Source organism: Electrophorus electricus, chromosome 8, assembly GCF_041902795.1.
Source record: "Electrophorus electricus isolate QZ-2024a chromosome 8, ASM4190279v1, whole genome shotgun sequence".
Taxonomy (NCBI): Eukaryota; Metazoa; Chordata; class Actinopteri; order Gymnotiformes; family Gymnotidae; genus Electrophorus; species Electrophorus electricus.
The window spans coordinates 14,029,711-14,101,799 of NC_137504.1; the positions used below are offsets into that span (position 1 = coordinate 14,029,711).

Here is a 72,089-nt window from a genome sequence, read left to right on the forward strand (position 1 = left end):
ACAATGCACTTAACATACTGCCCTAGGAGAGCATGGAATCAATATTTAAAAGAACATGTTCCCACAGTATGTGTCAACACACCCCTCTCCCCAGAGGAAATCCTGAGGTCGTTAACCAGAAAAATGTGCTTTTATTCCAAAACTGTAAATAACTTATGTTTGTTAAAGTTGCAGGCCCTTTTCACCAATCAGTATCCATTCCATATTCATTGAGTATGTTCAATAACCGCTGTCAAACCGCTACAAATACCCACTATTATTGCCTGCTCTGTATGCATTTTTTGCATTGCAACTGCAATTTTTTCCACCCCTACATGTTTCCATGTCCATGCATTCAATACTTAGGAGCAGTTTTATGCAAAGACTAAGCTTAGGAGAGCTCACAAGGCTCAAAAGTGGTCAGAGTCATGTGACAAAGCTAGAGCCCACAGATGGCAGATGGCTACAACTGAAATGCTTGTCAATGGCTCAGGCAGGCTGGGAGAACCAACAAGGACTTGTGTGCAAATGACAGAGGTGAGGTGAGGTGAGGTGAGGTGAGGATCAGGGGGGTGAGCGGTGGTGTGCTCCTGTTGATGGACTAGCAAGATGTAGGTGCTGTTGTGGTAATTGGAACTCCATACGGATCACTCTTCATGGGAAGGTGGTCCTGTACGAGGTGACGGTGTTGCTTCGATTAGGTGCGGTAGCTTCGGCACCCACCGACTGAGCTGTGGTGTCTAGTGCTCCATTCCAGCCTCCAATCATGATCCAGAAAGGCAAACCAATAGCAAAGCAACTAATAGAGCATGCAGTTAAGATGCAAAAAAAATTAAAAATAAAAATCCATGCATCAAACCTACATAGTAATTTCAGTTTATTTATATTCACAGCTCATGATCCAACTAGACAGTGAACAAACCTAAATGATCTAGACATGTAATATCCCTCATTCCTAACCTATTTTTATGAACCAAAGCCTTGCAAAAGTCCTTCTCAAAGACAGTTCTTTTTCTCTAAGAAATGGATCCTGGTGTAGTTAACTCTTAGTCACTTACATTAAAACAAGCAGGGGGCACTCGAGCCTGTGTTCAAACTCCATAAGCTGTAGCTCCCCCCCTTTTAAAATTACCAGCGGCTTTTGTTCTTTGATGAGGGCCGTTCAGCGGAAACAGCCGTAAATTTTAAAACCAAACTCGTTTCCACTCTTATAAATTGCTCCTGCTGTTATCAGCCCGTTCCATTTATTAGGTCTCCAGGATTGCCCGAGGTGGCATGCACAGCCGCCGCAATAATAAGAAACGGCGAATGGCTATGAATATTTAAGGCCCGGTCTCCTTGTTCGGCCGCTGCTGCCCTCGACTCCGTCTCTATGTGCAATCATCTGAGATCCCTCCATGCATTACGCGGTAGGCTGGCGACGTGGTCGCGTACACTTTCCTTAAAATCAGCCTGATGTGCAGGTGCGCCATGCCTTCAGCGTTCCTGGGTGTCAGCACTCTTTAAATGTAAAATCCCCTCTCCCCATGTAGCTTGCTAATGGTGTCAAGGTTGGCCGGTCCAACACCAAGGGAGAAATGCCCACATCAGACGTGGGCTGTACCGTTTGTTTACCCTGCTCCCAGTCACCTGTTTACTGATTGGAGACAGCTGCTTCTCATCGCTGTCTCCCTATTTATACTTTCACAGGTGCAAAGGAGAACGCTGGAAGCTTTCGGTGTATTGTAACTCGGCTTCCAGAGTATTCCCACGGATAATGTTACTGAATATATTTATCATAATAGATAATAAAGAGCACGTTAGTTCAAGTTCGCCTCTCGCTTCTTCTTCTTTCTCACTTCAAACGGGGCTATAGTTTTGTAGTGATTTGGACTGTGCGATCAAACACGTCCAAATTTGCAAACGACTTGCTCCAATTTGCAAACGATCTCATAGAAACACTAGCTGCCCTTTCTTCTGGACTTCAGCCATGCTTAAAATGTGTATTATTTGTTCGGTCCCAGCTCTGTTCAGTGTCACCCAACTATCGACATTCCCATGGACAGCAGAGGGACTGGAAGCACATTCTTTTTGACACCTAGTGGCGTTGTGTAACACAGCCCAGAATATGTATAATTTGTCCCCGTGGAACTGCCGCAATGCTGCTATTATTCCAACATAGCTCCCAAGATACAAATCCTGACATATGAATGATCTGTTTGTAACTTCTCCTTAAATTACAATTTACAGAATCTCTTCAACAAGGTGATATTGTACAAAACTGTACAATATAGTTTGCAGTATTAGAAGTAGTAGTAATGGATATTAACAATGTGCAGCCATAATAAATTTGTTTCAGGATTTATTCGCAGTAAGCAATTATTACACTCCCCAAAACACCCCATATTGGGATTCTTACTGATATTGATACCTCAATATAAGGAATGAACAAGGCAGAGTGATAGTAATACTTAATATTCTCTAGTGGCTTCTATGAGATATAGGTTAAATTGCAAAGCTTAACCTTAACTTTAGTCAATGTATTCACATTATTTACAAAACTACTTCATTTCATAGTGAGGGTACTGAATCATGAATCAAGGTCAAACTATGATAGCTCAATGGTTAAGGTAGTTGGCTTGTACTTGGAAGGTTGTTGGTTCAAGCCCCACCAATGCCACTGTTGGACCCCTCAGCAAGGCCCTTAATCCCCAGTTTGCTCAAGTTGTACTCAGTCATAACTGTAAATTGCTTTGGATAAAAGTGTCAACTAAGTTGTGTAAACAAACATAGCTTATTTTATAACCTTTAATGCTTTTATTAAATTGTCAATTACAATGGATAACATTAATTGGGACACCACCATGATTAACAGGGAAAGGCTATTCATTTTAATTACTTCGTTAATGATTAATAGTTCAGTCTCAACTCATGAAAGTTGCCAATTTGATTCCTAATTATTTCTCATCTACTAAACATTAGAATATCACTCTTGACTCACAGACGTAATAGCCAAGGAAAGTTTATTGAGTATGCAGATATAGAAAAAACATGCACAACAATCATTTACTAAGACTCTATTAATAACCAGGAGTATTAAGTTCACTAAAATAACCACCCTAACAGGCAACCAAGCGAAATTTAACAAAATAATTTTTGGTGGATGTGATAGCAAATTAGGATAAAAAAGAACAAAAACAAAAACAAAGAGAAAGGAAACCAACCACTGGGAATGACCAACTGGGTAACCAATTTATCGACCAAACAAGACCAACAAAGCAAACTCATTAATTAAATGTAAATGACATTTTTTTTTGTTTGTTTCAGTAGTTCTTTGCAGCTCACACCTTGGACCAGACTGTTGAGGGGATCGAGTTTGTCAGTTATGTCTCAGAGGAAAAAAGGCCAGCATAGTTCACGCATATTCATTAACCTTTATATTCACGCTTGGGTGGAAAAGAATTTAGGAGAATACAGGAATACAAAAAATGAAGAAATAAAGGAATAAAAAAGAAAGAAAATCATATATTCCATTTCTGCTTCCTGGTCTTAGAGTGAGGGTAAAGCAATTGGATAATCAATTAAATTATTTTCTAGACGTTACAAACTACTAACTTTAATATATTCTCTAATTGACTCATGTAAGATTTCTGGTATACACAACTAGGAGTGAGTAATAATTTTTTTTTACAGTATGGATGAGGTGTGCAACACAGGTAATCTGGGTGAATAATAGAAATTAATTAGGAACAAGTAATGAACAGAATAATGCAGAATCACAACAGAGTAACAACAGGGTAACAACGGAGTAAAATAACAGGGGCAAACAGCACAATTTGGATATTATATTAATATAGCCATACATTACTGGTTGATTATCATTTGTCATCATAGTAGATTAAATGGTAAATTGATATACTTTGTACATCTGTGGGATGAGAAAAGTTACATGCCCTGGTAGGGATTTGAGTCTAATGGAATTTATGGTCTCAGTTTCTTGAAATATATCAATGCTGGTAAGCTTTTTACCTTCACATCCATCAGTTTATGACCCCTAAGGAGAGGGGGTTGAGGGTCAGAAGCCAGGCCATCTTGATAGCTAGGCTATTTATAGCTTTGTTGCTCAGCCTCAAGGCACCAGTGTGTCCTAGGTCTGGTCTGTGGCTCGGGGGTGAGCAAGCCCCCCTTTTGACCAGGTCAGTTTCTTCAGGGAAATAATTTGTATCTTCACTGCACCTTTCTAATCAATTTCTCAGAAATTATGTCTCATATTCTTAAATTACTTTTACAATTAACCTTGAACTCCAGCCATATTATTTAGTTATTAATATTGAGGCATATCATTCAGCAACTACTATAAAATAATCAATAACTACACTGAAGCCACTGAAAGGATATAGTTACAAGAGTGGGGAAGGTCTGCTCCACAGATCCTTTGAGTCATTCTTTATCAAATTTATGTAACCTGGTTGGTTAGAATATTCTAACAAGGTCATTTGAAATTTGTAACACTTCACTGAGTTACCAGTTACTGTCTTATGTTAGCATGGAAGCTATGCCACACTTAGCAGAAATACACTTATGCAAACTGTAGAATATATCTAAAAACTTTGGAGTTAAGTTCATAAGTACCTTGTAAATGGCCTTTACGGTATATCATTGCCATGGAAATATTTGATTTCAAAGGTAACATATTTGACATTCAAGGTGATTCTGGAATTTACTGGAATGTCTAATCATTGATCAGGGCCTTGTTTCCCAAAAGTACTGTAGTATTAAGATCAACTTCAATGAGGTTTGGGAAATGCAGTCACTCCCAAACTCAAATAACAGCCCGTATCTCCAAGAAGCTTAGACTCAGCTCCTAAGGAATCCACAACTGAATAATTACAAACTAATTAAGCAAATTTGGCATTAAATAATTTCCTCAGTATAATTTGAGTTAGTTTAGCTGATTTTACGTGTAGGTATTACAGGGGCATCCAGGGTCCATTACTAATGGTCATTGCAAATTAGAAACTGGTTATCTTATGCCACATTTGGCAGGAGTCCACGAATTGATCCATTTCAGTTCATTTCATTACATTTGTCACGAGATCACAATCCCAACAAGCCGGCATGCAGTGCCAGCACCATCAGAGCCTCATCTGATCTAAAGAGATGAGCTCAGCTGAAGAAAGGATCTCCCAGTGTAGACAGGCATGCAGACTCTCAGCAACGGCAGACTAGGTCTACCCCCCCTTTCCCCGTGGGGTTCATCACACGTGGGCTTCTCTAGTTCTCCTTCTCAACAAGATGGAGACTAGCGATTTCGTCGTGACACTCTTCAGGCCTGTTTTGGCTGATAAAAAGTGGCATAGCCATAACTACAAAATGTGATTTTCCTGCTCCCCCGCAGGAGTGCGACTCAGAGGAATGACTGCTTATATCTAATGATGGATCGATGCACTTAGGTACCAATATCACACTACAAGAGGAAACACATGCTACTCATTACCAAACATGAATTTCAATGAGCAAGAAGGAGTGTGACTTGGGCACCAACAGCTTGCATTTTTTTCCCACTGGCAGGTTGTGACAGTATGAGTTTCCCATGATGAAAGTCTTCTAACACTACACTGGCTGCAGTTATTTGTGCCTCGACTAGACATCTTATATGTCATGAAGACTCAAATAGAATAGCTGACTAGTAAAGATTTATGTTTGTGAGAACATCACCTAATTTTCTCAGAGTTAGTTTAGCTGAATTTGCATGTAGGTATTGCAGGGGCATCTCTTATATCTCCACAATTAAGTTGAGAAAGAACTTGCGTACTTTATTTCAGAAGTTTTTTTTCTGCAAATATCCTAAGACTCCTGTAGCCATGAAATTCACCCTTACAACTTGATTTTAAATATAAAATAAAACATATATATACACAAGCACAAACAAACTAAACATATTCTATATTTACACAGGCCCAAACTAGACACAGGTGCAGGCATTAATAAGCCTTGGAGAAGTGTTTGGGGGAAGGTTCCAGAAGGAGCCAGAAAATTCCAGACCAGAGCAAGGTATATATGAGTTGAGGATGACGGATTATAATAGAACTAAAGATAAACTGTTAATTTCCAACATCTTGTGCTTATTCTGTCATGCTGTTCCCTGAGTCTTAACCAGGAGAAGAGGAAATAGTCAGTCCAGCAGGTCTGGAGGGATCTTGGGGGTGGGGGTGTTGAATTAGACAGAGCAGGAGTCATCTTCTCTGTTGTGTGCTAGGAGCCTTGGTGGTGATGTTGGATACGGAGAGTGAGAAAAAGAGAGAAGTGTAGTTAGAGTCTACCTTGGCAACTGACGGGTAGAGGGTCAGACGAATGGAGAGAATGAAGGAGTTTAATTTCCCCCGGGGCCTTCCTGGGCTCCCACTGTCCGTGCCACAGAGGGAGCGGAAGAGCCCAAGGAGCCATGCGAGAACTTCTCGCCAGCATGACTGGGCAATTAAATGTTGTGCCACGTCTTGCCCATATCTGTCTTGTAGGCTGGCACAGAGGGATGAGAATCTAAGAGTATCCATGTTATGAATGGATTCAGACAGCTGAATAATGAACACATCAAAGTTAGAGCTGTCAGTACAGGAACTATTCTTCTTTTTCTTCTTCTTCTTATTATAATCTTTAAATTTATATAGTGCCTTTCTCATACTCAAGCATGCTTTACACACACACACACACACACACACACACACACACACACACACACATATATATATATATATGTATACTGATCGGTGTGTGAGGTATATTTTTTAATAGAATACAAAGCAGTGGTGATATATATTGATCAGTATCAAGAAACTGTCCTGATAAGGCTGCATCACTCAACAACAATAGTGCAAGTTATTAAACAAAATAATTATGTCCTTTCAAAGTTACTGCTGCAGCTTTGGTTCTATTATAATATTTTGCCCTCTGTTTTTGGAGGCTGATATATTGAAGAGATTGCAGTTGACATTAATTCTACCCATCACTCTCAGCACCTAATTAAATAATTGCAAATTAAGTTTTGCTCACTATGGATTACACAAAAGGACCTAGGAGTTCTGCACTTTGAGTCATGAAGGCTGAGTCTCTTTGACTTCTTTATCTCTAACAGGAATGTCTCGCTTTTTAAAATTTTCCCAGTGACAAATTGCTCAGAAAGTACAAAATGCACCTGTACTGAGAGGTGACAGTGACCTCTTAGTAGTTGAAAGAATGAGCAATGAATAGGTCATCTCCAGTCTCCACATGTACAAGATTCTCACAACATTGTCACCACTTCTCAAATTTTGATGGTTTCAATTTACAGATATGCCATACATGATTTATGACATTCATTTCCTGTGTGCATGTTTTACTTTTGTGAGCACAAAGGTCACTGGCAAAATGACACTTTTAAAATTCTGGCTTCAATTCGCTGACTGAAGCAATTTTCTGTAAAGTAAACCTGATTTAAAAAAAAAAAAAAAGTTTTTTGAAAACGTTATTGGTCATGCTTTCTGACCATGTCCATTTCTTTGTCTGGTTTAATCAAATCAAATGCTCCTCTTTGTTACTATCTGTTCTTGTTTAATACTAGGCTGTCCGTCTTTTTTTTTTTTTGTTCCAATTCATAAAGACTGAAAAATAATGAAAAAGAGACCACCCAAATTAGTTGTCTCAGCTTGGAGATGAAGCTCATGTGCACAGGTGTCTAGATGCTGCCTGCTTTCATGCTGCTGCTAGAGGGATTGCTTTAGGAGGCCAGCGTTGAAACTGCTTCCTCCTTTTGGCCCGGTTTTGTGCTTCGGCTCGTCTCCTTCACTGCCTGCGGTCTTGGCTTGTTTGCTTCTGCCTTTTGTCTTCTACCATGTCAGCAGTAGGCTTCCTGTGTGTTTTCTATGATGGAGTGCTTCTGTTGTTAGAGTGTCTGTAAAAACTATCCCTGTTTTAGCCCTATTAGAGGATTATAACATTTATAATATTGTGGCCCTTTTCTCTTTGTGCTATATCATGCTATATAAGCCTCCGTGAAATTACTATGATGAAGTGTGTTTATACCATAATAGATGAAATAATTAGCAGTTTGACCGTCTGAAGCCTTACCCTCTTGTAATACATAAAACCCATGTTCCTCTCTACAGTACTTCGTGTTGGATTAGAAAGTTAGTCATGAGCTGGGCTCACATAAGCTGCCATTTTTTATATGTGAAGTGCTTTAATTAATCTGCTGGGATCCATAATAACTTTTCTTCAAAAATACTGAACCTAAGACTAGGATGAGTTGTTAGGGGTCATCCACTTGTATCCAGATGCAATGGTACATGGCCAGGGAGGTCAAAATGTCCATTTTTACAGCCTTGTTAGTTACAAATGTTACTTGTCTTGGTCACGTGCTGACTCGAACCCTCTTTGCATCTGCATCTGTGCACTTCCAGTAATCAGTATTCTTTCAGAAAAATACTTGTGCTGTGGAGCAACATAGCAAAAGCAGCAGATCTCATGACAGCTACCTGGACATAGCTGTGCGGGGCATGATTTCCGGTATGAGGCTCTCAGGGAAAACGGTCAACAGCCTTCAGGGGCAGGGTCCGCGCCATGGGCCGGGATTGTTTGTCATCTGTGTTATCTTCATCTGTATCAGACAGGTTTTTTTTCCCACTTTCCATTCCTAACAGGAGGGCTGACTTCAGTCCATTACCGCGAAGATCCAGAGATCCAGACATCTAGGCAGCCCTTTGACTGGTTTCTTCAGTTGCAATCATCCCTAATCTCTCTGAGTCACCCGAGCCCACAAGTGTGATTAGACTTCACTGAAAGCCAGGCTGAATTATGGCCTTGTAGTGCTGAGGTACTTTAAATGCCATTTTGTATTAATTCTGCTAATGACCAATTCATCTCGAAGAAACAATGATGTGATTTGGGATTTGAAAACCCTTGGCAAATGCACCGTTAGGTAATTGGAAAAGAAAGTACAGACAGCAGGTGGGTTCTTGCACTTGGAATTACCTAAGGCTGACCGATCTCATTTGGGCTGTGGATAACAGGAAAAAGTTTGTCAAACTCTGAAAGAGTTCTTTAACTAAACACTGATACCTGCTAAATTATGTGTCTTTCTCTGATACTTAGATTTAAGTAAGATTCCAAGTTAAAATTCTATGCTCAGAATGAATAATTTGCTTAGTGAAGCTCTTTAATATTTATTTATTCCTTTTTTTTTTTTTTTTTTTTTGCAGGAAACAATAGGGTGCATCAAGCGCATGCATGATATTGACGATTTAAATAAGAAATCAAAGTGTGCCCAATAATACATTTTGGTTGGAGAGGGAACGCAATTATAGATAATTACTGGTCTGAAGACATTGTGTGGGAGGGTGCGTTCAAAGCATCATAGAATAAAATCAGATGCAGTATAATGTGTGCTGTGTATTTCCAATGCCATGAATACACAATGAGAGAGGATGGAAGGGACAAAGACTGAGATTACACCATGGTACTTAATACATGAAGATTGTGTTTTTCTTGTGTTTTTTTTTTTTTTTTAAACAGCATACAGTATGTATGCATGCTGTTGCTTAAAGGAAATGAGGTAATTCTAGAGGTGCCTATTAACCATTATAATGATTTTTTATTATTCATTTTACATTTGTTTGTTTATTTAGGGGTTGAGACTTAAATGCCAAAGAGAAGGGTAAGGGTGGGAGGGTTAATGTTTAAGTGACTGGTCAAAAAACATTTACATTGTTAGAACCAATTTTTTTTTAGAGAAAAAATATTTTGTTTTGCCAAGATGACCGTTTCATCACCAGGCACAATCCTCATCAAATTATATAAATAAATGTGACAAAAATTACACTGCAAATGCACATTATTAAGATAATGAGCACTGGATCAGGCCTTCATCACGGCTGCGTCATAGCGTATTCAGAGTGTACCCCGTTTTCCTAGCTTTGTATGAAACGGATGTTCCTGGCTTTGTTGGAGTACCTTTATGTAAGAACTGTACTTTTAACTTTTACTCCATTACAATCATAAAGAAAATATTCACTTTTTGCACATAGGAGCATTTAAAAAGAGAATTCTCTTTGCTTGCAAACAGACTCACAGAGCCATCACACTTTGACATATTTACCAAGGGGGAGAGGAGCAAACTTGTGGACTCGTGCAGTTTTCCCTCCAACAACCACTCACTTCGTTGGACTGGTTTAGCTGGTTATTTGTAAGAAATAACATTCCATTCTTATTCCCATCTTGACAGATCTTGATGCTTGAAGCGTTATTATACACACGCCGAAGATACCCTCCTGTGTTAGGTTCCAACATGCACGGCAGTACCAGACTTCAAGCTAAATTCTACTATGTCCAAATTCAATGCCGTATAAAATGGTACCCAATCCATTTGGAATGTTTTAAGGTCAAATGACTTAATAGGTTATCTGTTATTGGTTTGATGAATGTTAAGTGTTTGTAATTTACTCTTTTAATTAGTTATTTTATTTCAGCAAACAGATAAAATGCCTGTTTTCAAAATGCACTCAGGCTTTATTCAACATACACCAAACAAGAAACGTCAGCCTATTCACACATATATTGTGATATAATCAAATGGGAAAGTGTATTTTGTGACAGTCACATATCTTTATTACATTATGCGACGGGATTACAATTTTTTACTAATGGTAAATTAAAATATAAATCCCTGTATCAGGGCTTTCCCCATGTTAAGTCACTGTAACACAAAATCATTTCCAGCATTGTCTACTTACGTGATTTCTGGAATATGATGTCAATTTAACACTTTTTTTTTCTTGTTAGGTTTAACTAAAGCGGGACAAAATACATGTCTTTTGTGTTGAAATGACCACCTATGATAAATCGTATCACGTATGTAAATTGTATCATTCCTTTCTCTATGCTATGTGAGTGAGGCAAAAATAATTTTATGTGATATTGTCACAGTTTAAGGTTGTCCGTCTATATGTTCTGTGTTTTAATTTGTTAAACTAAATATATATGTATATAAATAATATATGTATTACCATGGTTCCCATGGATGCTACACACTCTGATACTGCAGGTGGCGTTTTGACAATGTCTGGCGTTTGGACAAGCACCAGGTGCCAAACCAAAATCCAGTGAGAACATGTTATTTTAGACAATATATATATATATATATATATATATATATATATATATATATATATATATATATATATATATATATATATATATATAAACTTCCAAATCCAGACTGACAAAATGGTAATGACTAAACAACCAGACATAGTAGTGATGGACAAACAGCAGAAGAAGGCCGTAGCAATAGATGTAGCAATCCCAAGTGACAGCAACACCAACTCCAAACAACATAAAAAGCTTAAGAAATACCAAGGGCTGCAAGACGAGCTGGAAAATATGTGGAAGGTGAAGGTAACAGTGGTTTCAGTAGTAATTGGAACACTAGGGCCTGTGACACCTAAAATTTCTCCAGAAGAACCCAGGAATTACATCTGTATTCTCTGTCCAGAACCTGGGAACAGATAGGATACTACTCAGGACCCTCAAGCTCCTAGGTCTATGGTAGAGAACCCGAGCTTGAAGACCACCTGAAGGAGGGTGAGTGGGGAATTTATACACACACACACACACACATGCTGTCCACACTGGCTGATAACCTGCCACTGTACAACATGAATGCTTCTGTCAGGCATTATTGCAGCTAAGATAAGTAGGCACATGGCTCTGAGTGGGGCACAGAAAGGCTTTGGCAAGACCACAAGATGAGCCAAGCACCAGCTGCTGGTGGATAAAACAGCCACTCAAGACTGTAAGACCAGACAAACCAGCCTGTTCATTGCCTGGATTGATTACAAGAAAGCCTATAATTTACATTTTACTGACACTTTTATCCAACACAACTTATAATTATGACTGATTACAACATGGGCAATTGAGAGTTAGGGGCCTTGCTCAGGGGCCCAACAGTGGCAACTTGAACCAGCAACCTTCTGATTACAAGTCAAGTAGCTTAACCACTGAGCTACCACAGCCCTATAATTCAAAGCCCCACACATGGATCCTGGAATGGTTGAGAATGTATAACATTTACAAGACTCTAAGAGCCTGGAAGACAACCCTAGAGGCTAACTTCAAGCCAAAACCATGTGTCACCATCAAGTGTGAGATTTAGAGCGGACATGCTCTGTCCCTGTTGCTGTTCTGTATAGGCTGAACTCCCTCAGTGAAATCAAGAGTGACTATGGATACTGGCTAGAGAATGGGAGCAACCATCAGCCACCTCCTGTACATGGATGACAGCAAGCTGCATGCCAGAAGTGAATGAGACATCGACTCACTCATCCATCTCATCAGGATATACAGCAATGTCATTGGAATATCATTCAGATTGGATAAGTGTGGTTGTATGGTTGCAAGGAGAGGGAATGTGGCTAGAACAGAGGGGATGACACTAGCAGAAGGTAATATAACAGATGTTGAGAATCAACACCTACCCCGCTGGCATAATAAGATGACTTAAGGAGGAGATAGAAGCCACTAACATCAAGACATTTACCCCAGATGCAGGCTATGCAAAGATGCACCTGAGACAATCCAGCACATAACAGCGAGATGCAAGATCCCAGCAGGCTGGCATAGTGTACTGAATGCTAGTGTACAGATGCTAGTGGCTGGCATAGTGTACAGAAACATCTGTGCTGAGTATGGGCTTTAAGTACCAAGGTCTAAGTGGGATATACGCCCAAAGGTGGTGGAAAATAAATGTGCTAGGATCCTGTGGGACTTTCAGATACAGACAGACAAGATGGTAATGGCTTACCAATTGGACATAGTAGTGATGGATAAACAGCAGAAGAGGGCCATAGTGGTAGACGTGGCAAAACTGAGTGATAGCATCATCAGGAAATGGGAACATGAGAAGCTTGAGAAATACCAAGGGCTGAAGGAAGAACTAGAAAACATGGGGAGGGAGAAGGCAACTGTTCCCATGGTAATCAGACCACTAGGGGACTCATGTACCTCATTTACTAAAATTCCGAAACAGTATAGGGAAATGTAAAGAAAGGACCACCTTTTGACTTGGGACCTTCAAGCTTAGTATATTCCAACTCTGTATGACCATTGTTTATGTGTGACAAGTTTAGGGCCCCTAGGTCACACAGCTGATCTGCAGGCCCCTGGAATGTTACTTTGACCTTTTCAATTTAAATGCCCTTGGCCTATTGAGCAAAATCAAAGGGTCGCAGAAAAACGATCTTTTGATCTTCAAACTCAGCAAACCCAATCTCCCTTAGGCCTAGTCCAAATGAACACCTAGGTCGCACAGATGATGCGCAGGCTCCAAGGGAGTTCTAAGTGTGTACCTGAAAATGACATTAAATAAAACAAAGAAGTTGAAGCCAAGCATAGGCCACTATGAAATTAGAAGGGGCAACGCAATGTGTCCACACAGGTCATTTTCACTTTTGTTAGAATTGGAATAAAACTATTAATATTTCCAGGACAAAGATTAGCCACCTCCAGCAGGATCTACTGCTCCTGCATACCAGTCTTTTAGACATTTAAGGAGAGGTTGGCCATGTCAATAAATTTTTAGCTTTGATGTGTGGAGGCTGGAGCTGGGGGTTATGGTATTACAGCCATCACCATCTCACTTGTCAAAATTTAACCTGATTCCTGCAGTACTTTCAATTGATGTAAAAGCAGTATATATAGCAATACATCAGTACAAAACAATTAGTAGAATTAGTACAAGGAACACAGACGCACACTCTAAATCAAACAGATGCACTTTTCACAGCTGTTTTTTAACCAGGCTTTTTGGGTTTTTTAACCATTTTGTTGTTGTTGTTCAAAAGGTGCACACATTTATTTGCCACTGACAGTGTTTTAGTGATAAAAATGAAGACAGGAAGGTTCTGTTTTGTAGATTTGTATATTCATTTTTAACTGATGTGAAAAAGAACAACAGGTTGGAGAGTTGAAAAGGAGGAAATGAATCCAGTTAACAGGCATGTTTTTTCTACCCATTGTCTTCTTTATTTTTTCAGCTTTTGTCATTCCTCTGGGCTGCCTTAGTCACTGCAAAGAATGTGTCTGGTTCTGAGCCTTACATAATTTTCTCTCTCTCACTCAGTCGACCCCCCCCCCCCACTCAAATTGGTTTCCTCCATCCCTCTTCTCCCCACCCTTAGTTGCTGCCTCTTCTTGCCTCTGTGATGTGAACCATGTAAACACTGATGTGGCAGGACACACACACACACACACACACACACACACACACACACACACACACACACACACACACACACACACACACACACTCAGACCGTGTGCCAGTCTGCCTCAGGCCATGCCAGCTGCAGTAGCTGAAACATGCCATGCACTTGCCAATCTGGAGAATCACCTTCATGCCTGCCGGCTGTCACCTGCAGAACCAGACCCTGAGCTGTGTACACTGCACCCTGCAGCAAAATTAGGCTCAGCTGTCATTTTTGGAGCATCTGCACCCTGCGTGGACATTTTTATTCTTTTTCAGACAATGACATCCCTTCTGCTACTGTGACAGAAAATAATGTAATTCCCTGGTCATGCTGGGTTCCTGCAATATGTACTTCGGTAAGCTTTTTGCCAAGGAGCACTGGTGCTCCTGCCATCAAAAATATAGGAGTACACAGAAAAATGTCCGAGAACTCACTTTTTTATTCACAATGTAGAGAGATGATAATGATTTATTCAGACTATACTGAAAACTGAAACAAATTACACTACTACAGTAACCAATTACTGGTACAGTAACCACTACTACAGAATATTGCTAACCATTAACCAATATTTATTTAAGTCGAATAAAATTTTACATAGCTATAGCTAACTTACAGGTAGGAGAGCTAGTTGCTTTTGTATCTCACATTATTTGGTGTTCTTTATTTAGATATATTATGTGACGTGCAAGATGGAGCAAATGTAAGTGTTTTACTTTAGCACTTTAGAACCCTGTAAATCCAGCCTTGGGTTCATCCTTTAAATTAATGGAACTTACTAATTCTGAATAGCAGCAAAAAGAACACATGGGCTGCATCCAAAATTGTATACTTATGTACTAAATAGTATGCCAAAATAGTACTTCTGGGATGGTTAGTGTTTCTGAAACCTTAGTATTCCCTTTTTTAAATGTTCCCATGTTATACTATGCTGGGTGAAAATCTGAAGTGTGCAAACACTAGACATCCCTTGATACCAACACCATGGGATGTTTTTGAAGCCAAACAAAACAATACAAAATGGCAGATTCTGACCAAGTGATTTTCACATGCCAGTATAGTGATTAATAACATAAATAGTTAATGCGTCAATTATTAATTTATTCTGTTAAACAATTATTTTAGTGTGATGTGTGCTAAGAGGAAAATGTGCTAAAATATTGATTTTAGTTATCTGATTAACATGAGCTAGCTAACTGTTTTAGGTTGTCAAAATGCTGCAAGACATTTTGATGTTTGTGTGTTTCTTTTCCAAAAATGTTGCACTATGTGAACTATGTACGCTCACATGCCCTTTTTAATTTTCACGTTCAAATGTCACTGGGCGCATGTCATGAGAATAGTGTGTATGTATGTCCAGTGATGGTTGGTGCTCTGGTCTTAACCTCCTCCCCTTACCCTGCACGCTATTCAGTTCCCCAGGGGGCTGTGGTTTCTGATAGAGAGTACGCTGTGCGCAAATTGGCTGCCACTTGTCATCAGTGTGTGAGTGATTTGAGTGTAAAAGCTGTTTCTGTCTGTAAAGTGTCCTTGACTTTGAGAAATGTGCTATATAAATGTGACTAATAATAATAATAATACTACCATTACAAATAAGTGTGCAGTGTGCAGTACTAGATTTTGGATGTAGCCATGGAGTGCACAAAACGTCCAGGTGTTATGAATCATGAGGACAAGACAGGAGAGGAAGCAAACACAAGACACAGCTTAATTCTGAGTAATGACACAGAAGACACAGTTCAAAAATTGATAACAGACAAAAGTCAAAAACCAGGAGAGCTGAACAAACAGGCAGAAGCACACAAATCAACACCCAAACACTTAACCAATAAAACGGAAACAAGAAAACGAGAAAGAATATGGTTAAAAAGAAATGTTCAGTATCCTGACGCATGACATATGAGGGTGTTTGAGGTGGGCGTGGTTGGACTGTCAGAGTCGATGGCCAGATGATCTGGAGCGGTGTGGAGTAATGACATCAGGTGATGGAGGCCAATGATAATGGTGCTTTACACAAAACATTTACACAAAAAATGATCTTTATTAATTAACATTAACATTGTTAACACTGTATTAATTATATTAACCTTAACACAAAAAAATTATATTTTTAAAAAGTTATTACATTTGGTTTAAACTTATTCATCATAAAAAAACAACAACTCAGAGGTGTTAATGCTAGACATACACTAGAACACTTTGAACAGATTCTGAAAAGACGACTAAGGTCTGACAACCATACACATCTAATAACAATCTAGTTGCAGATTCACTTCGCAAAGACTAGACTTTGCAGGGTCTGTCTTAATGTCTCATGTCTCTTCTACCTGCCAGAGATGTTCCTGTACCTGCTTTGCTGTTTCATGTTTGGTGCTCACCTATTGGTTGTTGACAGTGTCATGTCACTATTTGCATGAGCCAAGACTAAAAACACATGATAATATTAAACAAGGTTAAACAAGGTATCAGAAAATCAAGATGAGAAAAAGAGAGACTTAAGACAGCTGTCCTTACACCAAACATGATTTAGTATACACCAGTTATGATTGGTATAATGTAGTATGTAATTATGCTGCTGTCCCTGTGGGGGACTGAGGATTAATCCCCATCTGGGCAAATGCTCTATGTTATACCAATAAAAGTCCTTGGGCAAGACTACTAAGACTACACTCACCTACCCCTGTACCATGATTGAAAATTATAAGTTCCTTTGGATAAGAACATTTGCCAAATATAGTAAATGTACAGTAACCAAATGATCAAGATGATAGAAGCGCACCACAAGTCTACCAAAACTCTCATGATTTTTTTCAGAGACTGGAATTTTGTCTGCAACAAAGTAAAAGTGATTTTTTAATATAGCGCTTTTGTTATCACAAAGCAGTTTTACAAATGTCTGAGTCCAAGCCCCTAGTGAGCAAGTCAAGGGCGACAGTGGCAAGGAAAAACTCCCCTAAAAGCATGAGGAAGAAACCTTGAGACTCAAAGGCGGAGCCCATCCTCCTCTGGCCAACAATGGACGCTACAAAAGTAACAATATAACAAAAATATTTAACGATGCAACAGTAAAATCACTTCAAAAGTCATTCATAAAGTGAATAAACATTTTATAGCTTATGATGTTTTACAATATACTCAGAACATTCAATAATAAATGGCCATAACTAAAAACAGGACTGAGGACTGAATGTCCTCACTGGGTATCACCAGATGCTGTCATCTTGTGTGTTAAGTCTCACAGCAGCTGGAATAATTTATCTGTACTTCATGAAACATAATTAGGTAAATATACCAGTACTGGGCACAAATCCATCTTTTAATTCCTCTAAAAGAAGCTGCACAATCAGTCAGCAACTAATGGCTTTGGAGCAGTACAGAAACAACTTGATTTTTATTAAAGTGATATGTCATTGGTGATTTTCAGTCAGTGCAGAAAAAACCCCACCAAAACAGTTGTCTCATAATCTGTATAGTTAACAGGACCTTAAAAAATAAATAGTGAGAGGTTATATCTCTCTTAATTTATTAATTTATCATTATTTAAAGTTTATTATTAATTATTATAATAATAATTAAAATAGTAATTGAGAAAGCACACAGCTAAGCAAATAACATATAATGTTAGATCATTTAAACTCTTTGACCAGTGAAGAGGATCCAATTAAACAAACTCACAGACATCATGTCATTTTCCTTAAACTGTCCCAGACAAGAAGCTCCATTTTGAATTTCACTAATTACTGGTTCTGAGAATGTATTCTACAAGACAATACACAATAATATGTTGGCATAGGTTGGGGGGGGGGGGGTGGGTGCATGTGTTTGGAGGGGAGGGTGATGTGATTTATGTTAGGTGTTGACCAAAATCATTATTTTAATTTTTTTGTTTTTTTCATGCCAAATGTAAAATGATTCTGTAGGTATTTTATTTCTATTCTATTCTATTACTTCTGTTTTACACCACATCATGCTAAAAAATGATTTCAGAAATTAAATTGTTTTGGGCTTAACTCTCTGTACAAATCTAGGTATTATCTGCATTTTCAAGTATCAGATTAGCACTGAAGTGAGATTATCAATTTATGCATTGGCTGTTGGTTGTTGCCACTGTCACGTGCTTGCCATAGTGTTGACATCATTAGGTGAATTTAATATGTTTGTTAAGTGGCCAATAGCCTTATTAATCTGGGTCTCAGCTCTTGTTTCCATTTACTGCAGCCTACAGGGATTTCCACTTGTTAGGAAATTAAATGCACATGATGGAGGGCCATATATGAATATAGGCAATTCAGAAACCACTCATTTATAAGACAACTGTCTAGGCCAATCAGAAAACAAGACCAATACTCACATTCACTATCAAACTCACATTCAACATCAATCTCTCATTCACTATCAAACTTTCACATTCACTATCAAACTCCTTCACATTCACTATCAAACTTTCTCATTCACTATCAAACACTCATTCACTATCAAACTATTACATTCACTATCAAGAATGCCTTAGAGTATGACAGTGTGGGAACGAGAGTATGATAGTGAGTGTGAGAGAGTACGATGGTATGTTTAACAAGTTTGATAATGTGTATCTGAGTATGGTGGTGTGTCTAAAAGGTTTGATAATGTGTTTGTGAATGATGGTGAGTGTAAGAGTGATAGTGTGTGTGAACGGGAAGTTTGAGTAATGGCCTATAGGGCCTCTCATAGTATGTGCGCAACAGTATAGAGTACACCTTTATACTCTAACAGTATAGAGTAAACCTTTATATTCTAACAATATAGAGTACACCCTTTTTCTAATTTGAAGTTGTGCAGGAGAAAGGGAGCAGACGTGATTAAACTGTTGGATGGTGTTTAATGGCTGGAATTGGAGTTTTGCTCATTTGATTCATTTGGATCGCTTATATACCAGGGATCCAGCACTGCTACTCAGGCACGTTAGCTCCTCCTCTGATACAGCTCGAGAGCCTTTGGAAAATAAGTGTTTGGAACAGGCACCATCCTGGACAAGACCAGCAGCAAGCCAGCCAAATGCTTATTTGTGCACACGGGTGGGGGGTGGGGGTTGGTGGTGTTGGGAGTCTGGTCATAGCCAAAGTTTTTCCTCTATGGATCTGATCTGACAAGGTTGCTGCCCAGAGAGAGTGGCTGCAGAGTCAAAGCAGTCGGCGATGGCTGACGTGATGACACGTGTGACGAGTCCAATACTGCCTCAAATCTTTCAAGACCTTGACCAGCCGGATGGGGAGACAGTAGCACAACGTGCTCACAAAGCAACTGAATGAAACACTGAACTGTGACGTGACCTGCCCATCCACTGCACATTCCCCTACAGAACGTATTATTACAGTCACAAGAACCGACACAAGAACTATTCTGTGGTAACTGTCACCTCCTGATACTAGTTATTTTTCTAATATTAAGAGATAATAATTAGCTTATAAGGGCAAAGTAGATCCTTTGGGAGTTTTATGATGTGGATCTTGTGTAAGCAGATGTCTGGTGCACAGTTAATTCCAACTTAATCCTAAGTGACTTAATACCACATAATCCTAAAAGTCAAATAAACCACAGCTCTGGATAACATTTTAAATAAATGCCACACTTGGTCAATTCCTAATTTAATGTAATTTCTCTAAATTTGATTTGAAGAGAGTGACCATAGTTCAATCTCATGATATTCGCTGGTCTCTTAAATCGACCCAAACTCTCCAGTCCTGATACTTAGCATCTCCACAGAGCAGAGCAGCCAGTCACACTCCCCAGCTATATATAGTAACACCTTGTGGACAAAACCAATATCAGGTCGCTCGGTCGGACATGTAATCACTCATTATGTAATGTCATATTATGCAAAAAGACCGGAACGATAGTTCAGTGAGTCATTAGACATGCTTTTAAAGATCATATCTATTTAAGCATAGAATGCAGCATGGGGTGCTTATGACCTTTGTACTTAAGTGGTTGGTGGGGAAACACTCTCACCCATCACGACATGCAACATTATTATTAGGACTGTGACAGTCGCCATGTACCAAGAGATTAATAGTATGTGACAGACCTAATTTCATGTTTTCTGTTACACAACAGGAGTCGCATGTACACACGCACATGCACACACTCGCAGACACCCACACACAAACATACACACACATTGATAAGAGTTCATGCAGTCCCTAGTGGAGGCAGTAAAGATCAGTGCAAAAATACACACACCCACACACACAGGTTTCACATCTAATCAAATGGCACCCAGTCTCATTTGTGAAATGCCAATATAATATCTGGCAGAACGGCAAGTGACAGACAGTCATCGACTGGATTGCAAGACTTGCAATATTCTGTTAATTTTCAAGGATAACATCAATGATCACTGTGGGAAGTTATGACTCAACTGAATGTTTCAGTAAACCTGAATAAAAATAGCAAAAAAATAACATTCTGGCCTTGCATGTATTTAGATGTCACACTGAAGCTTATGGTCAGAAAACACCCTCACCCAGTAATCACAACAGAAATGTTTTTTTTTTTTTTCTTCTATAGCTGGATGTGTAGTGATTCTTTCCCACACTGAAATCAATGAAGTGCACTCCTGGTTATAGTTACTGTGAGCAAGTACAGACACCTAAATCTTTGCCACCAGATTTAATTTGCATTTCTGTACTCAGCAGCAAAAAGGGAACTCCAAGTTTAACTTGGGACAAGTCGATTGTCCTTTTCTATTTGCAAATGCACATCTAAAGATCCCTTTGTCAAACCGACATGTTATTCAGGCATTCAGTAAGATTAACCAATCATGATGCAATTCGATGAAAAGGCTGGCCAACATCATCGTGCCCTGCTGCAGTGTGGGAGCTGCACTGTGCTATGATGGGCAATGGGAGCTTATCGCAGAACTGTGTATGCCCTGCTATACAAATAACATTTGGCTTCATGGTTACAGAGTCATGGTGACCTTGGTGATCTGAACTTGGTGACAGGAGGCCCAGTCTTGTGTAAATAATACATGTGGGTTTCCAAATTGCTGCATGACTACTAAACACATTCATATTTTATAATGATACTTGGAGACTTCTGTACAAGCCTTATAGTTGTCTTTTTCTTCTTTTTTTACTAATACCAGTTGGCAAAAGACTAACCATGCTATCTCAGCTTTTGAGAATCAAAGTATAAATTAGACTACTGATATGAAATATACAATAAGCCATGTGATGGTACCAAGTGTTTGCTATTAAATAGGAATTTCAAGCACTACAGCTACCAGTATTGTTTTTAAGCCTGAAGTACACACTTTGGGACTCAGATTCAGTTGATTTGACTTTAAAAAACTGTAACTTCTCCCCTTTCCCTTCTCTTCCTCCTATGAAGCCTACTACTCATCTGGCCAGTACAATTGGTTAATATTAAGGCTCCCTGCTTTTATCAGCATTGGCAGAAATAGGTTACCAAAAGCACTGATATTGTGTCTTAAAATGTTATATAAGAACACCTCATCTGTCCGCATCACCTCACAGAATCCATTGATGTCACAGTGCTCGCCTGACAGGGTGCTTGCCTCACTTCTCGGGCTAAATGATCCAGTCTCATTAAGACTTGTGCCAATTTCACTGCTGTCCTATGACTACCAAACTACCAAGGTTGGCACAATCAGTGCATTAGCTGACAGTCCCATAAGTGAACATGGCTAGGTTTAATTGTCTTCGCTACCACATGCATTTCTGAAGTTAATCAAAGTCTAAGTTGAGCCAAATATTAGCCAATGAACCTCGTGATACATTATGTTCAATTATGTACATTGTAGGCAACAGTCACATCAGTTCAGTTTCTTGTATATCTCTGCCAATAGTCCTCAACTTAATCAAAAGTGGCTGCACATGTGACTCCATGTCTACTGATAAATCTTTGATTGTGCTGAATACATTAAGACCAAGAGTCATAAACTGCAGTGGAAATGCCGACTATTAAAATGTCCAAACAGAGCAGACAGTGGAAACTGACAGGGCTGCACCAGTGAAATCTTACACATCAATAAAATAACCATCATTTATGGCTTGGGTTCTCTCAAGATAGAGGAGAAGCCCCTCAGGTATACAGACAGTGAGATATTCATTATCTAGACAATCAAAGGCATTTCTGGCTGTTATGAGGTAGAGAGAGAAGAAATTGACACGCGGTGCTTCATCTCTGCATTCTGACAGGAAGAGATGGAGGGTGCTCCAGGAGATGCTGGGGAGTGAACCATAACTCCGTGCTTAATCCATCATATTGGCAGTCACCTGAGCCCTCAGTCAAATACGGAATTACACACTCTCAGACTGGTACAGGCAAAGAAAACAGTAACAGTGCAGTGAATGGTAGCATCAATATGCGGTGAACGGAGACAAGTGATCAGGCAAACTGGTGCACTTACATGTGATTATATATTATAACATAACTTATCATATATTGTATAACATGCAGTGATCAACAGTAATTACTATCCTTCTTAATGTATTGCAGGACTTTTGACATGGCTAGGTAATCTCAATTGTTTTCTAGTAATGAGTTAATTTGCCTTTAATCCTCCTTCAATAAGATTATTCTAATGACACAGAATAAGCCATTTAATGATGAAACAGTCTGATACCTTGTGGTAATATTTCACTGGTTCATTCAAGAGCATGACAAATCCTTAGAGCTTAGCTGTTATATAATAAAGTCTTATGATACTATTTTCCTGGAAAAAAAACAAACAAACAGGATAAGCACTGAGGAAGAAACAGAAATCTCCCACCTCACTGTTCTAGGCACATCATCCACCATCCTCCTTCTCGTTTGCTAAATCAATGTGCAACCAGTGCACTTAGAAGCACTGCAGGAGGTGTGGCTTAGCGAAGGTTGCAGCTCAGGTAAGCCACTGCGTAGTACTAGAAGACAAACAGACAAGAGATAGTATACCATAAATATTCTGAGAAAATTTAAACATTCAAGGACAAATCTGCTACAAAGTGTACAGAGCACCAAGACATCATTCACCTAAGACAGTCACTTAAGCATCTTACAACTTCTCAGCATCTTCTTGGCTTAGGTCATCAAGAAAGAAGCCAAAATGCATCTGGGAAAATGGTCTCTTTATTTATCCCCCCCCCCCCCCCCACAGGTTATTGCAGAGTAGCGCAATGCACGATGGCTAACATCCACTGACAGCTAATCGATGGGTATAGTGTCTTCTGGCTTTCAGGCAAGGCTATATAATACTTGCACAGGGACAAGAGGGTGCATGGACTCTAAGACATGGCAGGACACTCTGTCAAACTATCAACAACCAGAAGTGTGTGCAGCCAAGTTATTGTTGATTATTAGTGGATTGTTCTGGGGAAAGGGGGGAGGGCATTGAGTCTGAAATGTGTAATTGCATGTTTAATTAAACAGATGTGGTATGAAGGGATAAAGCTGATCAGAGATGTGTGCAATAAATCATTTGCATTTTGTAATACTGAGATAAAAACAACAACAACAGAAGCTTGCGGATTTAAGAAAGACGTTCTGTATTTAATGTTTTTATTTCCCTTCCAAATTTCAAAAGGTGTCTTCAAAACGGTCCTAGATGAAAATCCGTAAATACAAATGGCAATAAGTGTAATGGTACTCTCTCCTTTCCACACATCACGTGTCTGATGTCCAGTGGCACTCAGGCCATCACTATAGGTAAACAAGGAAAGGAATAAGATCCAAGAGAGAGTCAAAACAGGAACACGGTCATACACAAGATAATATGGGCAGAGTACGCTCAGTACACCACAGATGAATGCTGGCAATACTTCACAAAGAAACAAACAAAACTCCAGACTTAAATACTACTGATGAGTAATAGGAGACAGATGAAAACAGTTCAGTACTCTGACACTCAACGGGTGAAATTGTTACGACTGGGTGAAGGGGATGATGAATATGTGGTGAGTCTATCCAAGGAGTGAGCAGGTGACCGTCTGGCATCAGTGGGTGGCGTGCCACATTCAGTATTAATGCATAATATCAGAATAGCTTCAATTAAGGACATTGACAGCATAACTTATCTGAAGCACTTTGGCTATAAAATTTGCTTTTAAGAACTGCAGCACACTACAATTCTGAGGGATTAAATAAGACATCAGATGCGGATGGGTAATAGATCCACATGTCTAAATGGCTGCAGATGAAGCAAGATACAAACAGCAATACAAACTGATCTGACACTTGCATGGAAAGTGGAATGTGACCAAAATAGAGATGTGCCTTAGTTATGTGCTATTCAAACTTTTAACATGAATTCCTTTCTGTGTTTTGAATTACACACACATCTGCGTAAGTGGGTATGTGTGTATGTGTGTGTGAATAATTAAAAACACCATATTAAAAGTATGAACAGCAAATAATTATCTGGTGCAACTACCTCTACATACTTTACTACCATTAACCTGTCTGTCCACTGCATTGGAGGTCTTGTTAGGAAAATGAGCCATCAAGCTAAATGAGCATATGTATAAGTACACGAGCACTGTCCTCCATGAGGACTGGAAACAACACCTCAAAGCAACTGCTACATACAGACAGAGCTGCACAACAGGACCCACCAAAACCAGACAGACCAGCGTGAGCATTGCCTTGATCAACTACAAGAAAGTATGCAATTCAATCTTACACACGATTCCCAGGCTTTTGCAGCTAACCTCCAGGTCTGTTATATGGACTTGTGGTAGTTAAATTTCCTTGGTCCAGATCACCTTTTCTCCTTTTACAATCAGCTGACCACGTCTCCAATCTGAATGACACGGATATCGAATGCTGTATAAAGCTGATAAGACTATTATGACCTTGGATGGCAACACAGAAATTTATCTTAGAGAGAGGCATAACCCTGCACCTACAAGTCCTTGCCAGCCCTCAATACAAACACAGCTACAGCACATACTTTACAGCATTTACAGCAGTGTACAGTGTAGTCAAACAGTACTCACTCACACAAAACAACAATAGAACCCTATTACCCACATGAACCAAACATATAATAAAGACATATGTTAACATAGAACATTGATCCTGAATTCCAAATCTTTTTATATGCATGTAAGAATAAAATACTTAATGTTAGTATAAAATCACTCTGTTAGTCTAGTCTCAGGCATAGACTGCCCATGCCCCCTTATCTGATAATTCCGCACTTTATCTGCTTCCTCTGACCTCAAGTAATACTTTTGTTGTAGAACCTGTAGAACTTATGATAACCAATAACGATTGGCTAATCTCCAGCTGCAAACAACCAATATATATATATATATAGACCTTCTCTCTGTGAATCATGTGTCAGCATAAAAAGACTCAGCATCATTGGTATGAATGGAAACAACTCCTCAAGAGAGTGGATGAACTGGGTCAGAGAAGCAAACAAATATCCTTTTGATTGTTCCTGACTGATGCTACGAAAAAAAAATGTCAAAGGTGAGGGCAGATCTAATGATGATACAACCACTTCAATGCTTCCAGAAGAACAGATTCTACTTCTAGTGTTTAAAAACAGATTTCCTCCTAGGGGAGAAACAAATATACTGAATGATAATTATATTCGGACCAACATGGATACACCTTAAGAACCTTCATACAGAACTCAGTGGAAGACTGGAGCACAACTCATGAAACCAACTCAAAGATCACCCAGGTGACCATACAGAGGGGTATATAACAAGGACATGTACCATCCCCACTGTGGGTCTGCACAGGCCTGAATCTCCTCAGTGATTCTACAGCTGGCTAATTTGTTCTGCTCTGCAGTCATGCAAAACAGTTAGCTTTTTCATTAGTCAGTAGGCATGGATCATATCAGTCTCTGGCCCTTACCAGTTCTTCGTGGTTGTCACCTGATCTTGGACATCTGCAGTTATGATGCTGACTGATTCCTGGTAGGAAGTTGTGGTGCTCTGCTTTCAGACCCCTTAATAACTGTGTGGTGATTCATTCTTCAATATGCTCTTCCAGTATTGTTCCATTTCAGTTTTGAGTGGATCTACAGTCAGGGTTCTGTTGCACTCTCACGGAGATTATACTTTTGATGGTTCTTTGGGGGAATTCAGACTGAAGGAACAGTCCTATTTCATAAAATAATCCATTAGGTAATTTGACATCCCAAATGCACAGCGTCCTATGTACACTGAAGAACCTGGACCCAAAACAGCATGGAAGGAGGCAGGGGACGGACTAACCAACAAAGAGTCATGGAGGTCAGTCATCATAAACTGAGTGAAGTAAGGTAATTGTCGCATGACACGTGTCACATGACACGAATGATGCCGTGATTTTGTAGTTTTTGCTACCTTGTTAAGGTACACTTGGGTTACACTTCAGATTATGTTCATATTATAAAGCACCCTCTTGCAGCAAATTAAATATGGATTCACTTTTACTGGAGATCACTCAGATACTATTCCCTTTTGTACTGTCTGTGGGGAGAAACTGTACAATCATGGCAGTTTCTGTTTAGGACCAAAAATATCCTTGCCTTTGTCTTTCACAAAACCATAGTTTTGCTGGACAGATGGAGGCAGGCTATCCCAATACAAAAATGTTGCATCTAACAGACATGTTGGTAGAGCTGATGCTAACACCCTAGGTACATCTGTGGCAGAAGGATGCAAAACATGCCATGCTACCTCAAAACTGTGTGACTATCTCATGAAAGATTCAGTGTCATCACCTTTAAATGCAGATAGAAGGCCAATTTTTAGGCTGCCTGACACAGTGAGGAGCTGTGCTGTGATTGACTGTTACCACACAAACTCAGTGGCTAACTGTTTAGAGCCACTATCAGAAACGGACATGTCAAAAAACCTTCTCTGAAGTAAGCACAACTAGACATACCTTGTAACCTTCACTCTGTTGATCCAAGCTCAAAATAATTTTAACTGTACACACTTTGGATGAGTTTGGTTCCTACATGTTTCATGAATTTGACACCATAAAATAAATATTTTATATATATATATATATATATATAATGTATATAAATGTCAGTTATAAAATGTTGAAATAAAATATTCTCAACATTAAAATAAACAAATAATATAGTATGCATTCTTGTCAATACTTGTCAATACAACTTTTATACACCCCTCCAGAAAAAAAAAAATACAATAGGGTCAACAATGACATCAAAAATATAAAGGCAACATTTTGCATTACTTTTTTTAGGTTATGCCAACTGCTGGTAAAATTAATCTGATCCAACACTATTTTAAATATCACCATAAAAACACTGAACACTTAATTCATTGTATAGTTTTTGTTACTTTAGAACAATGTTTTTTTTCATTTATTTATGAAAACAAACTGTTTACAGTATATTATCTATGTCTTCCTCAGGTCCTTGTTCAGTGCTTATTTAGTGTGGAAGTCAGTGTAGCAGTTTTTGTTGAGTCTTTAGACTGTTAGGTGTACTCCAGTAAATGTGCTCAGCATTGTAACAGATTATCTTTCCATCTATTTGCAATGAGCATCACATTCTCCTTTGTGCATATTTTCATGACCTCTGCCCTTTTCTCTTTAGCTCTGTTTCACTTTTCAGTGAACAGGCACAAAACTGGTTTTCTCTAACTGTACCCAGGCAGCAGATCCCTCCAGTCATCACGGAGTACAACATTACCCCATTGCCCCAAAGTCAGGCATTTCATCAACTGGGGAGCTCTTGCCACTATGAATAGTTGTAAACAATGCCTTTAGCAGCATCACAAACCAAGTAGACTTTATAGCTATTTTTAGACTTCTCTGGGTTGTACTGTTTCCCAAGAATGTGAACGAGCAGTGGTCTCTGCTTGAATAGGGGATCTCTGTATGAGTCTCCTGTGTCCAGCATGTTATCATTCAAGTGAAGATTTGCCTTTATCTGCTCCTATCTCTTCAGGGACATGATGTTTGCAACTGTATGGATCGTTGTCAAATTCCTGGATATTCAGATGGCCATAAAAGGACATGCAGACTGCAATCCCAATAAACCAAGCAATTTCTTTCACTGAGCAATTTAAAAGTGAATTTCTGTTTCTTTGAAAGGTGTGGATGCTTGATATATGCTAGATTCATTGCGGTGTGAGCATTTTAGTGAAATAACAATGAGGTAAATGTACCTGTCTCAATGAAGGGAGTATTTCTTTCCATATTGGTTGCATAATGAGCTCAAACATTTGATTTCCACTGAGGATCATACCAGGCTCTCTCTAGATGAACAATCTGGTCTTCCCTGCCCTTATTTTCCTCTTCATCTTCCTCTGACTCTACTAATTAATTTGCACCCTCCATAGCACTTGGCATCAAGGACCCTATTTTGGCTACATTCTCAGGGTTCTCCTCAACCACACTGTTCTCTGTTGCATTGTCATCACTGTTATCAGGAACTGAAACTACCAACCTTTTCCTCCTTCCATAAATTATATCAACATCTGCATAAAAATACATAAAAATGTCTACATAAGTCCTGTTCACAGTAGCCCAGGTTACGCTAACATGCAGTACATAATTATTCTGTAATGGACCAATGTCATTTATACAAGACAATGCATTTGAAGGTCAACATATTTAATTAATGCATATAAATGCATTTAATATGTAAAAACAAAAAATCTTAAAGAAACCTAATATATTTTTAACTTAACTTAGTTATTTTAATACTTACAAATGTGCTTACCATAGTGTGGCCATGTTTACAGAAGCTAGTGCTTAGTAGATACACACATTGAAGAAAATAAAGGCAGAGAGTCATGGATAAGAGAGTCATGGATAAGAGAGTCCTGGATAAGAGAATCATGGATAAGAGAGTCATGGATAAGAGAGTCATGGATAAGAGATTCATGGATAAGAGAGTTCTGGATAAGAGAGTCATGGATAAGAGAGTCCTGGATAAGAGAATCATGGATAAGAGAGTCATGGATAAAAGAATCATGGATAAGAGAGTTGTGGATAAGGGATTCATGGATAAGAGAGTCATGTGAAATTGTAAAAGTGATAAACAATTGGTGGGATGTTTTTAAATTCTAAATCTGCTAGTTTTGCTAATTTATAATTAACATGGTACCATAGAAAGTTAATTAAGTTGCCAGAAATAACATTTTGTTATTTAACATTTAATCAAATATTTTCAGTTTACGTAAGTCATGACAGTAGTTTGAAACAAAATGTATAAATTGTGTCATCATAACTTAATAAAATAATGGAATGCAAATTAAAAACTGGAATTGGCTAAATAATACTTTTTAGAGTGTACATACATTAACCTGTCCATGCCTTAACTGCACTATATGTAGATGCAGACTGTATCAACAAGCAGATTTACTAACTTCTTAAACATACTGCTCTTTTGCAAAATCAGCATTTTAAGGTCACTTTTGGTGATCACAACAATGAAAACATTTGCTTGCTTTACATATTTTTTCACCCATATAACATTGCGCACAATACTTCATTATTATTTCCATGTCGAAGCGTAGAACAACATTTTGTTCTACTTTGTAAAACAGTGATTTCCATCATTATCGACTGTAATGTACGATCCCAATCTCTTTCTTTTTAGTACAGAACTCACATAAACGAGGGTCAGTTCCGCTCTCACACTGAAAGATGTACCGCGCATGCAACCAAGAGGGATTACGACTCGTGTCACGATGACAGTTCGGCACAACACCAGCACAGCGACATAACTGTAACACAAACTAATGAGAAAGAGGCACATCTGTCAGATGAAGAGAGTTATAACACTAAAATCTTACAGACTAATCAGTGCACTGAATCAGTAATAATGAGATGAGCCATGACAAATAAGCACAGCAGTAATTAATTACTTTTTTCTTCTTTTTTTCGCCTTTTTGGAGGGAATGGCAGTATGACAATTAAATTTTCATTGGGTGCATTAGGCTCTCAAACTGACGGCTTATTGAAGTCACTTAATAAATACTACATAAAAGCCAAAGCACAAAATGTTCTACCAAATTCATTTAACCAGGCCACACTGCTAGTGCTCTGAATTATTAAATACATTTCAGAAAATGTTATCTTGTAAATGTACTGCAGCCACATCCACTGAAACAATTTAACTTTTTTTTCTTCACAAAATAATGCCGGGGGCAGCGCTGCTTAAGCAGCAGTTTTCTGGTCGAATAGGTTCCACACTACCTTCATTCCCAGAACTGCATCCTTTATCATTTCCGCTTTATGAGCTTCACTGCATTAGATCTGAAGCTGTTAGCTCGGTAAACACGTTTCAATATGTCTTCAATTGGCTCAGTTGCTAAGGTGCTATGCCTGGCAACTGCATCAGCCGAATACCAATGCTTGTGAGACGAACTAATGGCAAATAGGATTGCCGATATGATAATAGACAAATGTTAATAGAAATGAAATAAAGCGAAGCCCCTTTGACGGCTTTAACGCAGAGAAAAGGACTGTGAAAGCCTTGTGGAGAAGGTTAAATGGCATACAGCGTTGATTAATCTGTATTATAGAAGTCTGAGTGTCCCTGTAGATTTATTAATAGGCCATTAGAAAAGCTATAGTTATACAATTTGCATATGCATCCACGCTCTCCGACGTTAATACGTTAAAGCCATGTTTCTAGCAAGTTGGAAGTTCTCTAACGCTAGTTTAAATTCCAGTTGATTGTTTACATAACAATTATCAAATTAAAATAAACCATTGGTCACTTCAGTATCATACCGTGTTAAACGTGTCTCCTCCGTTTCTACGGCACTTGTGGCAGGTGGGTTTGGCTCATGAATCATTGTCCTTGGCACTGCTATAGGGGAGTTAGCACGCAGCTAATGGCGGGGTGGCTGCCTGTGGAACTGGGTCAACATTAACAAGGTCTACGTTGTGGCTCTCTGTACATTCCACTCTGACGCTGATTTGCGGTGACAGTTTTCGTTACATAAGCAACTAAAGGATAGCGCGGCAAAAACAGACTTCAAGTGTGTGTGGATGGAAGCTGATTATATTTATATTGTATATTGTATAACCCGAACCTGACCTGAACTCTTTCCCAGGTCTTTAACCTAGCCTAAACCCAAACCTGGTTATATATACCCTAACCATAAACTAAGTATCTTAACAGTAAGCCTAATGCAAAGTCAATGTACTGACACTTTTTTAATGAATCAAGGCTACAGTAACTTTAGTAACAACTGAGGACTGTACAAAAAACAACAACAACAAAAAAGACTGAAATAGACAAGGATAAACACCTAGTAATCTGTGAGTATATATCAGACCAACGCTATTCTACATTCATTTAGGTGTCAGACACATGACAGGGCATCTACATGCATGCAACAGGCATTGCACAGAATCAAATGGCCCAGTGACTAATAAACCAGGTGAGACAGAAAGAAGCACTCAGATCCTTTTCTTGTTGCTGCTGTATTTTAGTGAAAGGGAACTAGATGATCCAGCATTATTACTCCGCATCTTATACGAACCTCGCCAGTAATATCACCTGATGACAGCGGTTCAGGTAACTTGTTAGGTTGCTACTGGCAACGCTTCATTTAGCTGGCGTGGTGACATCATTGTAAACCAAATTAATGAGAAAGAGCTACATCTGTCTGACGATGAGAGCTTATGGAGCTAAAGTTGTACAGTGTGTTTAGTGCAATAATCAAGGGAAGACTGTCCAAAATTGGCTCAAGGAATAAAGGAATAAAAGAATAAAGAAGAAAAAGGCCGTGGTGGAAAAAGAAAGAGCAGCACTGTGGGAGAGAGAAAGACTGCAGGTCTGTCTTGCTTGGCTGAGTGACATCACGATGTTTTGTGACCTGACAGGGTAAATCTCCCAGGTCTATATTTAGCCATTTATAATACTGCCTAGGAGAAAAGAACAACCAGAATAGACCAAATGGAATGAAAATCTGTTGCGATGGTAGAGTTTTTGTCTTTTGACATGAGGTTCTGACATGGACGAAAGGTTTGCACCTAAAACATATATAGTCATTAATTGTAATGAATACAGGCAAGTGTCTGGTTATAATAAGTCATTAGATAAATCCTGATTTTACTGATCTTAAAATGGCCTTTCCACCTTTTAATTCTGTAATTATATGATGTAATCACATCATAATTTTGGGTTGAATTAAATGACTACATAACATAACATTAATGTATGTATTAATAAAGACTAAACTAAATTATGTCAAACTATTGCAATATGGATGGATTAACTAGGAGTTATATATGGAATATTCCCAGGAGTTTGAGTTCAGAAGGTTTCCACTAGGATAGCAGGGGCTCTGGAAAATGCAGAAAATCTTTTCTCATACAGAGAGATCTATTAGATATTTTGGGTTTGTTTACTTCAGTTGACTTTTGGACAAAACACTACCACAAAGCAGAGTTACAGAGCTCTATGCTTACTGAAAGGCAAATGTGACAGTGGCCAAAAAAACCAAAACAAACAAACCCAAAACAAAACAAAACAAAGAAAAAAACCCCCCCAACTCTTTGACATGATAAAGGAAAAGGCATGAGTACTAAAAAATCCTTGCAGATGGTACTTAGAGTGACTGAGTGAGAGTTTGTGGGCAAACATGGAAGAGATTAATTGTGTGTTTTATCAGTCTCGAAAAATACAGAGCACAACTTCCCTGAAGGATTCCCTTGCAATGGGAAAACATACCACAATGGATTGCACTTCAAAGCCCCACTGCATCTTCAAGAGGAGCTCAAGATGATACTGAGGTTTGAAGAACTTTTGGAACCAGGTCCTATTCCTTTCAACCAGGCAACAAGTTTAAGTTGTGGGCGGCATAAAATGTTTACAACGCCCTAATTGCCCTCTGAGGACTATGACTGCAGCCAGAATGAATCATAAGCCCTTTTATAAGTTCTTCCTAATTGAGATCTCCAATAAAGACATAAAATAAGTAACTGAAGCAAAAAAAAAAAAAAGCCAGTGTGAGAGCCAACATATGTTGTTCCACTGGCCTGTGTTTGGGGCTCATGCTTGGTTCTGCTTGGGACTTCAGTTCAGTGACAATCAATCATTCCAATCCAGTGAACACCAGAGTGATATAAATAAATATATTACTTCCATTAATTCCTATGGTTGGTGGCTAGAACTGTACAATTCTAATAGCCTCTGAGAATATCCAAAACCCTCACATAGATGTCAAATTGAGCCTCTGGCAAGCCTTCATCGCAATTTCTCGCAGGACTCAGTGACCTTGACAAATGGCACGTTGGAAATATTCGCCACCCAGGCTGTGGTTCCACAAATAAACCAACCCAGACATCGATTCCCATTATCCTCTCTCTCTCCCTCTCTCTCTGCGGATGTTTAGTCAACTGCACTTTCCATTACTTGCAGGCATGGCAAATGCGCTTTGGCTTCTCTTCCTCTCCATGCCATCAGGGGTGTAGGCCTTTTAAGAGCTCCAACTTATGGTAATTAAAAGCTCCCTGTTAGCACTGTGTGCTCAGAGGGCACTGGGCTGGGTTTCTCCAAATGCAATGAAAAGTGGACACCAACTGTTTCACAAGCTGAGATGAGCTGTGTCTCAGATGACCTCAGAAGTCACCTGAATCGTAGAGATTCACAGCTTCACAGATTTCTTCAGCTTGCTTCCAAGCTTGTGGGACTTTTGAGGAGTTTTGAGCCTGTAGGTGCATTCTAACTTTTTGTTATTAACGTGGTGATTTCTGCATCAGCCTGCGGTACTTGTCCTGAGAAGCATCTTCTTGCATTTTTGCTGCTGGTCGTAATGGAAAATGACACTGCCTAGCTGCTCATTGCTGCAGGGTATCAGCATCCCTCACCAGTCCTGTGCCAAGGAGCTAAGTGAGTTGACCATTGAAGTGAGGACACAGCACAAAAGTGAATCATGATCAGTGCCTGTGTCACATTGCACAACATGGCCTTAGGATTGCACACATACCTCATCAGGCTCGCACACAAAGTTTCAAGTGAAAATGCGTCAGTTACTTTAAAATGGCTGAAAGAAAATCTTTTAAAACTGTTGGAACGTTCGGTGCAAATCATCAGATTTCTCTGTTTTGTGTACGTACACAGAGCATTCGATTTGGCTACATTTTAAACCGTCACACTGTTGCATACTTAATGTAACCATGACTCCGTTGTCGACCAGAGGAAGATGGCCCCCCCCCTTTGAATCTTGGTTCCTCTCAAGGTTTCTTCCTCATGCTTTAGGGCGTTTTTCCTTGCCACTGTTGCCCTTGGCTTCCTCACTGGGGTCTTACACTCGGACATTTGTAAAGCTGCTTTGTGACAATATCTGTTGTAACAAGCTCTATATAAATAAATTTGACTTGACTTGACTTGAATTTGCAGTATAACAGGGCTTTTGCCTCATGTATCTCCAGCCCCCACCCCACCACAGCACCACCACCAGCCTCATTTCTTGGGAGATTCACTACATACATTCTGTTCCATTCATCAGCTTTCTTTTTAAACCTATGGCGAGGTCACAAACATTCAGTCAGAGTAGCAGAATATGGACCTCGACCTATAAACTCCTTCCACTAAAGATGATGGACAGCCTCAGCCATGGGTCGGAAGAACATGGCTCTCTCCAGTATTCCAGTATGACTCATGCAGCAGGCCTAAGGAATGCAATGGTGCTCTTTCAAAACTAATTTACACATTAGTGACATAGGTCTGAAAGAAACTGCCTCCGACCATCACCTTTGGGAATTTATTCGAGTTGGCCTTGGAGTCTATATAATTAGGCTCACAGGCATATCCTGCTGGGGCAAGTCACATTTCTGATGCTTTCAGTTGGAAGGTATGGCTGTGCAAGGGTATTTGTTAATGGTGTTAGCTGCAGACTTGCTGCTGGAATTCACCTCCCACCCCCAGGAAAACACAGCAACAATAAAACTGACCTTGGATCAAGTAGGGAAACAGGAGGCTTACTATGTGATTTGGTGAGTCTCCTGAGTCTTCCCAGTATTTTTAAAAGGGGTGGAATTACAAAGGGGTTATCTGTTGTAGTTACAATCACTTCAGTGGATATTGAACTGCTCCATCCAGTTAAAAAACACTCTTAGATATCAGTGATAAAAACAAATAAAGTAATTCAACATAATTCAAAGTGATTCTCATTACCTCCGAGAGTGTTCATTGATTAGTAGGACATTTGCCAATATTACCTAACCTGCGCTACACCTTTTACAATCAAAATAAACTCCACAACATGAACTTAATGGAGTGTATCTCTTATATTCTACTTTTATCTACAAATGGAAACTTGTAGGGCTCTACTTATTCTTTAATCCCAGACTGCATTAATTATGACTTCTTTTATTCTTTATTTTATGGTTTATTAAGAAGCATCATAGCTATTCTGTGATTCTGTGAAACAAACTTGGCAAATTTGGTATTTCTTTAGTCATTTAGTCATTTCATTCTTTAATCAGTTCCTTTGAACTGTTGCATTAAACATGATGTTTGGTTCATTATTTTGCAATAATGAAAACACGAATGTTGAAAACATTCAAAGAATTGTAAACAAATTCACCATAACTGTAAATTTAATTCCAAGAAATGCATATGTAATGGAACAAATCTACTGGTTCCTGACAAATTCCTGTTCTGTTTTTGTTGTTTACTTGTTTGCTTGGTCCTCATTGTGTATGTTTTAGCACATTCCTAGGGCTCAGAAAGAGAGGGAGGTAAGTGACAATTTTACAGCCATGCCATGTCCTGTCTGTATTTATAAACGTTTTTATTATTTTATTATTTATTAAAATTGGTTTAATATCTGTATCTGATCATTTTTGACATCTCATCAAAGGCTTTAATTATATATATAATTAAGGTCTTTGATGAGATGTCAAAATGATCATATATATATATATATATATATATATATATATATATATATATATATATATATATATATATATTACATTATAAATATTATTTATTTCACTTATGTCCCTTTGGTTCTAAGCCCTCAATTTATTTTTAGCACATTCACTAGGGGCCAAAATGTCACTACACACTGGTCAAAAAAATTAAGGGAACACTTAAATGACACATCTGATCTCGATGAACAAAAAATTCAATTTGAAGTTGGATATCTTTACTAATATGTGTACATTTTGAGAACAAAATGATAGATAATGGAAGTCAAAATCATCATCCCACTGAAGGCTGGGTTCAAAATCACACTGAAAATCAGTAAAACATTGAAATCACAGACTGATGCAATTTGTGTGAATTTGATCATGGCAACTCATAATGTGACACAGTAGAGTGTATGGCCCCCACGTATCTAACGATGGCTGGATTTCTCCTGGTGACACGGTGGATGGTGTGCTGGGGGATCTTCTCCCAGACCTGGATCAGGGCATCAGTAAGCTCCTGGACAGTCTGTAGCATTACTTGGCGGTGTTGGATGCACTGATAAATGTCCCAGAGTTGGATTCAGGTTTGGGGAACGTGAGGGCCAGTCAATGGCATCAATGCCTTCGTCACTGAGGAACTGCATACGTGCTCTGGCAACATGAGGCCGGGCGTTTTCCTGCTTCAGGAGGAGCCCAGGGCCCACTGCACCAGTGTAAGGTCTGACAATGGCTCTGAGGATTTCATTCCGTTACCTAACACCAGTCAGATAGCAGTTGGCTATCATGTTGAGGTTTGGGTACTCATGCTACCAGTAGTGACAAGGACACTAGCGAAACACAAAACTACAGCACTGTAGAGAAGAATCAGTCAGGAAGGATAAGGACAAAGTAATCGTCTGTGGCCACCACCTGCAAAACCAGTTCCTTTTTGGGGTTGCCTTGCTTTTGCCTTTCCTGTGCACCTGTTGCCACTTTCATTGTCACCAAAGTGTATGAAAATGATTTACAATCGTTTATGTTTCCTAACTTGACAGACTGATACCACTGAAGTTGAACTGATTTGGTGTTATACTGTTATGATTAAGTAGTCCCGTAACATCTTTTGAGCGGTGTATATACAAATATTATAGCATATTTACCTGAGGCCCAGTAATCCCTGGAAAAGTGAAAGGAAAGATCTACATGATTGTGTTGCAGAGACAAGGCTGCCTTTCAAAACCATTAAGGCCTGAGGTCAGCTACCCTACAAAGCGAGACTGCACATAACCCACAGTAGATGATGGTCCTAGATGGTCCTCTGGGGGCAGCAACTTAGCCCAGTAAGCTATCAAACTGCAGCCAGGAATTTCAAGATTCTATTCTTTAATTGATTTTTGTACTCCAAAGGCACAGGCCAAAAACCAACAGAGACATTATGAAGAAGCTTAACGTGGTTTTCTCTTACTTATCACTCCTAATACAAACTCAGTAGATAGTCAAACTACACTCTGTATTGATCTATAAACCAAACATGCTAACAAAGCAGTTCCTGAATGGATGCTAGCACCTCCTAGCTAACATTTGTCATTTGACCAAGATGCTAACTAGTGGTTACTCATGTTCTTTCACAGTTAGCAACATTATTTTTGACTAAACTTTATTCTTATAATCCATCCAGTTCTTTAGAGAGTGGGATGTCAGGTCATGTGTATTTGATATGGAGACAGGAAATTGTACCTTATTCATCATAATGGTGACTAACGAATGCTTGTCCAACCAGAGCCCAGGAGACAGGGTGGCCCAAGGTCACTCTAACAAGGACAGGCTGTACTTCCCTTTCTTCATATCCATTTCATGTAGTTGATGAAACATCACCGTAGCAGGCAAACTATGCAACTTATTTAGGCACTAGCATTTCATATTTGCATACACTATGTACCAGTGTCTTGCCCAGTCTCATAAGAGGGAGACATAAAATTAACAACCAGTGCAACTAAAATTGTGGTATCATGCAACATAATGATGTCACACTCAATATAACAATCAATATAATGATATAGGCCTCTGTCTCTGATATGTTCAAGCAGGTGGATTCGAAGGATGTCTGTCTAAACCACATGAGGGTGAAATTAAAATAACTGCAGTAAGTGCTTGATAATAACATACATCATATTGCACCGTCTGACCAGGATTTTAGATAGATTCATCAAACACTTATTTAAACCTTGGAATGCTAGAAAAAGGTGAGTGACTTTCCTCATCATAGCTCTCTTCAGGGTTATAAGAGACAAATCAATTCCCAGTCAGCTGTGTTCATTAGACCCATGCAATAAACACCCATCACGTTCCTAACCAAGAAAAGATGCAGTCTCTTACACTTCACATTTACTCTGAGCACACTATGACCATACTACACACTGCAACCAACTACTCACTGTGACCATACCTCATGGATTCACAATTTTGTATTTTGTACTATTAATTTCCTAATTTGTCTTGCTCGAAACTACATGCATAACAAATAAGTACTTTCAGTATCCTTATATTAAAGAAGTGCTGCCAGTATCCTTATATTAAAGTCAACCCCTCCAGCAGCTGGTTCAGTGTTAGTATCTTTAGGCATAAATAATTTAAACCATTACATGGAACAAGTATTAGAATAATGAAAATGCTAATTATTAACATAAATTATACTCCTATAGTGTGCTTAGGACTCATTACTAGAGATTTATATATCTAGTTTAAGAAGAAATGTGTGTAGCAGTTCATAAAGTGCTCTTCAGTCGACCTATCACAGGTGCAAGGAACTGGGCAGAAAAGAGAAATATCGCTTTGCTATGTAGTGTGAAAAATACACTTGTCATTTTTCATCTAACCACAAATCTGGTTTTGTTTTTCTAACCACCAAGGTCTTATGTGTCAATATTCTTCAGATGGGAAACAGACTCGACCAAAACCTTTCCCAATGCAGGGCACCTCCACAGAATTTTAACTCCAGATGCCAATAATAAAAAGCCTAGCAGACAGTTTAGAGAAGCTCTTTGGATTTAGAAATTTGCCGATTGATTATGTGACTCTTATTAAGTTAGATTAATAATATCAACCTGTTTGTCACTTGCTCTCAGTCATTTTTGGTTTTCCAATAAAAATTGAACCAAATTTTTAGGCGGGTTGTCTACCTTCTTCCTAAGCCCCCCACCCTCCAGGGCTGGTAGTCTTGTTCCCTCCATGTTGGATATTCCAATCTGCTCCTAACTGATACAAACTGTACACAATAAAACCCTCAGCGAGTCTGTTTAATCAGTGGAAGATTAACACCTGTGTAGATGTTGTATGGATTCAGGTCTCAGAAGCCTAGTACGTAGACAATAAAGAAGAAAAGCTATCAATTAACATTGATTCTTTTCACTGACACGCAGACACAAGTGCAACAGGCTACAAGGGAACTATGGATAAGGGATTATGCTCAAGTCATTTCTGCTGTGAATGCCTAGTCGGGCAGCTTCAATATCTCTCTCATTATCAGTACATCTTTACCTCTAGTAAAATGAACCAGCAACAACAAGCTACTAAGCTATTAGCAATGTTTTTTTGTTTGATTTGTGGGATACCTAAGAGCAGCCCATATACATGTGTACAGTCACATACATGAATGTACGGTCACACACATACATCCACACACAAATACATAACGTGCATAAAGAATTCATGTAATCAGTTCAATTTTTTCCCCCTAAGGATATGAAATAAAAGCTTTGTTCTAATTTAATAGCACAAAGACAATCTTAAAATAAATGAACAAACAGAAATTATGAACTCCTTATCCTGGTAATCATCTCATCTGATACCAAAATGAAATGATTTTCAAATGTTATTTCTGTTCCTGACAAGATGAACGAGCTGTACTGGTAAACAAGCAAGCAGTGTTTTGTCCCACATTCCATGGAGTAAGTCTGCTGACCAGCCTGAAATTACATATGCACAACCTAAATCCCTAGTGTTGAATTAGTAACTAATAATAAGATACAATGGGACACACACTGCAGGTGTTCATTCAACACTGTTGTTTTAGTATTTATGCATATATTTGTGTATTTTTAGCCTGAACAATGGCCATGCAGATGCTACTTTATATTAGTTTATGCTGTGGAAAAAATTCATCATGTAAATGCTACGTTGAATTTGTAGGACATAGATTGTAGTGCTGACAGTCCCCAAAGAGCTAAAAATAACAGCAGGCAGAGGAATCTTAATTTGAGTTACAGGTTGTATTTCCTACCTACATCACAGTCACTGAGCGCATTCATCTATTTTTTCTTGTCAATTTCTCTGCAAAGTAAACATATTCTTATTTATTTATATGTTTGGTTGGTTGGGGTGGGGGTTGGGGGTGGGGGGTTGACAGCCCTGAAAGTCAATAACAATTTAGATTTGTCCTGTAATCTCTGACATTTCCTAGAAAACATGTACGTGCAAATAAAGCACAAATCCTTAGAGGACAGGACCCTTGATTCAGATCAAGAAAGCCACAGCAAGATTCTCTATTAAAGAAAATTATTAACAAACATATATAGTAATGCCTTCTGAACATTAAAAATAATAAAGTTATGGGTTCTCTAAAAGCACAGGGGGGTATGTTCTCATCTCAGACTGTAGTGAGTGACATGATGCTGTATTTAAAATCAATCACACAGATTTGTAGTGATACCATCAGTCCTGCTGTGATATGCTGGCCTCAACACTAGGGAATCACCCAGTGAACAGATGACATAAAGGAGCTCATCAAAGTTCAGATCAATGGGGTTTCCGATTCATCGCTACAGGGTGCAAATCTAATCTGGCAGTGCTTTCAATGAGCTTGATTTCATGTGTCATAACATCACCCATGTCATGTAAGACACACACACACAAACACACATGGTAGGGGAGGTCCTCCATGCTGGTCGGGGCTGCAGAACCCATTTCATCCCGTCTTCTCCAAGATGCTAATTAGATTTCTTCCCAGGCAGCAATGGAAGTCACCTTAAAACAAAGCAGATACTGTCCATCCCCTGCTGGGACAGGATGTGAATATCTCCAATTCACTCTGCTGTAAAAGAACAAAGTTTACAAACTCACTCATGAAAGAATGTGAAGCTACTGCTGGAAATTCTTGTGCAATATTCAGACATTTCCATAACGACCTGGTTGTAGAACTGTCTTGTACAGTTGTTAAATGAACACATTGAAAACTAGTGCAGTTATACAATGTCCATTCATATAACCCGCTTTTTATTTTAACAGTTGTTTTTATCTGTATATTATATACTTGATTTAGTCAAAGTGTGGCTTCTTAGATTGGAGCATGCAGCTATGCTTGAATGAGGGTGTTTTTCATGGTGCTACTTGTGCACAGTTCAGCAACACTGCATTGTGAAAAATTGTTACCTCCATGCAAAAGTGCTGTGTTTAGGGAAACCCACTGCTGGTTGCTAGTTGCTAGGGCAGAAATAATGAACATCAAAACTAATGAAACTTCTACGGTAATGCTGAACCTACTTGGACTTTTTGCAACTGTACTTCTTAAAAACAATTGTACTCAGATACATAGCTTATTGTAATCTGTATATGACTTTTGGTAGCAACTGTACTGAAGTAGCATTCTACTGAACATCTGCCACTGAGATAGCTATATAGATTCTGGTGTTACTTAGCCATACGGAAACAAAATGGCCTATATTTAGAGTTAGGGAAAAGCCCTAAGAGAGAAGCATGAAAAATGAAGGAGCCTTTTGGTCTGAATGGCCATCCAGACAGAGCTTAGGAGGGCAAATGAAAACCAACGTGCAAAGGGCCAAAGTCTGCCCCCTGTGGGAAACCCATTTTCACACTGACACAGAAAAGGGGAATTATAAAGAGACTCAGAGGGATTTGAAGGTGTCAGAGCTGTAGGATGAGAAACCTTAGGTCATCTGTCACTGACCACCACGCTTTCACAAAGGAACAAGGAGGATTTTCTAGATAATGAGATTTTACATAGCTCCTTACAGAGATGATGAGCACATTAATTAGTGCAGATTCTAGTGGATGGGTAGTGAATATGGACAGTAACTTCCTTACCACTTGCCAGATGCAGTATTCTTTTGAAAATATTTTTTAAAAGCATTCAGCTTCTGCCAGCGTCCCATGATCAGTGGCCCTCTTATACTGTGTATGCTGCTTTGTTGTTTTGCAAGGGATATGCAGTTCACACTGAGTTGAAAATTCCTTTGAAAATTTTGTGACTTTTAACAGTGTTGTTTTAGGCCTGTCTTTAGTGCTAAAGAATTTGCTTTGATGGAAGTAAACCCTGGTGTTTGGCTATTGGATTCACTGCTGTTTCACTGCTGTTTTCATAACATCCTAGGTTTTCATAACAACAAAGTAGAAGTACAGTAACACATGTCTCCTCTGAAGTATTAATATGTCAGGCTTCTCCTGCCTTGCCTAAGGTGTACAAGGTTGTGAGTCCAATTTTCCTTTTTAGTCTCCTTTTTAGTTAATGTTATACCCTTCACCTGCCACCAAACTTTGACTTTCGCACAGGTACCTATAATCAATGTTCAGTGTGTGAGAAGTAATTTGCATCATTGACACTTTTGACACTGAAGCCTTGTTTGAGAAGAGTGAACAGACTGAGTACTGACCAAATAAAATTTTCTTTTCTCTCTTTTCTTTTTTTTGAAAAAACACAACAGAAGTGTTCTATGGATGATTCTTATTCTCTTCAGTGCTTGCATAATTCAGCTTTGGTCCCTTCTAGGATAAAGACAGACAGTACAGTAAAATCCCTTTTTAGACTTTATCGACAGTCAAGCTTTTAAAAAGTGATGCTATACAAATCCACTGTAACTATGCTGTACTAATGTAATGATTTCATATTTTCATGTGAGTTATAAATCCTGGGTGTGTGCATGGTTACAAAGAGCAGGTCTATAATTACATACGATTACTCTTCATCATTTTGGAAAATGGGGAATGACTTGGGTCACAGCAGAAGGGGGAATTTCTCTCGTATGCTCCATATATTTACAGTGCACTCTTTCAGAGCAAAACAGGTACCAAACATAGCACCACCCAGTGCATTGTAAGCAACATGGGGTTTAAATGCCTTGTTCAAGGTTATAACATCACTGACAGGGCGGTGTCGGGGGTGGTGGGGGTGGGTGGGTGTTTGGGGGTCAGGCTGGTGATTATTTCATAATCATATTACATTCAATGTTATAGTCATAATGGTATTATATTATATTAATTATCAAATAGGCCCATTACCTTCCTTAACATATGCGGTCCAATCGCAACTTTGCTGGCTCATTAGAGGTTCTCCTGTAAATAGTTTGCACACTTGGCCACTGCTGTTGTGGTGTATTCTGTGCATGGGGGCAGAATAGTGGGAACAGATTGGGTCACCAGATCAATGCCCAACTGGGCCTCCATCACTTACAGCAATTACGCAATCTGCCATCACAACATAATGGCAAGATTAAAATAAAGCAGTGGGAGAGCTCCTCATCAGAAAAACATAGTACTGGGAGGAATTTCTCTTGTGCCAGCCTCTGAATACATGGAGCATGGCAAAAGAGAGGAGCTCTTTGCTCAGGAGTGTGGGAATGTGTATTGAGAATGTGTGTGTGGTGGGGGGAGGATGGAAAGCAGGTATGAGGCTCTCAGTGCGTCCTTTTTGAGGAGCCAAAGTGTTCCACAAAATAAAGACCTTCACCTGATTCTTTGCTTCACAGACGATATTGGGGTAAATGAGATTCCCTCGATGCAAGAGGGAAGATTCTGATTCATGTGTACTGCAGATTTGGTGCCGTTCTCTTTTGCTAATAAGGACACAAGAAGGAGAGTTCAAACACCCCCCTTTCCAGGCTGGACATTTTTTATGGGTAAAATCTAAACGACTTGGTAAAAAGCCTTGGTGGCTGTCGCTAACACCCCATATAGTTGCATTATTTTATTCCTTTTCATGCATTTAATCGAGACACTGAGATGCACATAATGGGTTCATCACTGATTTGTAGAAAAGCTGTCAGATGTGGGTTTCCTACATGTACACATAACGGGCAGGGGACAGTAGACACAAGGGGCACGAAAAAGAGGATCTTTAGTTTGTTTGTGTATGTGTGTGTGTTTTGAGTGTGAGGGCAGTAGAACAGGGTGCAACAAGATGTGTTTAAAAGGCACTATGCCTAGGGTCTAGAATAGAAGAGTTCAGATTTTTAAAAAAAACTAATTAAAAAAAATCAATGTCACTGAACATAAAATATGATGTTATATAGTGTGGTAGATATCTCTAATAATTCATTTAAGATACTTTAAAAATAATTGGGTGTCTGCTTGGACAAGTCTGGGAGAGCCAGGTTACAAGGGTGTGGGAAGATTAAAGAAAAAAAATAAGAAAAGGAATGGATTCAAAAAACTGATTTTTTTTTTTTTTTAAATTAGGACAAAGACATACTCCCAAGCTTTTTCAGTCTCTTAAATTCATTTTATACCTACCAGCTCTGGGGAAGAATAATGGACAAGGAAGAGATGTATAGGATCAGCCATTAACCTGGCCACGCCCTCTGATCGCCAATTAGAACACATTAGGCCACACCCTGTTTGCTAATTCTAGTTTATATTATGACAGTGTTGTCGGGCAATAATCTAGATGGCAGGATGCACTCCTCTCTAGCTGAGAGAAAATGTGCACAACAGCAATAGATGGTGCAAAACTTGGCAGAGTGAGGTGGCAAAGCAGATGTAGGTGTGCCAGTGCGAGTCAGTGTACATGTGCCAGTGGGAGACTGTTGTTACCCTGAAGCACAATGAGGAAGTGCAGGAGCCCTGCCGAAGCAGTAAGGGCTGGCGTTTTGCCGCACGTTCTCGTAGTTTTTAATAGAAGTAATTAAAAGGTAATGAAAAGTAATCTGTACGCTTTAGTCAGATTGCATGATCCTCAAGAGAGCAGTGCACTAATTATTATTTTAATGAGGTAACTAGTAATTCTGAAACTGATGTGACTGAGGACAGATCGCCTAGCTCAACTACCCTGCAAATCACACCTACGGAAAGGAAGTATTTTATTCCTATTTGGATGCACTCAAACACACTCATACAGAAAACAAGGAACAAAGATACATGCAAGTACACAGTATGTTTAACCACATCTAAACATGATATAACATTACTGGGAAAAGATTTCACTCTTTATTTTCCTGATGACTAAGGTGAAAAGTAGCAAAAGAATAATTCAAACATACCCAAATCTGCCAAACATGCTTACCACCCACAAACGCATGCACACACACACACACACACACACACACACACACACACACACACACACACACACACACACACACACACACACACACACACACACACACACACACACATCTGAGGACATGAGTTCACTGCAAGTATTCTACACCATGTAAATGCATGCTGGTAAAGAGGAAGAGTAGAGGGCACCTACACCCCCCACCCCCACCCCCTTTATACCCACCAGCAGTGGGTCTTCAGCTACGCACTCTTCCTGTCACTGTGTGCCATGTCAGGTAAATGAGAACTCCCCATACAGTGTGTAAGCCATCCTCCCTAAAGAATGCACACACCTATAAAAGCAGAACAACCATCCAATAAAGTAATAAGAAAAAGAAATATGGCAAACGGCCATGGGAATGGCATGCCAAGGACTATGCAGGGAAAGGAAAAGCAAAACACACAGAACAAAAAAATACAGGCCGCTAAAACCCACTCAAGCAAGAAATACCCAGAGCAAACAGCTGCCGACTTCTCAAAGAGAGAAAAAAAAAACAGTAAGGGTGTCACACCACAGAAGATAATGAGCTTCTATTACCATAACAATAGTTTCATAAGATGAATGATGAATTTTCAGCCATACAGGTCCCATAAAATATATCAATATATAAATCTAAACCTGAACATAGCAATTTAAAAAGACACGGCTACGATGAGTTCCAATTAATTATCTACCTTAAGACGTGATAGAAAAGATGTGCATGGATGAACCAGAGAGCAACAGTAAGACAGAGAGCTTTGGTAAACCAAATGCATTACCTCAGAGACTTTGAGGGAGAAGCCAAAGATCAGTGGGTGGAAAATTGGCTACCCTAAAAATTGTCTTGGACTGTATGTGTGTTTGTGTGTGAGAGAGAATGACACTATGCCTGCATGCCCAATGATGGAAGCTCCTGGGTCTTATCCTCTCTCCCCTCTCAGTGCACAATCCACTCCCCCAAAGGACTGCAGTTTCTGGTTGAGTATATGCTGTGTGCGACTGGCTGTTGCTTCTCACAGATGTGTTGATTTTAAAGCGTCCTTAGATACTGAGAAAGGGGCCATAAATGTATAACTTCATATCATATTGCATTCACATTTAAAAAAAAGTCTATAGATGAATCAAGATTCAGTAAAGGCTTTAGGTCAGATTTAAGGAATCTGATATTTTCAGCAATGCCACACACAAACCACTGTACATCAAACATAAGCAAGACTCACAGCACTCCTCTCATTTAAAAGATTCACAATTATTTGTAATATCAAGCTATATTAGGAAGTATGACTTCACACAGATCAAAGGAAGCTGGAGAGATGCATTAACATATTAATTATGGATCCCTCCCAAATAAAGTGCCAGGTTTGCCCCTAGGCACCCTGTCATAGATCCAACAATAAAATACTGAGAGATGTGAGAAATATCTTGCATGCTGTTGTAACATGCCCTGAGCATTTGGACCTGAAAGGGTGCTAGGAAACAAACAAACAAACAAAAGCCTGAGCTTAGGTAAGAACATTTGTTCTGTCAAGGTGATGTCAGAAATGGAGGAGTCACATTGTCCCGCCTAGTCCTGTGGTGTAACTCCACATGTCAATGGTGAGCTGTGGTGCCAAATTCCTCTCTGGCACTCGAGAACACATGGCTAGGTGAACATGCACAATGCACACTGTTGATGGCTTCAAAAGGACATCCAGTTGAGAAGGTATGTTTCAGTAGTTAAGGAAAGGTACTCTAAGGAAGCAGGCCATCGCTTTGAAGCCAGCTGAGGAATCACATCCATTACGGTAATGTACATTTCCGGAGCAGGTGGCATATCGAGAGGAAATGCATGTCCCGCCATTTAATTGGACTTGATTTACAGGAGAATTACCAAGACATAATATTTACAGGGGACAAGAGGTAGCAATGAAGTAACCAGGCCATCTGGAAACAACCTCTGAATTGACTATGCAAAAGAAGCATGGCACTTAACTTGGGATTTGAGCGTGAGTTCATGACTCACCCCTGTGAGAATGACTTCTGCTCTGCTGCTCAATCTTCAAGAGTCGCCCGTGATGAAACAAGACATCCTAAGAATTACCAAGGACAATTTTCAAGTATAAGAAGGTGAAATCTTTTAGGAAGGTGTCACAATCTTAGAGATGTCCCTGTCTCCTTGAAGGAAGGAGCTTACAGTTACCTAAATGCATCAGTTGTCCACAATAGCACCGCAGCAGAAGAAAACTTTTAAATCCTTCAAACTTCATCCACCCACAAGGATATGAAATAAATATGAGCAAATCATAACCCCAGCACTAGAAGATAAATGAACTTTTCTGTTAACAAAATTGTGAGTGACTTGATGTTTACGATGTCATCTACAGCAATAGTCAAATAATATTGTGTCTCAAGTAGTATTTAGTACTTTATTTAGCCCCCAGCATATTTAAGGTATTTACTAACAACCCAACTGCTTAGACGATATCAGATTGTAGAGTGTAATTTTAACATATTACCTGCTTACAAAACCATCCTATACACTCTTAGAAAAGCCCTACTATGCAATAATCCAGCTGTGATTGAAAACATAGGGAAGATAAGACTTTAGTTTAAGCACAGTGTGTACCGATCGTGCCATTTCAGACAAAGCAAGCATGCCCCCTTTTCGATTGTTTAATCCATAGCCCACAAATGGATGATGGACCTCTCTTTTCCATACAAATGTGTGTAGCAGTTATCATGGTGCAGCACTCCTGCACAACTTTAGTCCGTGTCTTGCTGACCAAATAACAGCACTGGTCAGAGGAAGGGCACGTTCTGCAGCCTCCAGTAGTAAATGAGGTTAATTGTACGCGATTGTCAACATTATTTTTCTTATAAAAGCAATATGTGGTCAAATAAACACTGATTGCTTAAAAGGTCTGGTGATACAAATGAAAACAGAGAAGTGCTTTACAGAATCTGAAATTAGTAAGAAATTAGTACCATAAAGAAATAATTACACAACAAAAAAGGTGGAAAAATATATTTGACCGTTTAGATAAATCTTCAAAATTTAAATAACAAATTTCATGCCAGTGATGATGAATTCCATGTATACAATGAAATACACTGGTTATGCACTACCAATGGTATTTCATTGTGACATTAATCACTATATAAGTAATAACATAAAGACAGCTGGTAATAGAAGGGTTTTGTATTACCCTGGAGGGATATTTTGCAATAATGACTGCCTGCGTATACATTATCCCATTTAATATACAACACTGCCACTCACCAAAGAAATGAATCATCTGATGCCTATTTTATTAGCTTGGTACAAGCTAAGAAAAGACTTTATTAAAACTACACAGCTAATAATGGCTGCACGTTGCAGCGGTCTGTTATTCAGAAATAAAAAACCTCCAAGTAATTGACCAATTAGACCTATTTCACAGTTCTGTGTAATAATAATAATAATAATAATAAAGTAGTGCCCAGACACACATTGTTTAATTGATTATTGATCACAAATCTTTCATCAGTTAAGGCTGCTATTTCTCCTTACCTGGTTTTTGACCAACCTGAAGGACAGCGGGTCCTCCTACATGGTGCGGATTTAGACACTGGATCACAGGTGTCAAATTCCGGATAGGCTGATAATTCTCAGACATTATGGGCATACCTGGAAATCATAGGGGGACAGGAGGGACCTGACTTCCCCTTCCTAGGAAAAACAGAGTTGTCTCCCTCAATATATCATTGTAAACAAATCTAGATAATTTGAAATAATAATTATACGTACTATAGACATAAAACAATTCATTTTTAAGTTTTGAAAGATCACTTCCCCCTCTTTCACATGCCTCACGATGGTTTGGTCCACTGCCTACCATCCCCGAACCTCAACACACATTAGCATTTGGTACGAGTGTCTGCGAAGCATGCTAGGATGTGTGTCAGTGGTCGTGATCTCTAGTAAGTAGCTACTTTGCAAAGATTAACTTAAAACCAATGACATGTCAGACAAATTTCTTTACTTCTACCAATCAAAAGAATAAAACACATTTATAATTATAACCATTATAATCACATTTACAATTATAACCATTATAACCACATTTATAGTTATAACCATTATAATTATACTTACAATTATAACCATTATAACCATATTTTCAATTATAATAATACAGCATTTTGTTCGCTCCATTACCTCGCAGTTGTATCTAGTGCATCTGCCATATTGGTACGGAGGCACAGGATCCACAATTAAAATCATTAACGTTAACTTGCTAAATTTTCAACTGATTTTCAATCAGTTTGGTTTGTTTTAAACTCCATATATGTATTTATGATACAAGATACTTGGTTCACATTCCAAAATAATCCTTTGCAGATAATTTGTAGATAATACAATTTAATATTAATTTACCCAATATATATTTAATACAACAGAACTTCGTTTCCCTGGTGTTCCCTTTAAGAATTGTTCTTGAGAATTTTTTGTTTATTGTCCCACCCAACAGTGAAATTAAATATCTGCACATGATCATGGGGTGTGGTGCTATAAGGCCAAATGCAAGAAGGTCCAGGTGAATTAGAATGCTATATTCTCCTGAAAAGGCAGGGAAACTGAGCTGTACTTAGCCTCCTGGGTGAGATGACTCCTATCCTTCATTATGAAGAACTACCAAGCACCCATCAGCGCAATTAAAGAAGCGGCCTTGGGACAACTTTTTTCCCAAGAGGATTCAAGCATTAAAGTTAATTGCAGAATTTTAATAACTGGAATCTTACACTCTGCAGATTGTTTTGTGGAATGTAATCCTGCCCATGCTTTCTACAGAGCACAGGAAGGTTGTGGAAGCCTTTTCACAGTTGCCAAATAACTAAATAAAGAGCAAGCCATCTGGCTTGATGGAAATATAGCTCTGGGATGTGATATTGGTCCTGTTCACTATTTTTGACCTTTTTTGTTTTGAAAAATGAATAATTTCTGAGTCATTAAAAAGAGTAAGAATCTGTTGGTCTGTACTGAATCTAAATTATGGTGTGATATGATTTCACCTGAATTTTTTAGAAATTTATTTTTTACTCTAATCAGTTCTGCTGCACACAAACCATGGGCAAAAACACTTACTCATAGAAGGATAAAAATTAATATAGTACCTGTGTATCCTGAGCACATCGCTTCTTTATTGCTAAATGCCACTACAAATCATATGTCATCATCTTACAACTGTAGGTTTGGAACACAGGACCCAGATAACAGTGACAAAAGCCAGATTTGCCAATGAGGAGACACAGAGTACAGCAGTGGCAAACAATCAAGAATTGGTTATGTTGATGGGACTGAAATGACAGGCCCAAAAATACTTCAGAAAGCCCTCCTGTGTGTCTGCGAGCTAACACGGCGCTCACTCAAGCAGCAAAGTCAAAAAGAAGGGAAGAAGAAACAACAGAGAGCCATGTCTCAAGGACCTGTGTGGGGCCAGCCATTGTCTCAAGGACCTGTGTGGGGCCAGCCATTGTCTCAAGGACCTGTGTGGAGCCAGCCATTGTCTCAAGGACCTGTGTGGAGCCAGCCACTGTCTCAAGGACCTGTGTGGAGCCAGCCACTGTCTCAAGGACCTATATGGAGTCAATCACTGTTGGTCACAGTTGCCATCTGAATTGCAGATATGTCTATCTCAAAAACCCAAACAACATTTTACTGTATCAAGGGAACTGCTTTAAAAACTACATGCCACAAAAAAATAGAACTATTCTTTAGAATACACTATGGGCTCTAGACTAATAGTAATGGTGCAATGGTGCTCTGTGTAGAACTCAGAGTGTTGCTCTGACGCCAGTAAAGCACTTACAGAGCTGTTAAACTGGCCAAAGGGGTCATTTGATCAAAAAGGATCTGAAAAGGAATGTTGACGAGGACAAGCCATGTCTAAGCTTCAGTCATGGACAAACAGTACTTGGTTACAGCGAGTACCACTCCAGTTCAAGCTTCCACTGAAGGGTGAAATCATGATTGCCAGGGAACTGACCATTAAAAAACAAACAAACAAACACACACACACACACACACAGAGAGAGAGAGAGAGAGAGAGAGAGAGAGAGAGAGAGAGAGAGAGAGAGAGAAGGAATGAAAGAATTACAAATATTTGTTCAAATAGTTGTATAGCTGTTATAACAGCATTCTGCAGCTCTCTCTGAAAAGCCCCAATCAAAGTTATATTGAACCTTTGCACCTTTCTGTGCAAAGCCTTCTTCATTGACCATGAATTGATAAAAACTATCACTTCATCTATCAACCGTACTGTAGATTCAGGACATTTGCACAAGGCATGCTTTAAGTATCTTAATTTGTTAAACATCTTCACCAAGTCACCTAGAAAGCAAAACAACCTAGCATGACTCTATAACTTCCCATGACAATAAAATCTCTTTTTCCAGATGAGAAAAATAATGTCATACCAGCAGGGTCTAGACCAACTCACTGTAGTTTAGGAACCGTGACGCAAGCACACAGCAATGTCCTGGACCATAATTCTTTAGCAGGAAAGCAGAATGGGCTAAACAAGAGAGTAGCACCTTTAGGGGACTCATTAATTAAAAGAAGAGATTAAATTGATTACTGGAAAGAAAATAGGAAAGAGAAAATGATCACAGACTTATCACCGGTAGTATTATAAGGACCCACCACTGACAAAAGTCTTTACACTGTTGGGTTGCAAATTGATTTTGAATTTGTATCAGCAGGCAATGGTTCATCGAACAGGTCAGAGCAGATGGTGATACCTATTACCAGCCACTACCACTTAAGTACAGTGTCCTGAGAAAGCATTCAGACCCTTAACTAATTCTCTCAGTTTTGTAAATTATAAATACTTCACTGAAATTTTGTTCTCTATAATGCTTTATTTTTAAGCACCAATAGTCCAATTGTATTATCCAAAAACTACATAATTTAAAACTAACTACTCTATTAATTATTTTATATTTAAAATATTCTTGAGAAAAATAAAAATCTCAAATATATGTCTGCAATCCTTGTGGTGAAGCAAAAGCAGTATTTGCACAGATGAAAAACACCTTCTCTAATAAGCACACAACTGAAGGATCGTTATTCAGGAGGTGAATCAGAAGGTCACCTGTTAAAATTAAGGCTGAAAAGCATTCCCCAGATGTTTCAGATGAAGCAAAACATATAGAGTGTCACATTTGGCCCCTCCTAACGTCCTATTGTCTTGGTTACTCTGTCTCATGTCTTTGTTTGGCCTTACTTCCTAGTTATGGTTCTTTCCTTAGTTTCATGTACCTAATCCCTGTGTTTGCCTCAGTGTGTTGCTAGTCATTGTGTTAAATCCTAGCTGCTGTTTGTGAATCCATGTCATTGTGGTGTTCGCTGTTCATATTTGTCAGTGCAAACCTCTGTAAGTCTTTTCTTTTACTCGTACAAGTTTTGTTCCTTTTTGTAGCCTACTTCCCCTTTTTATACAAAGCATGTATTAGATAACATATGGGAGGGTTCAAGAGTTTTGAATATATCAGTGGGCTGCTGGGTCACTCAGTAAACGGAATTTACAGCAAACTACACAGTTTGCTGTAATTAGAAGAGTTGAAATAGGAGATGAGTTAGAGTAGGTCCAGTGAGGCTACAGGTTAACTTGAAGGAACTATAGTGTTCAAAATTTGAAAACAAAGTAAAGGTGTATCAGTCATCCAATCAGGGGCTCTGCACAAAACTGGCCTATGTGGAAGTGTGGAACAAAAGAAGCCCCTACTTAAAGAGAGCCTCAAAGCGCCTCTAGAGATGGCCGAGAAGCATGAGAGTGACCCATTTAGTCAAGACTACGATGGAGGTTTTGTAGCCAACATTCAAAGTGACATATGTGGTGCAAATCTAACATCGGCCCCACCCTTAAAAATGCCATAACTACATTGCCAATACCGTACTGAGATACTGCTTTTCGTCAGCAAGGCCCTGGGCACCTGTTCAAACAGAAGGGAAGAAGGAAAGAAGTGTTTCAGTCTGCCAAACACTGAAGGTTGGGAGAAAGTTCATCTTTCAGCAGCAAGGTGACTGCCTTACAAAAGCCAAATCAAAGTCCTGATCTTAATCTAACTGATGGAGTACTGAGTATTTTATCAGTGGCAAGGTAAAATAAAGTGAACTTTCTAGAAGAAGTGCCATCATCACCTCCAATTCTGTTGTGGCTGGCATTTAGACATTTTTGTCCAAAGGAGCATGTGGCAGATCTTTGGGAGAGGCCACACAGAAAGTTTGCCAAGGAAACTCAAATTGTATTTCAAGAGCTTGTTACTTCTGTGAAGGCCAACCAGGGTGTGTTGGCTTGAGTTGTGTTCAAATAAAGCTGCAGCTATTGTCCATCATAAGCAGTCCAATGCTGCTAGTTTTTGCTTCTGCTGTACAGGGGCTTTGATATTGGCACCTTTAAGAGTGCCTGCACTGTTTTACCTGGGACACTGAGATGAGATTTTGAGAATGGTATTAAACTTTATAGTTTGGATTTGTTTTACCTGAAGCTTCAAACTGGTGAAGAACTAGATGAAACTGAAGCCTATCAAGGGCTTCTACTCAGGCAGGAAGCACCTTGACCAAGTGGCATCAGATAACAGCATCCAAGAGACTGAAGATAAGTCAGGTCATGAATGAATACATGTCAATATAAAACACTGACAAGTGTGCTCTATGACATTTAATATGACTTTTCATAAACGCTACATTTCATTAGTTCAATCTCTAATGCCTTCTGGAGATATATACAAACCATTGCTTCCAAAATTTGAAGACGTCTGTTCACTGATATGCATTAGAAATGTCAGCCAACAGTGGCCAATACTATATTTCTGTTCCAGCCTAACCAATGGAAGCCAAATCTGGACACCTGCACATACTGACATACTGTTTCAGACAAAAACCTGACTGGAAACCAGACGGGTGGTAACCCTAGACATACCAGCATGTAGACACATGTAAGGAATATGAGCTGTGCAGTGACTCCTTCGCCTCCAAGGAGGACAGATAGAAGGAGATCCTAAGCATGGACCTGGCTCGGCAAGCAGGTCTAGCTCAAGAGCCCCATCTTGTGAGCATGTGAGAAAGATCTTTGTGGTACGATGCCTGCATTTAGTGCCCATGTGGAGGAACCACATGACCTGAGAGACTTCGTTGATCTTCAAATGCCAATGATTATTGGTGCACTTGGAATATCTTCAGATTGGCATTATCAGCAGTGGTCTAGCATTGGCCTAACTACACACTGAGAGGCCAAACTCAAGTACAGGTACTCAAGAGAAGGTAGTGGGGATAGACTCAAGAGAAGGTAGTGGGGATAGATACAAGGAACAAGCAAAGTGAACGCAGTATGACACATTCTGTATACTTCATTTCAGATTTTGGGTGAAAGGTTAATAAGCATTAGATGAATTATATGACATTATATGAATGTCATTACATGAAATATGACATTATATGAATAAATCTGTTTCACCATCAAAAAACTGAAGAAAATAACCAAAATTTGAACATTTTAGCTGAAGGTGTACTTTTTACGTGAAGCAACCTGAATGATTTGTTCATAGACCTTGTACAGAAGTGCTGTGGCTTATATTAATCAAGCATAACTATTAATGTTATCTAATTGTCCAATAGGTTACTAGTTTTAAATATGCAGGAACTTTTCAAAATAGCACTTACATAAGTCTTAACTAACCCAATTAAATTTGATATTAGAAGAAAGTTAATTGCTCATGGTGAATACTGGGTGTAATTCTTATGAGTGATACAATTAAGATCAGCTGTCATCTCATCTATTATGAGCCACCTAGTTGGCAAACCTGTTGAAATAAATAATGTATGTTATTTCTACATTTGTCCAAAATACTTGAAATACTTGTTTTTAACACAAGTTTTCAAATGCGTATCCTCCTTGTAATCAGGTGCCAGATCAAAAGCTCACATCAGATCACTGATCTCCTGTTTACCTTTACAGCAAACCATTTACACAGGTTATAACATAAGTCTACCTCTCCTATCTTCAGTGTGCAATTACATTGTGGGAGCTTATTCCTTCATGGAATTTCCATGCCTTATATTTCATACCTTAATTGGGTTTGAATAAGACTACTTTATTGTAGTGTATTTCTTCATTGTAAATGCTTACATTTTGTGCAAGCTAGGACTGCTGCTTGGTGTCATAGTGACAACTATACATAATGCAGATAATGTAAGGATTCTAATGGCATTTGAATGGATGAAGAACCAATGATAGTCAAACATGGTCTGCTGCGTGCTGTGTTCTTTGAAAAGATTGACCAAAGGGCACTGCTCAGTGTATCGGACCACTGGCAATGCTTGGAGATGTGCATCGCTTCAGCCTCAGCGATGCAGATGCACATCGTCATTCTGAACAAAACATTTTAAATCTAGGTAGAGGGTTTGGGTGACCTTAAATTAAAGGGAAGTTTAAACACACGAATACATTTATTCTGTGCTCACCCAAGGATGAGTCTGCCTCATTGAAAGGCGACCAAGCTGTTATGGTTACTGAACTATGAATTCACATGAAAAATAATGCAAAGTTGTAACATTTATTCAACATTACTGATCATTGAATTAAACTGACTTATTAAACTATTTTATTAAACTAATAATAATGGCAGGTTGCATTTGAGTAAGATCTCTGCGTTTCACTGCGGTGTTCCACGTAACACATTGGTCCTCGAGAAGCGCCGGCTTGCTGCTGCAATGGAAGAAGACAAACATGGCTTTGCTGATGCGAGACCCACATGGGAGTTGAATGGTGGGGAACCAGCTGTAATTGCCAGATTACAGGAGCCTTTTTGTTCTCATCTCAATGGTTTGCATTTAAAAACAAGGAATGGATATTAATGTGCAGCTGTTCTAGGAAATATCCTCATTTGTGGTACTTGTAATGAATATGACTCCAAACCAGTGCAGCTGCAGGGCCTTCCAAAGGCAAAAAACCCCTAAACAGCTGGATGTTTTTAAATGAGTTTTTCAACCAAGTTCAATTTATGTTTATATTCTGCCATCTACTGGCAGAAAATGTGTGTACCCCACATGATCATGAATCATGCTCTTAAATATTTGGTTTGTGCAGACAACTCTTATGTATGTGTTCGTCACAGTAAGACATAAGCAAAACTCAAACATTAAAAAGCACATCCTGGTGTATTGGTCAGTCTTGCTGATGGAACCCTTAATCCTCACCTGAAGATTCAAGAGAGCCGTGTGCATTCCACGTACCTACCTGCGAAACTCCCCGATAAGTTGGTCTTGCCTTGCTTCTTACATAAGCTGTTGAGTGACACCGCCGCAACCCCACCACCTGTCATGCCCTCCAAGCCAGAGAGACACATGTCTGGCAGTAGCCCCTGGGCCAGAGATTGCTGCTCGCCCTTGGCTCCAACAGCCTTGCATCTCGGCCAGCCTCTCTGAAACACATGCCAGCGGGGTCGCTCCAATCTTCAGACTTGAAGATTAGCAGCATTTGGCAAATAATACTGCAATTTGGCTATCATGCAATTTTCTTTGCTTGTGCCTGTTATGTGGTAAACAGAGACATCAGCAGAGCTTTGAGTATAGTCCGATGGGGAGAAGAAAAAAACCTGTTTCTGGATAAGTCTGTAGGGGTTTATTCTAGATGAAAAGCCTAATTTTCCAAACCGCATGTTTCTTTAGCAAGCTGTTCAGCTAGTGAAGTCAGGTGACACAAATAGAGAATCAGTGAGCATGGCGAGACAGATATGGATTTGTCATCAGATTTCCATGGTGCCAACCCCATATTTCATTCCCATCGCTTTTCAAACATTAAATACTCTCTTAGTTGTGGGCATGTTACAAGGAATAGATTAGAATGGAGATTAAAAATGTATCAGTAAGGGGCACTGGACCAGAAGAATAGCTTGAAAACTCATTACAGAATATAAATGAGTAAATGGAGATTTTCCCCTCTTTCTCAGCACGAAACATTTTCGCTACTACCTCCTTGATTCCCATACTTAAGTGTCATATCTGGATTGTATGTATGCATTATATAAATCATAGATAACATGTAAGAGCTCTTGTTCACCTGCTGATGTTCATTCCTTATTAAGCCCGTGATCAGTGTTCTATGTTCTTGTGGAACATTATTTACTGGAAAACAGCCCCCTGCTTGTGACTGGTCATTGCTTTGCAATGGTTCTTTGCTGTTTAAAAGCCCAATAAGCAGAGCAGGGTTTACCAGCCTGTTAGGCTAAACAAACGACACCCTTGGTCTGAATGTACCTCTGTATTCCACTTCCCAAAGGAGCTGGTAAACTCGTATGGTACTTTACTGTAACTGATGGCTTTGTTTTTCGAAGGCCTCTGCTGATATGACACCAGAGGCTACACTAATTGCTATTTGGGGCTTGCAGGCCCAACACCCTGCAGTTGACCACTAGGGGTCTGTTAAAGACAATCATCTTTGAGAGCTCATTGCAGATAACGGTTGGCCCAGCAGGGGGTGCTCATTGTGTGCTCTCTGCACCTGGGCAGTGAAGGTGATCTCATATTTCCCAGAATTCCCAACAACAAACACCACAGCTCTTCTCCTCCTCTCCCATCAGGTAGCTTATGTTAAGTGTTGGTGTACGGTAGACTCTCTGCAGCCATAAGAGATGTAGAAAGTCATTTTTGGACATTGTCAACAGAGGAGGTATGTGGGAATGTATACGGCAAAGCTTGTAAAAAGGCCTGTATACTGGCATGTGAGGCCTGTTCTTGTAAATGTGACTGTACAATAGCATTTGAGGCCTGTTCTTGTAAATGGCACTGTATACTGGCATTTTAAGTCAGTTCTGGTAAATGGCACTGTATACTGGCATGTGAAGCCAGTTCTTGTAAATGGGACTGTATACTGACATGTGAAGCCAGTTCTTGTAAACAGGACTGTATACTGGCATGTGAAGCCAGTTCTTGTAAACGGGACTGTATACAAAGGCCTGTTCTGTGACATCAAATGTCACAAAACCAGAAGTGTAGATCATTACAAATATAGTTATTTACATAATGGTGGTTATAAAGGAAGAGAACATGCATGGTCAAAACCTATAACATCCTTAAGAGAGAAATATTTACCTATAATTAACATTCTTCATCTACTGCATAACTGGTTGATGTGTTCAATTCAGCAGACAGACAAGAATTAATTAAAAAACTGCCAACATTTTTCCAGTCACTGTGTACCTCTGTATTTCAGGAATCAATCCACTTACAAATGTAGCTGCATACATGCTCAAGTGTGATAGATTGATGTAAGATAAGCAGAAAGCAGCTAGCATATCAGGAATTTACACATTTTATATAAAGTGAGACAACTCAGATATACCTCAATAAAGAGCTGCACCACAATGACATTAGAAAACCTATGCACGCGAGCAAACCAGCCGATCTGAATTTCATTAGACTGATGGCTGTAACATGTCTATGACGCTGGCTACCAGTCTTGTTTTGATTAAATAGAAACTCATATAGTATGGCCCATAAACGATTTCCCAGTTGCATCAAAGTCACACGGAGGTTGTAAGCAATATCATGTACAAGGGGCTCCACCTTTTCAGACCACCACTTCATGAACTGTTCCGAACCAGGCTGGGAAAGGAGTAAGAGTATTAAATCGCCAATGATCTGACTTCCTCAAGAGACTGTTTGAAGTGCTATGTAGTCAGCTAATGGCACAGAATGGTATACACACCACACTGACCAAAAGACAAAGCCACGTAATTTCGTGAGAGAACACACCAGACCCAAGAGCATATTCAAAGAATCCATTGGGTTCGAAATGGCACGACATGAGTGCAGTGTGTTTACATCTATGTTTTATTCAGTAGCTGAGAGAGTTCTGCCTTGATGGATTAGGGCTAAAGATAATGAAGTGCACTCAGAAGTTAGTCAAGTCCATGAACATGATATAGTCTAGAGCGAACATGAAAATAATGAAACCCTACATTAAATTTCACCAGGGTCTTCAGACATGAGAATATAGAAAAACACATTTTAGTTTCTAGTAATAAAGAATAGGTAATGGGTTTATTCTCCATTGAATAAAAACAGAAAAAATATCCTTGAGTAATTTTTTACATGTTATTTGTACAATATGAGCCCTCTCAAAGGGTTCTCAGTAAAGATGACAACATATGCAAAATGGGATATAAAAATATAAAATCATAGTCTGAACTCCATAGGTTTTCCTTTTACAGTGAATGACAAAACATCTCTGTAGGTGTGTGTGTGTGTGTGGCGGGGGTGGGGGGGGGGGGATAAATTACCATCTTACAAACAATTTAATACAAAGTAACTAATATATGTGCATGTATATCACTCTGGAAAAAATTAACAGACCATTGCAAAATTATCTGTGGTTTTACTTTACTATTTATAGGTCTGTGTTTCATTCCATAAATTACTGACATTTCTCCCAAATTCCAGACCTGGAATAATGCAAACAAAAGTTGAATCCCAGCTTTCATCCTACTTGACATGCATCTTTAGTACTTCACATTGCTCCCTATGTAAGATTTGGTGCAGCTGGTTACTTAGTCAGTACCTCAGTAAATTAAAAAAAAGGGAATGAGGTGTACCTGTTTTCTGGTGTTGGAATTAATCAGATACTGGATACTGACACACATGAAGAGATTAAATAATAGAGTAGTCAGAATTTTTCTGTACTGTACCTGTTGCCATCATAAATATAATTTTTTTAAGAATGAAGATCAATTCCAAATTTTTTAATGCTGAGCTTGTCTGAGCAGACTTTTTTTATGGCAAATGAATTTCTCTTACCAATAAGTCAAGAATAATTAGCAATAAAATATATTACATTTGAATGAATGAAAAGAATATGCTGTACATAAACACACATACAATGACACACACACACGTATATATAACACATATATACAAAGCCACGCACGCACACGTTCACATGCACGCATTTACACAGAGCAAGCAATGGAAGTGCCCACCTACAATCTATTGATACCAAAATTCAAGCTGGAGTCTCAAACTCTGTCAAAGGCAGACGAAAGAAGACATCTCCCTTTTCCATGCTAGGTCCTTTCAGACCTGTGCAGCACAAAATCTTCCCATCACGCCCTGTATTCACTTCTTGTCCAAGCCTGAGCGGCTAAGCACTGCTTTCCCATGTATACTGGTCCACGTGGCTCACACCAGGTGGTACACGCTGTAGCCCAGAGGTGCCCCATACAGTCCAACAGGTGGCACGGGCAACATGGGCCTCTGGTAGGGGTATGACTGTCCATAGAGTGAGGCAGCTGGGTGCAGCTGCGCACCCAGGGGCAAGGCCAGGGGAAGGCCCGGATGCAGCGCCGGCTTAGCGGCCAGTTTCAGTTTCTCCAGCTCGGCTTCCTGCAGGCGCTTGGCCTTGGCGCGCCGATTCTGGAACCAGATCTTCACCTGCGTCTCAGTCAGCAAAAGGGAGCTGGAGAACTCGGCCCTCTCGGCGATGGACAGGTACTGCTTCTGCCGGAACTTGCGCTCCAGAGCCAGGAGCTGCGTGGTGGTGAAGGGCGTGCGCGGCTTGCGGTTAGCCTTGTGCTTGCGGAGGGCGCATGGAGGGCTCGTCTGGCCTGCGGGGTGGAAGGGGGAGAGGGAGGGTGGGCAGAGCGGGAAATACGCGACGGCACCAACGGGTTAGGAGACTTCGACTGGGCACTGAGGTGAAAGAATGCTGGGAAGGTTGGCTGAGTGATCTTGAAAAGAGTAAACAATGTTATGTTTCTGTGCACTTCATGATTGATAGGGTAACACTGTGTAAAGAACAGTAAAAGGAATTCTGAAATGAAGTGTCTCTTTTGCCTTCCCTAACATTTGACTGTTAATAAGATTAAATGTAAACCCCCAGAACAATTTGCCTTTAATTAATCCTTTATTGCAATATTCTGAGTGCTTTCTCTAGTACCAAAATCAGCTAAATATAGGGCAGTAGAGAAGCATTCAGAAACAAATGTCTGTATTATAAAATGCTATAGCCTCAGATGTTTATATGTGATTGATTTAAATAATTGTAATACTGTGAAAATGTGATTTTCCAAAGGGAAGCTTGTCAATTAACTCAAAAATACATTTTGAGGTATCACTATCAATAAACTGAGTTATGGGAGTATTTTAACAACAATTTCCAGACTTTCGTGCTATACCGGACTATTTTGATAGCGTACTACAGGCCTACATGACAAGCCTCAAACTGTTCACTGAAACAAGTAAAAACTGATTAAACACACACACACACACACACACACACACACACACACACACACACACACACACACACTCTCTCTCTCTCTCTCTCTCATATTATATATATATATATATATATATATATATATATATATATATATATATATAAAGATCGTTAACTGTTATTGCCATTTTAACGTAGGCCAATCTAATATCTACATACAGAAATGAGTAACGTTCAACCTCCTGCTAACTCAAATCGCAAAGTTACCTCGGGTGACTTTATGTATCGTAATAATTTTCCCCTGAAAAGACCAGCCATTTACAAGCCATAAAAAGCCATAAAAATCTTACAAATGACAACCCGCTTCGAAAACATAAACGATGCAGTCTACACTTACGTGTCTGTGCGTATCTAGAGTTCATAACCCAAGCAGTGCACTCCTCTGGCTCTGGAGATTCCGATTTGACTGGCGAGTTTTCGATGAAGTGCTTTCGAATTTCCTCCGGACTGCAAGAGTCCTTGTTTCGGTATGACGAGACCCGAGTTTTCGCAAATGTCGACAAAGATACATCCTCGGAACCTTTTTGATACTCCTTTGTACTTTTTTTGCAGGCTATGAGCGACTCCACGCTGAAAGGATGACTTGTCAGCTGAAGTTTGCGTTCCTCCATCGTCCGCTCCGGGCCCAGTCGTCTGTCTTCGTTAGTTACGTATCTCTCTCTAAAACTTGAAATGACGGACATCCCTCTTAATCTAAATGCCTCGCAACAAAAAGTATTCCCGCCTTCAAAGTCAGTCTGACTCCTCATATATGCAACAAGTAGCCTTTGACCCTCAACTACTTTTAAGCATGGGGCAATCATAAAACTCTTGGCCAATAGGAACGCAGTCAAATTTGCTACCATACTCTCCGTAGCGAGAGACTACACAGTACTTTCGCTCGCTTCCGATTGGTTGCTGAATGTTTACAATTAGACTGCTGTCATTTACAAAATGACACCGGTAGTTTGCGCAGCAATAGAAGCAATGCGAGTCTGTCGCATAACAGCATAAATACTTAAAACCTTGAATATTAAAATTATTTTGCGTTGTAGGGCTCTGGTTGTTTTTCGCTTGTCCTTACTAAATACTTGAACTACAAATCACAGCGAAGCCCACGTTATTGATTTGCCCACTTTGCTACTGGTCCTACAACAAAATCGACTGTTCTCGAGAGTAGATTTATAAGAGAGTAGTAGATTAATAATTCGCCGACAATAGACAGTTAACACTGTTCTTCCTGTTATCACACTGGGTGACTCGCTATTATGTGTAGGCGACGCTTTACTTTATTTTGAATTTTTGTCTTTTATGAAGTACAGTCATTTTTTCTCAATAGGCGCCTGAACGCTGGTCTGTAGCCTAATAGACTATATAGTAACTACTTGTTCTGAACTGTTAAAACAGTTCTGAGAAGAAGAAGCATTTCTTTCCAGCATCACTAACTTGTTGAGCAGTGCTTCAGGGTGCTCACAATTTAGACCCACAAGTCTGCTTCCAAGCAAACTATTTATTTTTTTTTACTCTCTGAGTGAAAGATGATATCTCTATAATTAAATTTATGTTTCTGTCCTAACCTGTGAACTCTATGATATGACATATTGCAGCAAATGTAATTAACACACTTATGAGAAACTAATTACTTTTGGTTTTGTGCCATACTGTGAACTGTTTGTATCCATGATGTTTAGTGTATTTGGATAATCACACGTGAAATAAACTTCAGCTTTAGAAATGCAATCAGCTGCCTGTTGGACTGGTCTGTGTGTGTGTGTGTGTGTGTGTGTGTGCGCGCGTGAGCATGAGAGAGAGAGAGAGAGAGAGAGAGAGAGAGAGAGAGAGAGAGAGAGAGAGCCAAAGCTGCAGGGTGAGATTCTGAGAGTATGTCGTTCCCAAGAGCCTCAGCGTTTATTAAGCAGGGTGATTTCACAGACAATCTGAGGTTTGCGAAGGCGCCAGTGAGCGGGAGAGATGAAAGGAGCCTCTCCTCAGGGGAGAAACTGTGGCAGTTTGGCGGCTCCATACAGGAGGAGTCGCCTACCCCCGCGCGCGCACACACACCCATACACACACTCGTCACGCCCCTTGCCCTCCGGCACCTTGTTGAGCACAATCGGCCTCCCTCCATAGATGTACTGTGAGAGCCTGCTGAACTGGAGTGAGAGATATGAGGCAGACAGTTAAGGCACATGGGAGTTGACGGAAGATATATATATATATATATATAAGACAGACCAAGAGAGAAGATGAGAGCGAGACAGGCCAAACACAAAGAAAGACAGGCAGACAGCTACAGGAATGAGGAAGAATGCTGGACAGAAAGTTATGGCCAGTGTGTGCCATTCAGAGCAGCACTAAGATGATAGCCCTTTGAGACAAGCTTCTAAGAAATTGACCAACACATCCTTGTTGCTATATAATCCTTATGGCCTAAAAGAAAGGAAATGTTTTGGTTTCAGATTGGAAGAAAACATCGAAAAAGGGAGACATTTTGTTGTTTTTTTGTCTGTATGTTTGGACACACCTCGAGCGTTGTAATTATGGGCTCAGCTTTGAAGTGGTGGAATGCGGGACTGTGTAAGAACTCGAGTTGCTTCCATTGCGCACTGTTTACACATCCATTTAGCCCACTTTACAGTCTCTATAACCAACCAAACCAAATACACTGTGGTTAAATTTCAGGCTCTCGTGGTCTTTATCTCCTCAGTGTCATTTGCTATCAACTAAAATTTGGGAGTGACTGATTTGAAGTTTTGAAGATTAGTTTCTATACATGGATAAAGCAGTATGTAGAGACAAGTTAAGACAAATCATTAAATTGGTCAGAGTTGCTTTAGGTATAGCAATTATCTCCAGCAAAAGGGTTAAAAGTGAAAATGATGAAGTTGTTCCAGTTCTCCTCAAAATTTGAAAATCTGAGCTAATTAGGGGCAAAATAATTCACATGGAAAAAGGGGAAAGTCAACTGATGGGGATAATAGCATTATTGTTTTGGTAGACTGATAATACCACCAAGGAGGTCATAGACATTGTCACTCTGATTAGACTGAATGAAAAGGATTGGCAAGGTGACAACAACTGTCATCACTTAGTTTTTATAAGCACCATATTAGGCTTCCGGAGACTTCTCCTATGAGCGAGCATTTGCTGTAATGAGAGAAAATTACTACTCACTAAAGGAGGATGGCGCCAGCTTCAATTAGCTCGAAGGAGGAAGGCTACTACTTAGAGGGAAAGAAATTATCATGTAATGCAAAGAATGACAGACTTAACATTGACAGTAGGGGAGGCAACCTGTTGTGTGAGTCACCGCTGCTGTTGAAGGTAATCATCACAGGCCAAGGTGTAACAATAGGTAAGATAGTTGCTTTGTATCTGTTATCTTTGCTTCAAAACAGTTGCACTCCTCAATTCTGGCTGGAAGGACCTGTCTAGAAGTCTTTCTGTAAACCTTCTAGTTATAAACCTTCTAGTTATACTGACCTAGCACCTGATATTGAGATGTACTAACTGTCATATATAACTACTATACTTTTTGAGTGATTGTCAGTACCCAATTTATCCAATAAGAAAGTTTCATTCACCAGCTTAAACCATGTTATGTTTTATACTTCTTTGTAGTTCTCAAGACTACTCATGAATGTCTGCAGCAGCAAGTTCAACAGCTCTCTTAAAAACTATGAAGTCCCATCAAAATCCAAGTGCCAAACCTTAAACAGAATGCTGTACCTTAGCAGGGGCACCCACCCACGCCCCTTCCTTGGTCTGGGTCCTCTTTTTAGAGCCCTGGAGATGTGTCACACTCTATAATCATGGATCACTGCCATGCCAGACCTCTTGATGAAGACATTAGGCTTCATGACTCATCAACTGTCATGACTGGAGTTTCCGTGTAAACACTCATGAGTAAACTGAGGGGCCCTTTAACTGAACTCTCATTTTTCATAGACAATGTCCATGCTGTGCACGAGAACCCTCGATTTACGAAGAGGCTTTACTACCTTGAGAGTGGCTTTTCATTTAGGTGGAGGCACCAACCTGCTGTAATTGCTCTTTAAATGCAGCAGGGTATAGGTGTCATCTGCCGTCAAAGCAGAAAGCAAACTTCAATTTTCCCTGTGGTCACGAGGGCATGACGTGAACAGGAGTTGACACGAAGATGATTATGCAATTCTCCACGCTTCCAAACTTTCATTATCAGTTCCAAATCCACAAATCAAACAAGGCTGAAGGTATGATGGCTCTAAACAAGCTTTTTCCATACTCAAATTTGACTTGCACAGATTTGACTTTGATTCCATTACGTTACCATCATGAATCAAGTGTGAAGGTGTGGTGCTAAAAATTGACAGCCTTGGCAGGTAGTTTGAGCCCAGTCTTGTGATGATTCGGGGCAATTCTTAGCAGAGCAGGGACCGGGCATACCACATCACCTCACCCGACACCCTTACAGCGGGTGTCCCCTTCATTAATGCGATTCTTCCTGCCCCCGCTGCCCTGGGGCAGACGCTTGGCCATTGACCCCACTTCGTTTAATGAGCAAGAGACGCCAGGCACAGTGGGGCCAGCCAAAGTTGGGGGTGGGGGGACCGCCCCCCCGCCCGCCCCACAGTCAGACTATTCCTCCCAACTCGAAAGGACTCACACCAGGAGAGAAGGTCGCCATGGAGGCCTCCACCCACAAGTTCAAATGTCAGTGCCCTGGCATGTGCCCTCGGAGAAAGCAACAGAGGAAATAAAAGGAAATAAAATGTGGGCTAGATTGCTGTTTTTTCTGTAACTGATTGGCAGGCTCCCTGTTGCTTTGGTAGATATGGAAAGTGTCTGAATGAATGATTCATGGTAACGAACTTGGTATTAAATCCTTCTTGTGACATATTTATTATGTCTTAAAGAGATGAGGATATTTCAAAGGAGGGGGATGGGGGTGATTGATTTTTGAGATGGACCTTTACAGTGCTTGAGGTCAGAAATCGAACAGTGGCCACCTCACCCTGACGTCCTGGAGCTCGTCAAGCCGATGAAATATTAACTATGACAGGTGGTATGGGCATGCTTTTTCTGGTCTGAGCTCGGATTGCTGAAGCTACGTGTGTAAGTGAGTGGTGACAGTGTTTCGTGTCAGTTGCGGGAAGCCACAGTGGGACAGTCAGGTTGATTTCATTAAGGTGATGAGACGCACGTGTCCCGGGTCTTCATCTGCTGCTGGCCCCTGCTACTCTGGCCCTTTCAAGTTCCGCTGTCTCCTGATCTGAAGATAATTGTTCACTGTAATACTAGTCAGGAAATGAGTTGATCAGCTCCAGATGGACATCCAAAGGGAGGGGGAGAACAGAAGTAAAAAAATGAGGGGGAGAAAGAAAGAGAAAGAGAAAGAGAGAGACTGGAAAGGAAAGAAAGCGAGAGTAATTAAATTATGGAGCTTCAGCCTTACCTGACAAATTAACAAAAATACTTTTTCTAAGAACTTGCAGAGGCACCACTGGGCTTCATTGTGTACTTCATTGTTTCCTTTCAACCAAAACAGTCATGTGAGGTGTGTGCTGGCATCTTTCCTTAGATATTTTTATTTTTTTGATGTTGTAGATGTTTTTTCTCTAAGACTTTTGCTTTATCATAGCACCAATGACCATAGAAGCCTTAAGGATAAGGACCAAAGGAGGTTGAAACATGAAGCATAATTGACTAATTCATAACCCCTCCATTGCACCTCCAGCCAATACAATGGGCATTTCATTAAACTCACTATTTTTCATTTCAGGTCTATCAACAGCTGTTTTAATCAGCCACACTGAGTGCTTTGAACAGGCTATTTCCTGCAGCTTCTGGATAATGGCTGTTGTTAACATAATTATAGTTCAATCAAAAACACCTCTGATTCATTATCTTTTTTCCTCTTGCCTGTTTGCCTTTGGTGCCCTACTACAATGAATTACACTAATTACAAACACAGTTCTCTCATTACAGAGTGCAAGTTCCCAAAGACCATATTGGACAGTTTCATCTCACCAGTTTCCTCCAGACTCCATTTTGCGTGCATTCTTTATCACACGTGCCGCTCGACCGTCTCCGGAAGGGTGAGGCCGGAATGAACGGTATGATCATTTGTAATGGGGCAACACAAAGCAGAAATTAGTGCAGTGTTTAAGGTTTTCTTTGGCAGGGCAAGTAAATAACATGAGGTGTTGCAAACTGTTATTGGCTGGTCATGACTAAATCCACCATGACTCGCTCAGAATTATATATACTGTAGCTGCTACCACAAAGATGGATTTATGAATTGCCAGCATGCGTGTGTGAATGATGTCTTACTGACAGATAAATGGCAGCTCTCGGTGTGCTTGTTTAGGGTTTCCCATCACAGAATTCTTGCTCTCCGAGGAGGTCCCCGTGCATCAGAGCTCAGTGGAAGGGAGGTGCTAGTGTGGCCAGGCACTGTGGCAGGAAACGCCAGCGTGTCCGCAGGTACGCAGGAGGAGAGAAGGCATTCTCTTTGGGGTTTATAAAGACAAAACTGGCGTCCTAGGATTCTGCTTTTGATAATCAGCCTGCAAAGCAATCAAAGCATTGGGCTGTGATGCCTGTTTGTTTTGAAATTAGAAATACCCTGATGACGTGAGAGGGAGAGGGAGAGAGAGATACAGAGTGGGGGGGGGGGTGAGAGACACCATGTCTAGACCTCCTATTAGGGCCCCTCCCTGATTGCTTTGTTCAGTGCCATGTCTGAGCAGGTAATTATCCTGCTCATAGTATCACAGAGGGGTGACGGGGGTGGGGGCGTAAGAGGAAATCGGAGGAAATAGGGTGTTTTGGTTCCACGATGATAACATGAGAGAGGAAATTGCCAATAAATATAATGACATCATTTCATTTTAATGATGCATGTCCTCTTTTTGATGCCTGCCATGATAAAGACCTCATGTGACCATTGCAAAGCAAATCACACTAAAGGCTACAGTATGATACGTCACACACCATCTGTATCTACACAAAGATACAAGCTCTGGTGTGTTGCAACAGCAGGATGTTCTATTGAAACTTTCTGATAAATGGGTTGCAAGGTAACTCTATTTTATGGAGAATACCTTTACATGCAGCTTTAATGATATAGATGGGGATGATATGAAAGGCTGTAAAAGGCAGGAACCCATTCAGGCTAGCTATTGCAGGTAGCCTGTAATTGCACTGAAACCACCACCACCCCCCCACCCCCCCACAAACACACCACCAACCTTTTGATGTGGTTAACTCATAACGCTGATAATGTTGTTGATGCTATGAGATTCAAGTTTGCCCTTGAACTCACCCATGCATGACACCAATTATAGCACAGGGATGGTGGAAAGGAGAAAATGTCTTAATACAACACTGGAGTTTGTAGACAGGCACCGCTATAAATCATATACCATTTTGTTCAATGAACTGCAAAAATGTCCCCCACAGACAGGCCTTCTACCACGATTACATAGGCTCTCTTTTGTTTTTCATGAACATGGGGAAGGTGGAACCTTCTACTCCAAATGTGAGCTCTGAAAGCAGAAAGCACAAACTGAAGAAATAGCACTTCTATCTGAAACCAGTCACCTGCAACTCTGTTACCCACGGTTGCCTCAGGGGAACGAGCGATGCTGCAATTACAAAACTATTTGAAAGCGGCTCTCTAAAATTGTACACCACACTAATAACCCCCCTCAACAGAGCTATTTTTGCCAAAGATAATTCTCTGCTTTATCTGCTGTCCAAACTAGCCCATGGGGGGGGGGGGGGGGGGATGACACGGTAGCAAACCTGTAGAGCTGTCAAGAATAGCCCACCTCCTGTTTAAGGGGTGGGAGCACTTTTTCACCCAACTGCCCCCCTCCTTCGTTGTACAATACCCAGTTGTCAACCTGTGTTTAGGAGATTAACCCTGATGGAGCCGAGGGCCATCGCTCGTCATGTGATGCAACGTTCCACAACGCGTGGCGCCACTGTGGAGCCATGGGGGTACCGAGGGGGCCAAACGAATTGGCCGGAAGCCCTGCAATTATCCCAACTCGCCAGTGATTTAGAGCCTGGGGAACTTGTGACATTAGGCTAACGCCTCAGAGTGCTCCAGCCACGAAACCATTGGCCCCGGGCCGTGGGTTGATTTATGAGGAGTCCGTGCTTCCACCTGGCAGAAAACATGGCAGGTGTCATCTGCTGTGTGGCAAAGGTTTATAATCAAAACTACTCAAGAAGCAGGTGTGTTGATGGCAGTTCCAGCACGGACAGAGTTCACTATGACTGTGCTTTCAGACTAGTCTGCATTCGCACGAAATACACAAAAGAGCTGAAAAAAACTACTTCTCACCATAATGTAAGTGAGGGTTTTTTAGATATTTTCTTTGTTCTTTATTTTAGAGTTCTTTTAAATTTCCAACGTCTGTCCATTCTTCTATCAAGTGACTGGGACAAAGAGAAAAACAGCACTTGTTTCCTATTTTCCATACAAACTCAAATGTGTGTTTACTTACAGATCATACACGTAATGTAGCGATGCATGATGCCTGATTATTATGTGGACATTTGAAAGACACAACCCTGTATTTGCGTCTCAGTGTGTCCCTCATATAACTGAAGTGTTATTTTGCCTCCTTATAATGTGCACTAGCTGTGTAGCACCGTGGATTGAATTTGAAGAATGAGTGACTTCTGTATAGTAATCCTAGCAATCGGAAGCAAGCCGGGCCCATTTGGTTTGCATGCTCCAACATATTAGCCCATGACAAGTGAGGGGAGAAACAACTGTAGCCTAATTTGAGGCTGTCATCCCTTACTTTTGGCATGGTTGAATATCTGGCACTGAAAGAAAAAAAACACCTGCAATGCACCATGGTCAATAATTTAGGTAATTAACACCAGGGTTTTTAAGTAATAAGGAATACAATTTTAGAGCGCAACATGTGGTTGGTTTTCTTTCTAAAGGGTAGTACTGATCGTTCTATTTTTTTTAGAGTGCATACTATATAAACTCATACTGTATGAAAATATTTTTTTTCTATTGTTTAAAAAATATTATGATTAAACAATATCATGACAGAAAAAATCATGTTTCACCCTTCAAAGAATTGTGCACAGACACACACACATACATACACACACACACACACACACACACACACACACACACACACACACACACACACACACACACACACACACACATTTTATCAGTATGCTATGAACCAATTTGTGCCCAAATGGTGTCCTATTTGTGCACCATATGATTAGCTTGAAACTGTCAGGATCATATGTAAATCTACTAAACCACTTTATGTTTGAATTAGAATGTTATTATTTACATTAATAAATAAAGTATATATTGTGTCCTCCAAATTGCACCAAATGAAAAATTTAGATCTATTAGATTATTTAATGAGCATGAAGTAAATACAATACCTCATATCCAAAACACACAAATACACAACACTGAAAAGGAAATAGCCATATTCAAATGACAAAAATCCAAGCAAGTAGGGACCACGAACAAAGCTAGCTTTCAAAATTATGACCTGATACAAGCAACAAAGTTTATATTTTTAATGTTGGATCCAATAAAAAATCTGCAAGACTGGTACCACTGAAGCAAAGATAAATACTTTTCAACTTATAATATTTTTTTGAGTATTTAACCAGGAAATAATGCTTTAGAACCGGTGCTATGTAAGGCAAAGCAGGGTTGTATATTCACTGTTATCAGCAGTGTTACGAGGTTTATCCAAAAGTGCTACAGGCACTGCAAAACATGTACTAACATTATCATAATAGACCATGGAAAATATATCCATATTAGTGGGTTTGTTGTTACTTGAAAGCCCCTGTCATTCAATAGTCAACCTACCAGATACCAGCTATGTCTGGCTACTTTAAACATGAGTAAGTTTTGTAGAAACTTGGAGTTCTTGGAGAAAAAATGAAAGCAAATAAAACCATGTCACACTTTCAGTATTCCTGAACATTAAGAGATGCATGGTTTGCTGCCACATTTCTTGTAGTAACCTATTGTTAAACATATGGTAAGTAAACTATGGTTAGTAAACTATGGTTAAATCTCTTCATTAACATGACACTCAAAGTTCAATCTAGTATCAAATAATACTGTCTTATCCCATTTCTTATAATTTCTTACAGACAATTCTTGAACAGACAATGAAACTGGCCCAGTGACTGTACCCTATGACACACCAAACCTGACAAAGACTGAGAATGATACACTTACCAATGGAAATTGGAGAATGTGGGTTATTTTTTTTAAAGACTTAGTCATATGTGGCAAACAAATCGTGCCTTTTTCCATTACTTAAATGGGCTGGCTCAGTGTTTGTCAAGGTCTACTTGCTAAATTTTTGTACATTTTTCTGAAAGATACACAATCATGTTTATGCAAATCATAATGCTTTCTCTTGTACTACAGAT

General features: G+C 39.6%; 1 protein-coding gene and 2 long non-coding RNA genes across 4 annotated transcripts; all 3 read right to left on the reverse strand.

The window, feature by feature from the left end:
• Positions 1-14,866: 14,866 nt before the first annotated feature.
• On the reverse strand, positions 14,867-31,056 carry LOC145659082 (uncharacterized). The gene is made up of 4 exons (XR_014125085.1): positions 30,948-31,056; positions 29,821-29,947; positions 23,014-23,146; positions 14,867-17,259 (listed from the first exon to the last, which is right to left on the reverse strand). It is a non-coding gene; the product is annotated as an uncharacterized LOC145659082 (long non-coding RNA).
• Positions 31,057-36,181: 5,125 nt separating this feature from the next.
• Positions 36,182-48,966, reverse strand: LOC145659081 (uncharacterized). Of its 2 annotated transcripts, XR_014125084.1 has the most exons (5): positions 48,905-48,966; positions 47,378-47,444; positions 45,580-46,423; positions 43,807-43,912; positions 36,182-43,456 (listed from the first exon to the last, which is right to left on the reverse strand). It is a non-coding gene; the product is annotated as an uncharacterized LOC145659081 (long non-coding RNA). The 2 variants fall into 2 exon arrangements; XR_014125083.1 differs by having other exon boundaries at positions 36,182-43,912.
• Positions 48,967-59,160: 10,194 nt separating this feature from the next.
• On the reverse strand, positions 59,161-63,355 carry msx2b (muscle segment homeobox 2b). The gene is made up of 2 exons (XM_035527401.2): positions 62,008-63,355; positions 59,161-60,996 (listed from the first exon to the last, which is right to left on the reverse strand). The coding sequence occupies exons 1-2, from the start codon at positions 62,513-62,515 to the stop codon at positions 60,572-60,574; spliced, it is 933 nt and encodes a 310-aa protein (XP_035383294.2). The 5' UTR covers positions 62,516-63,355; the 3' UTR covers positions 59,161-60,571.
• Between the last annotated feature and the right edge of the window lie 8,734 nt (positions 63,356-72,089).

What these genes read in the sequence shown, in the direction of transcription:
- msx2b (XM_035527401.2), bottom strand. Translation starts at nt 62,515, where the DNA reads ATGGTAGCAAATTTGACTGCGTTCCTATTGGCCAAGAGTTTTATGATT. An exon ending in CTCTAGATACGCACAGACAC is followed by an intron (nt 60,997 to 62,007) that starts GTAAGTGTAGAC and finishes TCCACCCCGCAG; the next exon opens with GCCAGACGAGCCCTCCATGC.